Consider the following 72,089-nt stretch of genomic DNA (forward strand, 5'->3'; position numbering starts at 1 on the left):
GGTGCTCCCTGAAAAAATTCGCCTAGGAGATTTTCTTTTGATTATTGTTATCTCCAGATAATCTGCTGCCGGTGGTGTTAATATTCGTATAATATGCGTAGTTCGATGTGAGTTTTAAATTTCTCACTTAATTTCGCCTCAGGATTATCCGACACCATATTTTAATTTAAAAACCTAATTGTAACGTTAGTGGAACAACACGTTCCAATTTTCGAAGTGGAACTGGAACGCGTTCCTTTCGAAATAAAGGAACTTGTAACGGGAACTCGTTTCAAAATTGGGAAGGAACGAGGATCGAGCTTTCGTTCCTATTTTAGAGGAAGGTGTACAACACTGGTCTCAAGGTAGCGGGTTCGATTCCCGGCCGCAGCGACTGCTTTTCTGACGGAGGCGAAAAGCAAAAACACCCGTGTTTCGTGATATCTCTGCACGTTAAAGATCCCCAGATGGTCAAAATTAATCCCGAGCCCTCCACTACGACGCACCTCATCGCCTGTTAAGCGTCATTTAAGCCTCATAATCAATCAATAAATCAAAAATTCTTGATCTCCTCTTCGGCGCAACAGGGCGAACACTCAACTTTTCTTGCAAATTTCTTCAAATGTAGTCCAAACTATCAGTCTCATTTGATGAATAACCACGCGTCACAAAGGACTCAAGGAGGAAGAGAGACGACAGCTGGTACTCCAAGTTTTTGTGATAAGCAGCGTCATGTACTGCCTCTATTATCTTCACGTTACGAATACTGAACCAACAAAATTGACCATCTCAAGAAAATCACGTAAGGTTGCGTTACAAGTACGCTTGATTCGAACTTCTGGATGTCCAAAATACCGCATAGGAACACCTGGAAGCCCATAATATCCATCAACTGCGAAGAGACTTCCAATTCCTTGGGGTATCGACGCCTGCCTTTTAGTCCGCCCCATTCCGCGCAACACGCACCCCATCCACCACAAGGGTCGCAGTGATCAGACAGCGAGGTGCCGTCCAAACGCTCACTAATAAGACGGGAGATAGGCTGGGTCGACGCGCGGACTATCGGCATTAGGATGCGTGCTACGTGGCGGTAGTTGACCGACCGGCCTCTCCGTGGCGGAAGAAACCTCGATTGCCCTGTCTTACACTGCCCTGTTCTTACCTTGCGCTTACTTGTGAACACCGCCATCGACCACGCCCCTTTTATGAGTTGTATCTCGCGATTCATGGAGCTAGAATTTTCCATTGGTCTGTTCTTTTGTGCAGTTGCAGCCAAACCCTTTACCGTTGACGCCGACGCTTTTCGTAAATAACGTAACGTAAATATTTTCTTCTTTTATGTTCTGCCTTGTTTCAATGCGTCTTGGCATGGACGTTGTCATAGAAAAGTTAGCCCAGCTTCACTGACTTAACGTCGCGAAAGCTGATGTCAACAGCGAAGCTGCCTGGCGTTTCCTAGTCGTGAGGCTAAGCTTCATAGAACTTTTCAAGGCCAGCTGATCGAATCCCCTTCACTCCAATCTGCGTGTTCTACAGCTCGCGTCATCTATTGGGACATTTTGTTACTTTTGAACTTGGAACACTGCACAAGGTGGCGCGGACGGGGCTTTTTGTTTTTTCACGGCGTATTTGTTATTTGCGCAAAAATGAAGCAGCCGAGTATTTCTTATAAAAAAACAATGTAAATGTCACTGATGTATGTTTTCTTTTGGCTTAACAATGTTGACAAGTATAAACATTGCCACCACACTTATTAGTTTAGAAAAGCTTTGCCTACATAAGCGTCTCGTTCGAGCATCCTTTTACATTCCTGCATGTGTGCTTGGTGCTTGCTCTCCGCCTTGAGGCTATGCCCTCACCACTTCGCTACTGCCTTGTTACCTCATTTCGTCCCACGAAGTCCCGACCAAGAACAGCTTTGTTGGTAAACTTGCAAAACGAAATTGGGTGCGCATCTGGAGCCTGCGTCTCCTATACTAATGGTAGCTCCACACGTGTAAACTCCTAGTCAATGAACGTGCGTACCGAAGCGTTCGAATTAAACTTAGGGCGCGTTCCGATTTCCCCTTTAGACGGCTTCGTTGCCGTCTTCGCGTACAGTCCGTCATGTCAAAGCCCCGTTCCAATTCGAACGAAGCAGTCAACGAAGGCTGCTTCGGAGAGACAGCATAGAAGTAAGCAACGATGCAGACTACCTTCCTGTCTAAACTACTAAGTGACGCCAGCGCCACCTTTTAAATGCAGAGCATTTCAGTAACTCACGATGTCACCCGCGTTGACGTCCCTAGGCGTCCGTAGTCGTAGTCCGCACCCCTCCCCCTACACTATATAAAAAAAATACTATCCGGCGCCTGGTTTCGATCCCTCGACCCTGCGGGCGGAACGCAATGTACATGGTGCTCTACCCACTGCGCCACAAAGCCGACACAGAATGGGAGGCTACGAACGCGCCTCATATCCTTGACTCATTCAAATTACTGCTGACGAGCGCTCTCTCGTCAGCAGTTGCCACAAGTGCAACAACATTAACGTAACGCAAACTACTTAACGTCGTGCGCCCCCGGAAATGCTCTGCATTTGATCGTGCCCCTCGCGAGGGGGATGTTTCACTGCGTCGCCATGCGAACAGTTTGCCATTATAGTTTCCGCCCGCTCCGGTCGGTGTCGCCACGGTTCAAACCACGGCAGGGGAGCTGCGCGGGCGTTCGTTGATCGGCGTGCGTTCCGGCGTGGTGTATGTTTTTTGTGTACCAATGTTGTGACAAATTAACTTGTTACTTTATTGAAATATTTAGTATAATTTACTAGCGGTGAAGATTCCTTTCTCGAGTTTTTAAATCGCATAATGTTTGTAATAATAACGGTAATATTATTTACGAAACCTGCAGCTTCCGTTTCTCAACATGTCCGCTACAGAGTTGTCGTCTGCGTTGGTAACCACTGTGCCGTTCCAATTCTGTTTCCTTTAGACGTCTAATTAGATTGCTTCGTAACCTGTCTACCAAGCTGTCCGCGCATTGGAACGCAGCCTTAGTTCTTACCGCTTTTCAGTTGTTCGTTAAAGGGACGCACACATAATCATTCCATTTCACGGCTTCTTTTATGCGGAGTTTTTTTTCTCAATATTAGTCTTGAAGACTGCGATTCTGTATACTCAAAATGGCCTACACTGTGGTCCCGCCATCAAAAATTTTCCGATGATTAATACTATGAATCAATCTTTTGTTCAACACAACCCCAGAACTACGGAGATGTGCAAAGAAAGCGCTGGTCAGTCGTTGATTGAAAACAAAATTTTTGCAATGATTACGGGAAAACACAAGCCAAATATTATCAAAGCGTTTGCCAGTTCATCTTGAAAGCTTAATTGACCCTGACATCAGAAAGCAAAATGACTGCTGTTGAAATTGAAATGTTAATACCAAATTTATTGCGGCTAACTACCAACCACCGGACGTTTATCCGAAATAGGTTAATAAAATTTTGTGTGTAAAAAACGTATTATTTAGCCTCCCACGCACACATCTTCGGAGGATTCCGGAAATTTTTTTTCAGCAGGAGAATTCGCGCTTGGAGTGTGGGGGCCAGAATTTTTGCACGAACAGCAGCCTTGGTGATCCGTTCGTTGGAGTTGGGGTCACTCCTGCGAAGAGAAAACACGTTGTACATTTCGCAATTCAAAGCCACGGGGGCGATACAGCAACAAACATCCTTAAACCTTACCTAAAGCTATTAATGTTACGAACGAATCGCATAATTTATTACTTTCCTTAATATTTATCTTCCGGTTCATTATCAACGTATCTCCTGGAGAAAAGCACGCAAACGTGAATAGAACAATTTTTTCAACTGGTCGCTCTGTTTTTCTCAATGTCTGCCGGCTGACCGTACGTGGTGTCAATTAAAAAATAAGCATATATATTATACACTTCTGTTCTATTGATTTACTTCATGTACGCTCATTGCCCGAAGGGCACTGGAGAGTGGAGTGGTACCCCGTACATCCTTAGCAGAAAACAATGTTTAACAGGTTTCTTCATAGACATGAAATAAATGCAAAAAAGATTGCGGTGTTATCCAATACTATACAAGGAAAAGGGAAAAGCGAACAACTTTTGATTACAAGCGATGCAACAATGAGGCACTTCAACCGAACAAAAAACTAAAAAGATCTACACAACGAAAACAGTGCAAAGCAGGCAACCAATCAGCAGAGTGTACTCCAAAGTGCGCGCGCGGGTGCTTTTTGAACTCTTCTAAATTGTTAGTATCAACGACTGCTGCTGGAAGGTGGTTCCACTCTGATGACGCCTTTGGAATGAGACATGATACGCAAGAAGCACTACGACAAACAAAAAGGCGTGCCCACTTTGTGGCGATGATCCATGCGCGATGAAACGTAGGTTGCCGATGTGAACAATGCATTACTCAGATACGAATTCATTTGTGCTGCTGAGCACGAGGACGCGGGTCGGATTCCCGGCCGCGGCGGCCGCTGCTCTGATGGATGCGAAAAGCAAAAACGCCCGTGTGTACGAGATTTCGGCGCACGTTAAAGATCTCTGGGTGGTCAAAATTAATACGAAGCCCTCCTTTACGGCGCGCCTCATCGCCTGCGTTGCGTCGGCGCATTAAGCCCCACAATCTGACAATAAGATATAAATTCATGAGATACATTTTGAAGAACAAGCTTAAGCGTGGACATTTTTCAGTGTAGCTCTAGGGGTATCAACGATAAATTCTTCTTCGTGAGTATAACACTACCTGTACGATCGTAGTTGTAGAGAATAAATCGAGCTGCACGATTCTGAACAGCCTCATAGCATTCATTAGCGATTTAGTTCAAGGATCCCATATCGAAACGGCAAATTACGGCATATCGAAACGGCACACTGCGAATTAACCGCTTGTGCAGAAGAGTTTTAACAGAATGTGACGTCATATAAAAATTCCTTTTTATATACTGTAGCATGCGGTTAGCGTTGGTGATTACGCGGCTAACGTGGCTGTTTCAAGAAAGATCGGAACTGAGTAAGACACCCAAGTATTTGTAAGATGTTACTGGTTCTAATAGCGTGTCATTCAGGGTGTAAAAAGAGTCGTCAGTAATTCTACGACGTGCGAAGTTCATTAGGTTACATTTGTTAGTGTTTAGCGTCATTTTCCATTTGGAGAACCAGTCCGAAATCGCGTCCACATCTTCTAGATGTGACACGGTGTCTTTATAGCGTTTTTAATCCCTCGGTAAACAGCACAACCATCGGCAAAAAAGCTTTACAATGGAGGTTAAGTTGCTTGGCAAATCATTATTATAAATCAAAAAGAGTAAGGGACCAAGGACTAATCCGTGGGGTACTGCAGAAGCTACTGGAATTGGAAGAAGAGTTATAGCCGTTGGTATAAACAAATTGTGAGCGGCCGGTTAAGAAATATTTAATCAATGTAAAAACTTTCGGTTCAATGTTAAGTCTACATAGTTTTTAACCAAGCATATTCTGCGGAACTTTATCGAATGCCTTACAAAAATCGAAGTACACACAGTCTACTTCAGAACCACGATCAAGAACAGAATGAACACCATTAGTTAGAATTACTAATTGTGTTTCACAGGAATATAATTTTCTAAACCCGTGTTGTGAAGGGAAAATAAGGGAAAACCCAAATATTCTATCCTAAAAACCAGTAGCGAGCATGGCAATGATTACCTGAGTTTTTTTTTTCTGCTTAGACGTAGCTAGGACCGGGCATCGTGCAAGTCGACGTTGGGTCTCCACCAGTCGTACTGTTACCTCGGTTCATGACATGCTGCCGCAGAGTCTGCAGCTTTTGCAGCAATGCGTCGAAGTTCAACGTGACCTTCGGCGTTAATAAACCGCCCTGTGAAATGGAAAAGAAACGTTTTGTCAATTGGTATGTTCGAACACATCTTCTTATGGCGCAATGGTGGGCAGATACAAGTATGTTCGTCTTTTCAAGCAATGTCTATATGTGTCTTACGCAAAGAGTATTGTTGGCTGATATCACTCGCTACTAATATTCTTATTTGGAAGCCGAGAATATACCTGGAGGGGAAGTTAAACGAAGTGTGCGTTCCCCCCGTCCCAAATGCGATAGAGAGAATTGAAGCGAGCGCTGGCTACGAAACATCGCTCCGTGAAGGTCGTTACCCGTGAAACAGGGACTGTGAGCATGGCCCTTCATATTTCAGAGCTCCTATTCATCCCTGAGAAGAGGAGAAGGTGAAGGCGAAGGAAGATGAAGAGGAGGAAGAGGAGACTGAGGAAAAACTTTATTCAACCCAAGTGTGTATGTGGGCGGGGTCCTTAGTCCACGACTCCGCTGTTTGTACCCGCCAGTTTTGCACTTTCGGACAGCCAAAGCTGCCGACTGGGTTCAGATCTGCAAGTTCACTCTGTCACTGTTGGGACTGGGAATTGAATCCAAGCATTGGTTATTCAGGCACTCCCATACCATGTATTAGAGAGTAGCGCGATGTTCGCAGTGTTTCGGGAAGGGAATGGGAGTGCGGTGGTGTGGGTGGCGTGTACTCTTGTGAAGTGGGGGAACGTGCTTGTCTGGAGTTTATGGAGGGCGGCTTCTTCTCTTTTTTTTTTTTTTGGCCACACGTCAGCAGCTCCTGGCTGCTAAGTGCACCGGGATAGCCTGCAGTGTTGCGTAATGTCGCTGAAAGTAGTGAGAGTGTGTGCTGCCCGGTTTTACACACCAACGGTGACCTGTTCGCAATACCTGTGCAGCAGCCCTGTAAAGAAACAACGGCCACAAAATAAATAAGGTCGCGACATTTTCTGATCTCGCCGCATTTCACCCTCACCGCGCTCCTTTCCTCCTCCGTTTGTAGCCACGTTATTGTTAATTGTTTTCCGAAACGTATTCTCAGTTTATTAAATAAAACACTGGTAGTATACATACATCAGTCACCCGCGTGGCGGTAAACCATAGCAACAAAGAAACAGAAATTAAACACGAACGGGAATACGCATATCTGAACAGCAAAGTTGCATAGTTACGTAGGGAAATAGATTACGATTGTGCAGACGTATCAGTGATTGTGTTTTGTTTTTAGGCATTCAAGAAGGTCGACACTGTTCAGAATTTCTTCATGTTCACTAAAACATGATCGACACGATCTCATCTCCTTCTCTGTTCGGTGAACCACAGTCGTCTTCCTTCGCGTCCTCATCGTCACTAAATATGACTGCCGCGCCCGCTCCTTGCGGCACCCGCAATCGGTGAAAACTTTCCGCTTTTGCTTGCATGCCATCTCTTGCGGCAGTGACCTACGATCTTGGGAGTTCAGTGCGCGGCGTCAGGTTGTGCATTAAGATTTTTCACCTACTCCAATTTTTCACTCACGGCTAACGCCGTCATAGATACCGGCTTTTCGGCGACAGGGAACCCTTAGGGTATGCGCGTAAAAAATTCTACTGGAACAAAAAAAAAAAACATGCGCACCTCCGTCAAACGATGACGATGGTTGTACGCGAGGCTTTGTGGTGACGGATTCTTTGATTGTCGCCTAAGTTTTCCAAACCACTTCGACCATGTCGACATGGAACCCGCCACGGTGGCTCAGTGGCTCAGGCGTTGCGCTGCTGAGCACAAGGTCGCGGGTTCGATTCCCAGCCGAGGCGGCCGCTTTTCTGATGGAGGCGGAAAGCAAAAACGCCCGTGTGTACGAGATTTTGGCGCACGTTAAAGATCCCCAGGTGGTCAAAATTAATCCGGAGCCCTCCACTACGGCGCGCCTCATCGCCTGCGTTGCGTCGGCGCGTTAAACCCTACAATCAATCATCATGTCGACTTAGAGCAATCGGATAGGCGCCGGCTTCGTAACAAGAGGGGTCCAGGTGTGATTCCGGCCCCAGGGAGCGTTTTTTTTTTTTCTTCGACTTAGGCGTTTTCACGTTTGAGACACCATCAGTAAGAACACTAAAACCTTGCTTTAATAACAGCGATGAAACACTACTGACCTTAAAGCTGGAACCATTCAGATGCCGCTGAGACCTGGCAATGTTCTCGTAGGTGTCGTAGTACACCAGGAACAGTTTGAGGACCACCTCCCTGCATATGGGAGCAGTTTACGCAGGTGTTAAACCGGCGGGAAAATCGTTTCACAACGCGCTTGCGACCAACCTTAAAGGTGATGGCAGCGGAAAGGTTCCCGAGAGACAGGATTCCACCATCTCGCACACGGCCACTTTTATTGTTTCGTGCTGTATGATCATGTTGTAGCATTGTGAACTCTGCGTATGTGCGTACTGGAAACAAAAACCGCAAAATGAGCTTATGTAGGACAGGTTTCTCACCGAAGTGTCACCATGTAATTATTTAGTGCCACTAAATATTTCAGTTGGCGTAAGCAGGCACCATGGAAGAAAAGGCGAACTGTGTCTTGGTAAATAACAATGAAAATATTATTAGTACTTGTGAAAGAATGTCAGTGAAGACAAAGGATAAAGAACGCCGCCACTTGTTCCAAGGAGCTGCTACTGCTTCCTTACCAGTTCAACTTCTTTTTCTACACCCCTTCCCCCCCCCCCCCCCCCTTGTTCTCCAGAAAAATACAGGCTGAAGTCCCACGACCTCTTTTTCTACATTTTCTCCCCGGGAAAATGCAGATGCAATCTCCACAACCTCTTTTCAACAGTACTGAAATAGTTATAGAAAGACCAGGACGGGTAATTACTTCATACGAGCTAGATATGTGAAATAATTACTGCTCCATTTAACGTCTTAAGTTCATCTGCCAGTTATATTGACGTTGAAGCCAGAAAGCGTTTGTTGATTGGTTACGAGTCTCTGACAGCAGCTGTCACAGTCTCTAGCCGATCCCACTCGGTGGGTAGCGGGAATTGTGGGGGCATATGCTGAGCCAAATGAGAATTGCTAAAACTCCCGCGAGCCGTTAACGACAATTAAATTCTAGAGTTTCCGAAACGCGTTGCAGATGTTCAATTCCCACCTCGTTCAAAATCCCCTTAACTTCGTTTTTACCTCAATTAGTTATCTTGTAATCTGTTTTACGTGAAGGCCATTTTGAGAGCGGTGTCAATGCTGTAGACGCTGCACGGTGACTCTTCTGCTCAATAGGCAATCTAATGCTTTCTCAATAATAACAAAGCTGTTCCTTCCCACGCCATAGTCAGTGCAAGCAATTACAACAAAGTGGGCGACAATCTAGGCAATAATATACGCATTTTTTTTTTCTACTGTAACGCTCCGAAGTCGCATGCTTTTATCCACATTTCCCAATGTTTCTCCTTGCCGCCATCTTTGTTATATTTGTGTAAGCGAAGGGAGATGATTAAAAATTGCCATACTTTTTCGAATCCCGGCTCGTTGGCAAGTGGTGTCTCGTTCATCAGCGACTGAATGGACACGAGCACACTTCCAATGCTCTGGGCGGCGCTCCAGGCTGGTCCGGGGAAGGTTCTGACAATAAAATTCAGATATAAAATCGTATTTTTTTTTCAAAATTGATAATAAAAGCAACCTAACCATACTAAGTAAATTTACGGGAGCAACATGGCACACAGCATATCATCATAATTTTCGGAAGCTTCGTGTTTATGTTCGCTAAAAGTACTTTTCCGGGCGAAGCAGACATACGGATAAATGTGCGGCAATTAAATAATGGAAGGAGTGTTGAAAAAATAAAATACCTTGCACATTTGGCCACAATGTTTTTTGAGGAAGAAAGACCCTAGTAGGTCTGTACTAATTTTGAATACAAGTTACACACATCGAGTTATTCCTGATGTAAAGGATTAAATATTGTGTGTGTGCGAAGTGGCCCTTTAAAGAACACAATTATCCGCTCAATGCAACCACCTATGACGCTCTTCGCCTCCTCTTCCCACTCCTCTCTTGATGAATTGAACGAAGGTTTGTCCAGTGCAGTTCAAATTTACTGCCGTCGCAGTGCTCGCGCACCCCCTGCCTGGAACAGCGCGAGCGGGAGTTCTGTTCTTTTTTTAAAGACGATAGTCTGTCTTGGGCTACTTAAACCCAAACATTTTAGTCTGTCTGTCTGTCTGTAACTCGATTCAGCCACCCGGCCAAAGTTGTTGTTGTAATCCTTTATTTCGAAGAGAAGGCCATGCGGCCATAATAAGGGAAAAGGGGTAAGAGGCAAGGAGGAGTAGCCGAGTAGCACAAATGGTGGGTCCTTGAACGATTTAGAAGAGACCACAGCCGTCAGCAGAGCCAGGCTAGGGTTACTGGGATCATGCGAGTGCAGTCAAGTCAACTTTTACGACCGGGGTAGGCCCCGGTTTACACTAATCTCGAGAGACCACTCTCTAGGCCGAACACCCCGAGGGCTGAGAGAAAATTAGCGTCTTCGAAGGGGGGCTCGTCTTGAGAGGAATCACGTGGAAAAGCGTTGACGAGTATTGGGCGGTACAAAGAAAATGCATTGCAGTGCCAGATTAAGTGGTTGAGGGTGGCGAACACTAACGTTTGACAGTAGGGGCAGTAAGGAGGTGGAGATTTTGCCGGGTGAATCCATTTTCCCATGATGTGGGGTGTGAGGGCTGCGTTAGTAATAGTTTTGTTGATGAAGATTTCCGCAGAGCGAAGCATCGGAGGAGCCAGAGCCAGGTAGCCAGCGGGAAATAACGGACGCAAGGCGTACTTTCTGAGCATGGTGTGCGCGGTCAAGTTGAAGGCGAGGGTGAGGAGAGGGGCGCGACGCGTCGTCGTCCAGGGGAGGGGTACTAGTGAGACACTCCCTTGCTGCATCGTGTGCAGCCTGGTTGCCCCCATCCGAGTCCGTGTGACCCGGCACCCATGCCAATCGGGCAGTGGTCCCATTGCGAGCCAAAATGGCGATCACGTGTTGGATTTCGTGAACAGTTGCCACCCGGCCAAAGTAAAATTGATACTGCACAATAGTCTTATATACTCACAGCCAAATGTAAACGTCTAAGCCCGGTTTATATGTTCATACTTGTCAACTTTTTTGAACAAGAACAAGACATTACGCACATATAAGACAGGAAATTAGCACACAACGGATATTTACTGTGTTCATTTATTAAAAATTTATGGATGCTTGGTTTTTCGATAACAAATGATATTGTACATGTACTGCAGAAAATCGCCGCCTCCTGGCGGCATGTGAAAAATCACGCGGCAACAGCAACGAAAGGTTCCACTAGCTAGGTTCCACGTTCTGCTTGGAACGCACGTGGAGCACGGTCACGCAGTGCTATAAACCTTGTAGTCGGCCGCCTCCATTCACACGCGTCTCCGCCGTACTGCAGCGCTGGCATCGAGGAACCCGGGCTGTAGCAGTGGAACGCGGTAAATTCAAATCGCCTTGCGCAAACCTTTAGTGTGTTTACCTTGAGATGAGCGCGACGGTACAGGAACAGCTTGAGAGGTGAGCGGGAAAGCAAAGGGGGGCATTTCCTTGGCAAATGTTTACAAAGACTATCGTCTTTTGACGACATTTGCCAATTTTTTTTTGCTTGTTTTCATGTCGCGCGTGCCGGCGCCTTACTGCTCAGTTTGAAAGGCGCCGTTTCTGGCGGCCACTTAATTCGCTATCTATCTTAACAACCAACACAGTGAGCGTTCCTAAAAAAATGAACGCGAGGGCTGCCGGTTAATTACATATCTTCTGCCTCGAATGTACTTGCAGTTTGCTTTGCTCTAAACAACGGGGAGATGCAGAACAAGCGCCAGCGGTTCACGAGTGTTGAATGGTTTAAACAGCATGTTTTTTTAAGCTTGCGTGGGACACTGTTACGGCTACGCCATGGGGCTCTTCTTGGGTACGCAATGCCGCTGCACCACCTGATACCGGCAGACGCTTGAAATCGAACAGCGTGACAGCGAAGGAGCTACGATGATAAGGCTAGCCCCTAAAGTTCTCTGCACTTAAAACTGGGAGCCGAGGCCCACCCGGAGGGAGCACGACCTGCACCAGGTGCGGGACTCACGAATCGTCGGTTTTCCACCCTTCAGCGACCATGGCCGTGGTAATAAAGTTCCAAGTCTCGACGCGAAGGCATGCCCAGAAAACTCAAGTGAAAGACGGAGGAGGACATTGCGGCGGAGAAGCGTCCGTGTGCCGAAGCCCATCGTCTCAAGCACTCCCAGGAAACTACCAAGGCGTGTACTTCCGCGCATCATTAGTTCATGCGCACAGCCAGTGACCCTTCCACGCAATAAAATACATTCATGTCTCACAAACAATTTTTCTTTGAGAACTACCACGCTATAGAGTTCCACAGGTGAGCCAAACGTTCCAATTTCCTGGAGGTACCAACAAATGGCATGCCAGCAGTGCGAACGCAGTACAAATAAATTATCCTAAAAGAAACTTCCATGGCGTTTATCCTGCCAGGACGGAAATGGTAGGGGAAAAACATCACTGGTGGGGAGACACAACGAGGCCTTATGTCACAGGGCCGGCAGGAGACCATCGTCTTTCGGCGACATTTCAAACGAAGCAAGCAGATACACGGACAATTCGTTTTTTTTCACGCCCGCGTCTGCGATTCCGCGCCGATGGCGGCTTCTGGCCTTTCCAGAAAACGACTCGCGCCGTGCGCGGAACTTGGAGGACCCTGAAGAATTGCGCAAACCGGAGCAGCGCTCCTAATGGTGGGGGCTTCGATACGCTCGGGGCAGCCGGCTGACCCCGCCAGAGGTGTTTAGGCTTAGCACCGCATACTTGATTGACGCGCTCCCAGCCTTCCGCGGATGACGTTTTATAGTGCAGTTTTCGCCCACACCATCAGCTCCTTTTCCCATGAGCAGCTTCATTTGCTCCTCATGTTGCCTTTCAGCGAACGATCAGAAGCTGTCGTTGGAGCTTCCTACCCTGCTTCACGGCCAATGCTGAGGCCGTGTTAAGACCGCCTGGCGCGCTGCAGTGCGTGCCCCGCGCGGGTGGTATCCGCGGCGGCTGCATTGGCGCACCTGCGGCGTGCACGGCTCGCTTTCGCGAGGAGAAAACGGTTCATGCGGTTCACGCTATGGTAGGTACTTGAAGATTTGCTGACTCTCGCATCTTGTCCTGTTGAAAGCGGACTACCTTTGGTTTTGCTGAATTTGTCCAATTCTTGCCCTCTTATTCCCGCTGAGAGAAAGCATTGCCTGAAGCGAGGACGGACCCGATGTATGCGCAAATGCGCGCTGCGTGAATTCACTGGTGTTCCCCTATGAGTATGAACGAAAATTTTCAAATTAGGCCATTGAAAAAGATGTCACCCAATAATGGCAACTCCATTTCCCCTTCAATAGAAAGTAGCCAAATATAAAAAGATTGCTATTTCGACTGCAGAATTTGTGTGTTGTCTTCATGATTCACGTAATTAGCATATATATGCAGTGTAAAAACTTTCAGGAGAGTATTGGTTTGGGTGAGTTGGTACATAGCGGTGTATTGAAGCGCAGCGAAGACGAGGACAGGAACACAGACGACGACACACGAGGCGCTATGTGTGTCGATCGTCGTCTGTGTTCCTGTCCTTTGCTGACCTTCAATACGCCGGTAAAAACTTCCCCGAAACTATCAAGTCCGTTGCCTGTAAGCCTTTTCTCTAGCAAGAAAACGGGCGGTAGCAACAGATTTACCTTACTTTCCTAGTACTACTGTCACAAACTCACTGACTCAGCGTTTTATTTTTGTACGGTCTCTTGATTTATTGCGTGCTTCCTCGCTATACACCGAGTGGACCCCAGAATATTCTGGTTCCCGGCATGCCACTGACTCTCCACTGGGCCACCACCCGCGTGGCGAAATAAGGCGCTGTTGCTCACCCAAGGATGCTGAGACAGACTTTCCCGCACGCGTACAGGTTCGGGTTGAAGCGCACACGACCGCCACCTGTCGTCAAGAGGCGCACCCGCGGAGGCGCGATGGGGTAGTCCGGAGGGCACTTGAGCACGAAGTGGAAGAAGCCTCCTTCGTACGGAGTGTCGAAGGGGCCCACCACCAGGGCGTGGATCTGCATAGAACACACGGGCATGCTGATCACGGTAGGGTCAAATAATGCTTAGAGGTTCGCTAATAGGCGTTTTGAGCTCGGTAATGAACAAGCGCAGTCATTACGATAAGGTACTCAGCTTTATCTTTTCGAAGTATAACTTTCTAACGTGCAGCGGAAAGCTCACAGTTTCGCTGCGAAATTTGTTGCCGCTTCCCACCTGTTCCTTCGTGTTTTGGGACACCGCCATTTAAACGCATGCTCGTCATCGATACCCCCATGTGCGTAACGAAGCAGAGAGCCTGCTACTGGACGGATTTTCTCGCGCGGATCCGGCGAAGAGAAGTGTCGTCTGCTCAGAGTCGGCGGGTTCTGGCAGTGTGGGATCAGTCGATCCACAAGGACGAGACTCGAGCGTCAAGGTAGGAGAGAAGCGACCATCAAGGTCTGCATTTAAAGGGACGTCGAAGGGAACCAAGGGAAGAGGAAGAAACGTTGCGCGCGCTAATGCGGCCCTAGACATGACGATGATGCCAGCAAAGGGAGATTTACCTCTGTTCTTTAAAGACAATGGCTGGGCCCGACCGTCCTATGGCGGTCGATGGCAATGCGGCTATGACCTCTTCAAATAGATTGTACATCTTCCCGGCCGCCGAGGACGTTGAGCGGGCAGCCATGATGCAAGTCCCTGCGCAGTCTGTGCGAATAGTCTGGCATACCCGTAGTCGCACACTCATGTTGGGGCCCAGACCGAGGCGGATTGCTCTTGTATTGGCGCCGTAGAAAATGTCGATGGGGAGAGGGTTTCGTGAAAGTGCAGTCTTGAGGAAAGGTGCTCTTTCGAAGTCCTGCAGGCAGTAGTACTCTGTCTTCGAAAGTTCATCAGTCATCATGGTCCCAGGGCTCCTTTCCTCTTTCCACGGTTTGTAGACATATTGGTACAACCTTTGGAATCCGCAGTACACAACACTTCTGAACTACGGGCGACGGAGAAATTTTAATACCTGAGTAACCTGCTAACCAGTTAGGTGGCTGAAGTGGTGTCTGGACTTCCCATTACAGAACAATGCTATAATGACGTGATCGAAATACTCCAGAAGTGATTCGGCGACCAGAATCTTATTGCGCGAGACCACCTGTGGGCACTGATTGATACAACACCTGTTTTCCCATCAACTGACGCAACGAAACTACGAAAGCTCTACCATCTTGTTAGTTTACGAAGCAAAATCTTCACCAGATTTTCAAGTAATAATAATTTCTTATTACCGCCTGCTCGTACTAATTACGGTAAGAAAACATCGTGTTTCGCAGCTATCACTTTGTGGAATAGTTTGCCTGTTACGGTTAAATCGCCGTCTTCTATTACATCCTTTAAAAACAATCTTAGGGAGTTTCTTCTGGTTTAATTACAATAGTGCTTTTGTTCGTATTTATGAGGGACATTCCTGTTTGCTTGTGCCGTTATTTCATTTGCGTTACCTCACATTGTATAACTTTTTGTATATATATTAGGCTTACTGTTGAGTGCATGTAGATTATAGATCAACTTCACTTGTCTTTTTACTATTCTGATGAGATGTCACGCCCATTTGCTGCTTTCACAAATGTGTTTGTGTATTCATAATCGAGGGTCCCCTTACAGTCGGTTGACTATGGGACTGTATAATAGTTGACTGTATAATAGTATGTTTGTATTCTTTTAATAAAATAAAATTTCACTTTAACTTTCAAAAGAAGACGTGCAGATACACTGCAGAAGCTTCAATTCACTTGGTACGAGCCCAGAGACTTATTGCGCCATGCTACGCGAGATCCTTCTTCGGGCACTCCCTCGAGACCTCGTCCTATGGTACCACTGGCATTCAAAAACGTCGTCTAATGCTTCAAGGTCAACTGGAGTGGAGCGTGATCACCAACCAACAGACCACAAGAAACATTTCGACGATTTAATTAACTTTTTAGAAGACGAACTTGAGTGTCTGCTAACAGCTATACTGAACGCAGCTCCAAGAACGAAGTTTAAGGCGAATGACGAACCAGGGGAACGGTGTCAAGCAGGAACTTTCAGACATCGACATTCTGAAACAGCCCTGTATACCAGAACTAAGGAGACGCAGAAGTCCCTTTTTTGTTCCGGCCCTCATGATACAGGATCTTGCTCAGATAAGAACATCGCAATGGAACAAAATAAGTTACTCCTCACAAATTACAGACGTTGTTTCCATTGCCTGACGCCATCTTCGAAGAAGCGCATCGACCTCATTTTCTACTGCGCTCATGCGGCCCTAGAAATGACGATGATGCCAGCAAAGGGAGATTGACCTCTGTTCTCTAAAGACAATGGCTGGCCGCACCGGTCCTATGGCGGTCGATGGCAATGCGGCTGTGACCTCTTCAAAGAGATCCTACAGGCGGCACCTATGGTTAATCATTAGCACTTCCTGCAGCAGGCTTATACGCTATCGTGTTCGTCTATGTTTACGTTTTTTTTACTCTATTACAACGTTTCTCCTTAATGCGCGCTCACACTAGGCCGACACTAGGCCGACACGACGGCGACGCCGACTTCTGGGTTGACAGTCCGCGTTTACGCACGACGCAGAAGGTGATACAAAGACGTCGGCCGAGGGAAAATCCGCGTAGTGTGACTGGCTCGCTGACCAAAGACGCAAGCAACACCGGTTGGCCGACGGTTCGTGGCGAATTGATGGAGGAACGAAAACTGCGCCCCGACAACATTGGTGCCGTAATGAATATATCACTGTTTTGTTAGTTCCTAGAGTGTAATAAGCTTAGTAACCTCCATGAAGCCCATACAACTCAAGACTAGGGTTAATGTGAACCGTATTTTGGTTTAAGACTCTTCGGCCGTGAGCTTCGCTGACTAATTCTTTTCCCCTGAGCTGCAACCTGCATATGCATGCGCGACCGGCTCGCTTTTAGGAAATATAAGGTCAATTCAGTACAGAAGAAGAGTTGCGAAGGATCATTTAGGCAATAAGAAATCAATATCGGTCATTTTTTAATCTAAATAACCAAGCAAATGGACGCGCAAATAGACGCGTATTCAGTGCCTGTAACAGCACAGTTGCTGGTTATCAGCTATAGTGGGGGCTTTAGGGAAACTTACTGCGCAAGCGTTATTCAAGAAATGTTAAGTTTACCAGCCGGCAACTCTTAAAACCAAGTAGGAAACATTGATGCGAAACACGAGTGGTTGCGTCACCCTAGTATTAAGTTATTGCCACAAGCATGTGCATCGTGCGCACTTCATGAACTTGCGGGTTCACATTCCGGAAGGGTCCTAGTTCTTGCATTTTTTATGGGTGGTGTTACGACTCAGCCCGCCGCTGGGCTTTGTTTCAACACCCCTCGGCTGTGCGGCGAAGCCTCCACTACATGCGCCTTTCAAGCGCCCCCCCCCCCCCCCCCCCCCCCCGTTGGTGACTCACGCTTGCAGCCGACAATTCAAACGCGTCGCTACACGTCTGGATCGGTGGCGCCTCGCTATTGGCATGATCAAGCTTTAGTGGCGTGCCGACGCAACACGCCGAGACTTTCCCAAGGACACGGAAGTCCCGCGACCGCTGCGGAGACCTCCTCTCTCTCCTCTCTCCGACTCAGCGTGCGACGCTACTACCGACTGCTCACGAACTCTGGGAAGAGTTTTGTGTGTGTCTGTGCCGTTCGTAACGTGTGCACAATCTAGAGTGAACGCTTGTTTCGACCGTTAGCGCTTTGGGTATAAATAAGACCCCTCCAAGCGCTGTAGTTCACTCCTGTTTGAGCAGTGAATCAATGCTGTCACTCTGCTCGAGTCCTGTACTGTAACCTCGCCCGTCGGGGCATTGTTCTTTAGCTTCAGCTCACCTCTCGCTATGAAGTAAACAGTTACGTTTGCCTACGGCTTCTGGACTTCTTCACGGCTGCAACATTCGCTGGCCGCTCGCTTCAAACCACGCTACCAAACGTATGTCGGAGGCGACGGAGCTCGGCTCGGGTCGGCCTTCCCGTACCCAACAGTGGTTTTACGTGGTATGGTTGGCGTATCCAATTCACGATACACGAACCCAACACCTACCACACTACTCTTCCGAGACCGCTTGTAATATCGGTAATGGTGTACTTGTCTAATTGATAAACGCATTGTCGCGTAGGAGTTTCCGGAAAAATGGCAGGGGAGGAAGGCGGGGAGGGGATCGAATGCGCGGATCTGCGCATTCGATCCCGGATCGATCTGCGGATCTAAAAAAGGGATCTGCGCCGTAACGTGCCATTCGTCGGCTGCTTTTTTCGTTACGGTTGTAAATGTTCAGAACCGATCGGAATTACGGAAGGGAATACTACTACTGCATGTTTACGTGCATGCATGGCGTCACGACAGCACGACAAAGCTCGAGATTAGCCCGAACGAGTGGCCAATTAAGCAGTATGTAAACCAACGTCAGATCGGAGAGTGTGTACGTGCCCACTCTAACAAATTTTGAGCCGATTTCTTCGTCATTCTCTCACACATATTAGACTCCCATTGTACGTACCAACCCATGTCATCGCCGCATCTGCGAAGTGACTCTGACAGGGTCGTTCCCTTTCCGCGCGATCTTTCGGCGTAGTTTGCAAACGTAAAAATTCCGCCCCATTCCCTTTGTCAGATTTTCCAGCTGTGAGCGGAGTGCAGGATTGATAAGCAGAATGGCGCAAACAGAACACAGCATGTCAGACGGTCCCGTCCCAAAGCGACGCTTGCGACGAGGTACTATCGCAGTATCAGAGCACGCGCAACCGGATGTTGCTGCAGACGTCGGCGAGAAGCGAGGCATAATGGGCAGTATCAGAGCGGAGCACTCGCTCGGGGAGGTGAGAAAAGCGAAACGAGAGGGTAATGCGACGTCAACGAAAATGCGCTTCTTTGAATTGCAGCAACTGCAGTAATACTCATCGCTGTAACAAAATTCTTGAAGGAGGTGATTACTGGAACACCGATTTATCTGAAAATGCGAACACCCATTTATCGGCAAAGCTTGATGCTCACGCTAAATTTCCCAATCCGCAAAAACAGGCCGTCTGGGCGCATCCACAGTGAAAAGTAAGGACGAAAAGTCCTTGGCAGCAACACATGAATGACCTCGTTGCCTCAGTGACGGTGGTTCATAAGGTGCAGTAACACAGATTACGCATAACTGGTTGGTGGTGTTTGCCCTAGGTGCGCTAAAACCGTAAAGGAACGTTTCACTTTGAGGTACACAGATGTATGTCTTTTGAAGGACTTCATCGGCGGGTTGAAATTAACGGTGCGGGGTGGGGTGCCGTTTAAGGCAGAATCGAACTAACGTTTTGGTTTGAGCTGGTTGGTTCATAATGTCTGTGTCTTTTTCTGTGTCTTTGCTCGTGTCTGTGTAGAGAGAGAGAGAAATAACTTTATTCACATAAAGGGTTAGGGCGCGGTGGGCACGATCCGAAGGGTCGCGACGACTTCAGCCGCTCGAGTCACGAGCTCCTTCTGGAGCTGGGGGTCCGAGCGGCCCAACGCCTCCATCCACTGGTCAGGAGAATTAATTGGAGGAAATGGGTCCTCATTACAAGCCCACATTTGGTGTTGGACCGTGGCTTTTTCACCGCAGCGGGGGCAGAGTGAGGATGGGTAGAGGGAGGGGTGGACATGATGGAGGACGGCTCTGCACGGTAGAGATTCCGTTTGGAGTTGACGCCAGAGGCGTTCCTCCTCCAGAGTGAGGGATGAGTGAGCGGGTGGTAGCTTGCGGCGGGAGAGGCGATAATGCTGTGTGACCTCTCGGAATGTGAGGAGACTGTCCCTGGTCGATCTGGCTCCGTGGAGGGAAGAGTCCACATCGTACGCCCGGGAGACAAGTGCTCGGGCTGCCGTGTGGGCCCGTGTCTGTGTAATATTTTACTGTCTTCGCTTAAGCGCTGTTTCACTGTTATGCGTATAAGGCAGATATTCATCAGTGTCTCCAGACCAAGCCGGCGGCAGAATTTGTGGTGAGCCATAAGACGTTCGAAACCTTTGGCAAAGTTCGACAGAGTTGCGGGAAAGAACAGGGTGTCGAGGACAAAATACAGTAGTCCGCCGTGCACAAAAACAGGAAATAACAAGTGGTCGGTGGGGTTGCCGTATTGTACGCGAATGTAACAAAACTCATGCACCCCTCCGCCTAACCACGACGTTGGTTGAACGCGAAGCTTTCTCGTGGCGAATTCTTCGGTTGTCGTCTGAGTTCCGACTAAGTTTCGACCATGTGAAAATGGAGCAATAGGATAGACGCCGGCTTCATAGCGCGGGGGACCAAGGTTCTATTCTGGACACTGAAGTGTCTTTTTCTTTCGCCTTACCCACAATCATTCATCATCATCGTCAGAAAAAGTTGGCTTTCCTGCAGGGCGTTTTCGCGTTACAGACGCCATCAGTGAGAACACTAAACTTCACTGCAAAAAAAAAAAAGAAAGATCAGGCATGATGTGCAACTGAATCATGTCGGAAAACGTATGATGAAGAGGCTCTGCAGTAAGGCCGTTCGTCTGAAGGTGATATCCAGTAGTCAGTGTGTGAATTCTTCGTGCGGCATTGTGCCCCGGAAAATATGTTTGAGCGAAAATGTTGCTTCGATCACCCCAAAAAAATATCAGGCGCGCCGAGCCCGATACAGGATTATTTGCGATAAGCTGGATACGTCTTCAGGGCATCCAGTACGCGCGGAAGCCATCTCATCACTACGTGTGAAATTGTCAGCAGCAGTCACAATCCAGCAGCAACCTTCAACAATTGCAGGTTACCACCCGTGCAATCAAATCCAGATGTATTTAAGGCTGAGCAGGATAAGTGATATGTGCAGTGAAAAGAGATGTAGGGCGCTTTTGACGGCGCTGACACGAGGTACAGGACGCGACGTACAGAGAAGCCTTTGTAAATATACCAGAAGAAAACAGCGCACCGGATCAGGTCCTGCGTTCTGTAATAGCTGATGTGCTCAGCGACAACATTGTTGTGGAAGGCTCCTGAACTCAGCCGCTACAAAGCCTGAGGCGCAACAAAAACCTTTTTTTTTTTTTCATGTAGGGTGCTAACTGTAGCAACACAGCGCTCCATGTATACAAGCGAAAATTTTGTTAGCTCGCGTCGTGGGCGACTATTCGTAGGCTATGTTGTGGCGTGCGGTCAGTCGACTATAGTCTTGCAATATCGACCTCCCCGTTGGACCTACCTGAAATCATGGCATCCTGTGATCGCGACGGAGTCAACAAGCGCGAACGGCAAAAAAACTGTGGTGGAATTTAGGCAAGCATCTCGTAAGTGTAACAACAGCAGGCGATGTGTTAAGGCGCCCGCATCAAGGTGTTTCTTTCCCGACATACACGTGGCAGGTAAGTCGTCTTTTTGTAAACGCAGAATTCAGTGGCATAGACATCCCGGCAACTATTTCGGGATTCGAGAACTAGCACAGTGCGCCGTGCCCTGTCACAATTGGGAAATGGCGGCCATACGTATTGTCGACGTTTATGTACATCCCAAACGACAGCCAAAGGCCTCTGTTTGATCATGCTGTAGCTTGCTACACCAGACGTGAAAGGGCGAATGGCCGAATCCAAATGTGCACACTGTAGACTGATCATGACGTATGAGGACGACAGCGCCAATGATCGTCCCTCTGGCGTCGCTACAAATAAGTGCCGGTCTCGTTTTATCTCTCTCGCACAACACTGTGCGAGAAGTGAGAGTGTCTTTGGTATCTTGATAAGCTGTTATAATAATCGTCAGATTACATGAGGGGAACTTCGAGGTGCAGAAGTCTCTTGAGAGTTGCAGAAATAGCGGCGAAAGCGCGAACAAGAGGAAGTAAGACGCGTGTCCGAAGAAGCTGCGGAGTGTTTTTGCGGGATACGGGATGTTGTGGCGTCCCTTTGGGAAATGGGGAAAGTCAGCTTACAAACAACAAGCTTACACCGATTAGGTGTCAGCGCCTTCACATTCTGATGTAATATGGTTTAAAATGCCCATGAAAATGTCTTTTCAGAACTGCATTTGCGTTTAGAAGGGCAGTCGACTCTAAGGTGGTCAGTGTAAGATTGATTGTCTCATAAAGACCAAGCTTACACCGATAAGGTAAGAGGGCCTTGATATTTTGTCATAAGCTGGCTTGTATTGCCCCTGAAATTAATATTTTTTCAGCAATTCGCTGTAACTAGAAGCCGACTTTAAGAAGATTGGCGTCAGCATGGTCTTTGTAGGCTTGCTTTCCCACATTGGGTGCTGCAGAGAAAAGACAACTTGTTGATACTACGCTAACGAAACCCCATAACAGCTACGCGAGTGCAGCTTTCGACGGCGTGCGGATATTAATGCGGCGTCCGGCGAGCGTTGCCGCGAGTCGGGAAATAAGCGACGAGCGAGAACCGGCGCTGCATATCCTGAGTGCCGCAAGAGCCTTCGGCACAAAGGTGCCAACATGAGAGAGTTCAGTGGCGCATCCGCCAGTTCCCTCCCCCCCCCCCCCACCAAAAAAAAAAAAAAAAAGTTCCGCAACATTATTTTGGCTACAGCTGCAACGGGTGCGAGAGACTGTGGTTCCATAGCGACCTGACCTTCGGCGCGAACGTACGGCACACACTGGCAGGGGAAGCACCACGTTAACACACCCATCGCACACGGGTTTGCTGAGCCTTCACAGAGTGGAATGTCCGGAAACTGTTTTTGTGTGTGGTGGAAGAAAAAGTCGAGAACACCTGTAATATTGGTCCGTGTCGGAATGCATGCCTTCTTCGCTGAAGGCACGGGAAAATACTTCAATAATTTTGCTATAAAAACGACAATTCAATGCGTTGAGCTGAAGGCCATTGTACAAAAAGCATGTCAGCACATCACCCAGATGCACAAGATGTTGAGGAAAAGTGAAAGGGAAGATAAGGACACCGCCTATGCAAAATAAACATGTTTTTCTCTTTAGCTCACACAGCACTGAGTCCATAAGCTATTCAAACGCAGCCGGAGCACTGCATAGTCCTAAAGGCCCTTGGGTGTAGCAATGCTATAGTGCCTGTCGGATTCACGTATTGAAACCTGGGAGTAGCCTCTGGGAAGGTCAGGGCTGGTGTATATCCCCTACCCTGCAAGCTGTCCAGAGCATCGTCTATTATGGGAATCGCATACATAAGTGCACGGTAATCAACCCAAAAATGCACCGAGCTGCTTTTCTACGAACCAGAAATTTGAGTGATAACCACGCACTAACAGGTTGATGAATGCTGTTGTGTTCCCAGATGTCCCAAACATGGTCCTTGGTCACCCGTTGAAGCGAAGAGACAAAACACGGCCGGGTGTAGACGATACTGGAATCATATTTCGTAGTAAACTGCGCTGCTGCGGGAGCCTGCAGCAGCTTTGTAAAAAAAAAGGCTAAACAAGGTTCGCGCTAATGGAGCAAGCAGAAAAAATACAGAATCTGTATTGCGGTAAAGATTGACGGCTGCGGAAAGAGCAGGAAACGAAGACATGAGATCTCAAAAGACAAATGCCTGTCCACGCTGAGCACCGAGTCTTATTAGTCTGCATGGGAATCAAGTTTCCCAGCGTGTTTTTCCATCTTGTTATTTAAAATTTCTAAGTATTTCGGCAGTATTTACAGCAATTTTGAGTGCGCCCTCAAGCTTTGTGGGCTTAAACGAACGGTGTGTTTATTAAGCTATTACGTCTGTTAGGCAGATAGCGAACCGTGATATAGGGCTTCTGCACTGGAGTTTTGGCGACATGCAGCACCCCTACACTCTTAATCTGGTTCCACGTAAGATCCACTTAGTAACTGGAACTTTTTTGCAAAAAAGTTCCAGTTATATAATTGGAACCGTGTTCCACATATCCTGAAAATTAAGTGGAACAGTGCACCACATATTTTTGCAACTAAATTATGTGGATCGGTGTTCCAAATAAAAGTATGCGGATCACTGTTCCAAATAAAAGGGTAGTTTAACTCTTTCGCTACCGCGCCTATCAAAATCGATCAATTTGATCGATACTTTTGGGAGCGCCTTTTCATAGCGTTCCAGGCGTTTCTCGAACAAGTAAAGCTGTTCGGAGTTAGATCAGAAAATGGCCTTTCAAAATCAGTTTTGTTTTCATTTTTGCAACGGAAACGTGATTTTTGACACGCTTTTGAATCACCTGGTTGTGGAAAAGGGGCGTGGTCATCGCGCCTCAAGGCTACCAACGATGAATGCGTTTAACTCGTAATTACTCTGCACCAGCGCTTGTTTTTTGCTATCAGGGCGTGAATGGGGAACTAGCAAACGATTTTCAATCGTCAGGTTCACGCTCTGACAGTAATAATCCCAGAAATCGGCTGAAAATGTCAAGCAGTGCCTGGTTGCAAAGCTACTTTATGATTTTAGGCAGTTTTATTGCCTTTGCGCAAGTTGTCCTATGTACTCTGGTAGTTCTACTTACCCCAGGACCATTCCCAAACAGTTTACAACAGTTTCGGTTTCGTTTCTGCATCGCGAAATTCATATTTAGCGCAACTACGCAGTTACCCAACTTCAAGGCTAACTGCCATGGCGCCTGAAGCGTCCGCGACTGATCCTCGAACAAAGCACGCCGCTCCTCATTTCCCCCCACCCTAACCCGATTTCTGCGATAAGAACTTCAGATGCAAGTCAAAAGGTCACACCCAGTCGCCAGATATCTGTTCCGCCGAGGACAGCGCTTCAAACCGGCCTTACACTGCCAGCTGTTCGCCTTCCAGTTTCGTTTTCATGCGAGGGTATATCCGGGTGTCTAATGTTGCTGCTTAGTTGAACTGTCTATTCGGACGGAGTCTCTGATAAGTTTTTGTACTGTTTCATTTGAAAAATGTTAGGTGGCGCTGCAATAGAGGAGGCTCGTTGTGCTGATCTTTTTTAGCGCGCGACTGCTACTCGGCCAAAGATCGCAGGGGACGATTCTAGCTCATCGTACCTCATTTTTGCGAGCAAGGCTACAATTGCGAGTAAGAAGATGATAATAAAGCTCAGCTTTATGTTTTGAGAGATAACTGACCGTGAACGACAACAAACATCAGCCATGCCGTTCCGACAACAAACATCAGCCACAGCATCGCGTGCTTGTCCCAAATATTGTGCTCGCTGTAAATGCAAAGTCAGCCATTGACAAGATGTTTTTACGTTATGTGGGGGCAAATTGGTGCCTCTGATAACGTCAAACCGCCAGATTTATTTCAAGGAACCACCCAAAATTGCACAGTTTGAATTAGAGGTTGGGCTTCACCGCATGACACGAGCACCGTGCGTGCTAACATTTTTTTTTTATATCTGAAAAACTGTTCCGCGCAAGTCGACATTTTTTTTAGGGTGTGTTTTTGAAATGTTTCCCTGCAAAATGTATATTCTAATTTTTTTCTACTACCGGTGGTTTGATATACACAACTCCTTTTTTATCATTTTTTTCGACAACTTGACAAAACTTTTGATTTTGATATTTTTTTTCACAACTATGATATATGAAAACCTTTAAAAAACTGGTGTTATTGGAAAGGCCGTTAAGTAATCTGCATTTTGTGCTCCTGCAATTAGTGCCTAAATAATTTTTTAGCAGAAAAAAAAAATGTTTTCTTGGACCCCCCAAAATTGGTCAATTTTCTGCGGTAGCGAAAGAGTTAAGTTACTGGAACATTGATCCATGTAAAATGATTATGGAATTTATCCGGTGCGCCGTTCCAGGTACCTTCAGACCAGCTGTTTATATAAAACGGTGTTCCTATAGGCATTGGGAAGCTGTCCTGGGACTACACTTTTCCAATATTTCTGCTTTCCTGTCGGTATACACCGAGGTCATATGCCAGGCTGGCGGATGCATTGGTATCAGCAGGAAACCGCAAGCACCATTTTAACACAGCCTTGATATATGACCCGCAGTGATACCAACAAACAATTGGAAAGCAGAAACCACCGCAGCAGTGTGGTCCCTGACAGTTCTCAACAGTTGCCTATCGGAGCACAGTTCTATATAAAAGTTGGTCTGAGGCACCTAGAGCGGCACACCCTCTTTGGCTTCACCCGCAGAATCCTGTGCTGGGTTTCAGCTGCATATAAAAGAAACAATATACTTGCATTAAAATACGCACGAAACAAACTATTATGACTCATACACTGCTTTTCAACATACTATACAACTTTATTGAGTGTTAGTATTCATACATTTCAGATTTTAATAGCTGTCTATTTTAAATTGCACAGAAAATGACCAATGTACAAGGAATAAATACCATAAAGATAACACTAGGCTCCAAGTGGCATTTTCACATATTCACTTTCACTCAAAAACATGGTTAATAAAGACGGTATTAGGGTCGACTGCTTCATAAATAAATAGACGTGTGCGTCTACCGCGGCACTGACACAGACATTATACAACAGTGAGCATCAAATATGCTGTCTTATCAGATAAACCAAGGTAATTCAAAGGCGGAATTACTCATTGCGCTTGCCATACTATGTTTACGCATAACTGTTTGGGAAAATGCAGTTTGCTATTAAATTGTAGGGAAAGGCCTAAAAACAAGCCATACACGGTTGTATTATCAGAAACCTACAACGGTGCAGTGCAAGAGTTTAGGAAAACAACGCTCGAGCCAAGATTAACGATAAAACATTTTGACACGAGAGGTCACATGCGGCAGTATGCCACAATTAAAACACGATTATTAAAGATAGTAGTTTCCTGACACCAGACGTAAGTGTAACATCAAGCTATATGTAGGCAAAATAGACTTTATGAGCGTCCTGAAAAGGCCTTTGACTTAAGGAACGTTACTTGACCAAACAATTTGTAGTTGTTCAAAATAATTCATCCCCGAAAATCTCGTGAAAGCCAGCGTGAATATTATATAATTTTGCAAACCAGGTAGCTGGAAGCATGTTACACATAATAAAATTTAACAAGCAGACTAATTATATACGTCATCAATTCAAGCGGGAACAAGTCAGACATCCTTAAGAAGCAAACAAGCCAGCGTTGAATCATACAGGGGACCAGTTTTACAAAGCAGACTTGAAAGCATTTTTTCCAGCCTCAACGTTTTACCTTAGGTAAAATTCACAGTTGCGTGCTATAAAAACCCTCCCGTCTTGCTGTAGTGTAATTGTGACCAAACCCCTGCTTCCGCCAAGCAAGAAATGCAACTTTGTTCAAAGGAGAAGACTTGTTCAAGCCAAATAAGCACATTTTAAATTCTTCTACGGCATGGGTGTCAGCTCACTTACAGTACTAAAATTTATCAATGAAGGCGCAAGCCATCTGCGTAAATAAGCACTGTCATTTTTGCATCAGCAGCAGCACTGCCATGAAAAAAAATCTAATGAGCTACACTTGAATAATAAGGACGTTACAATGCGGTGCCATGAACTACATTAACACCCACTATAGATTCAAAGGCAGCCTGCGCATTGTGCCAATGATGAAAAATAAGGCACGACTTCAGTGTTAAGTTGACATAAAACTTGCATGTGCCAGTAACTTAAACCTCTTCATCTGATTTCCCCCCCCTTCATGCCTTTCATCTGACCTCCTTCATGCCTTTCAAGAGATATTTTAACCTCTACCAATAATTTAAAATCCCAAGTAGAGCTATTTCAACAGAGACTCCAACTTAAATGACACCAGGCCACTGTCAAACTTCACATGCTTTCCAAGAACTCCCTGCAAAAGTCCCAAGAACTCTCCAAAGGCACACAACCATATGAACATGATGACACGATGAAAAAGATGACATATGCGGCGAAGAGGATGACCACATCCTGAAGTGACAATGCAGGCGGCGAATCCCTGATGTGTTTCTTGCGAGCAATATTGATGGCGCCAGTCCCTTCTCTCAGAATAACCGGGCCTCGAGGAGACTTACTGCTCACCTCATGTACCTTCAAAGAAACAAGAATATTTTGTTACATGGTTGCTTTAAATGAGTGAGTTGCTTAGGCCCTTTCATAACACAGTAATTGATTTAAAATCAGTGATTTCTTGCGTTTTTTCTGGGAGTGCTGCTAAAGGTGAGAGTGCGCTAAACAATATCACCAGACAATCAACGAAATTGCCCTGATTCTGGAAAGTATCCCACTTTGCTGCATCGGCATCCTGAATATAAGGTTTTTTTATCTTTGAGAGGTTTCGTTTATTAAATAAATCAAATAATAATTACTATAATCACATTTCGGCATTATATTTTACACACCTTCTCTCTGCAAAAAATGTTCTCTGTACTGTATAATGTGCTCCCTAGAATGCTGTAGTGAGGCTGGCTTAATATAACTTACAGCTAAACGATGTTTCTACCGCAAAGAAATAAATGGCCAGTCATAGGAAATCATAAATATCGCACTGTGGCAGAAATTTTTGGGGGAATTAGTTGCACCTAAAATATTTCCCTCTCGATATGTATTACCTCCATGGTTCGTAGTGGTATGAGGCAGAAGTTGAGCTGACTAATGCTGAACTAGGCTGTTGCACAATTTTCTTATAAATCACAACTATAGCACATTTTCTTGCAGACGACACTTTCTGTGCTCTAAACAATTCCCTTAAAAAATTACCCCTTATTTACCCACCTGTCAAAATCCAATGCAAGCATTGCTCATGCTACGGCTGTATTTGGGAGTATTATTAGTGCTACGGGCGTATTAAAAGCGGGAAATTTAAATCGTCAGTTGCCACCGTATTGTTGTAGCAGCAACCACGTTGGGCGTGTCCGTGGTGCTGGCAAATCACAGCAACAACTCTCAAGGTGTAAAAGCTAAATATTTTCAAAACTTAAATACAAAATAGTGTTTTTTTTTTGCCACTGTTGGAGCATTAGTAATAGGCGGAATGTGAACACAATGGCCAATATTAGCGTTCACGATAACTTGTTAACAGTGAGATTTTATTAGGATGAACAGGCCCTGAAATTGAGTCCCGCAAAAACAAAATGCCAGCTTACCCAACCAAAATTATGACCCGGGTGTTTCTGCCAGGGACGTCTCAAAGTGCACTTCCAGGAAACTTTCGCTAACGTGTTCCGAAAAGCTCCTACTGTCACCTTGAGCACAGGCCAAGCTGTCACTGAAAAAAAGTTCAAGTTTCAAACCATTAGTTACAAAGAAACTACCTAAAAACGCGCCATGAAAGACCCAAAAATGGCAGTGCGTACTTACTTGTAGAATGCAATGATTTTATCCCGTGCAAGAGCTCTAATGTGTTGCCTTCTGATGATACACTTCCAAGAAGGGGTCCAAATACAATTAAAATGGCCATATGCATTCCTTGTACAGCTGTTTTAGGTCTATCTTCACCCTATTGCCTAGAAAATAAACAGTACAAAAATATCAGAGAATAAATTTATGCCTTGCTTTACCCAGGGAGCACGAGAAAATATTGAACAATGTCTGATTCGTCCCACGAAAGTCGAATGTCTTTTTTACACCGGAAGCCCTGGTAATCTTTTCTTGCTAAACAATTTGAGATATAAAAATATTTGAACATACTTTAAGCTCACCTGTCCTTGGGCTATGCGAACTGCTGAATATCTGCACAATATGCACGACTCAAAAGGTACTCTTTTGTGGCTTATGAGCTCCACAGGGCATTCATAATCCGCCGCACTCTCCCCGACGACCCTTCAGCATGCCGAAGATGTCTTCAGCCAGTAAATGCCACAGCCATGACTGCGCAGGAGCATGTAAAGAATGGAAATAATTTGTTTTCATTTTTTTTTGCAGAGAAACAAAAACATTTGTCACAACCTATCAGTGGAGGGCCAAATGTCTCCACAGTCAGCCACAGACTCTTTCTGAACAGGTCATAGAGTATGAATACAGAATGTAGCAATCTGCTTTTGCAGTATAATTTCTACGTTCAAAGGAGAACAAAAATGGATTAATGTTAGGTGCACATCATGATTCAACAACTTTGCACCTGAGCGTTTCGAAAATTATTCCAACTCTCTAGCTGCCACTGACATTGATAGCATAAAATAGCAGGAATGAATTATTTTTAAACTTACTTTGTGACGTTAAAACTTCTAATAGTCCACACGTGAGCTTTATGGGCAATCATTCTGAGGTCTCAGGTTACCACTGACATTGACAGCATAGGAACGGCTCCACACTTTCTGCGTGTTTCCACCTGACTTCCCCTCCACAAAAGGAACGTTTTGTTACTACGCCGCTGCTCAGACAACCACTTTCCCGAATTCACTACACGTCAGGGAGCCAACTAAAGTTGACTAGTGTAAATAGACCATCTGAATTCATCGAAGGCATTGGAAGAAACGGGGCACAACTACACACACAGCACAGATAAACGTAAGCAGTGCTGCCGCCAACGTCTTGAACGCACATCAACATTAGGCGGAATAACGTGATTAGCACAGTAAATGTATGGCTCTCAGAAGACCAACACAACGCAATTAACACGGAAGTTTGAAAATACCGATAAGGCGAAAGACAGACGCTCCGACAAATAAGCCGTGCAGTGTGTGCGCGCGAGATAATAGCGTGCGACTAACTCGAGAAGATTCAGCACCGCTGACAGGTACAGCAACCGTCAATATACAACTAAGCAACACCACACCTGAAGGGGACATGCAGACTCGAGAAATGCGCGCACCAGCAACTTTCTAAATAGCACTAGCTAACGTATGCAGTCAAACGTTTCTCGCATCGAACAGGCAGCGGAGCGGCACGTTTATCGGACGCAGTGATGAACAAGTCAATGAACAACAACCGTTACCAGAACATAAATAAGCAGCACTGACCTTTTTTGCGCCTCCCGGCAAAACTTCACTTCGTCGAACAGTAAATACAGCCCGAGGGCATGAAGAAATCCGCAGTTTCACTGGTTTCACGCAACTGGTAACGTTTCCCGCCAGTCTGACCGACAGTTCATTTAGTACATCAGGCGCATAACGCGAGCAATAAAGAACACCGCTATAGAAGGCCACTGGTGGCGCTGCATGCGGACAAACAAAAACTAGCTTGCAAAAACGTTGAGACGTAGGGGCGCTGCTGTCGTTAAAAGTGTTCACGCAGTCCCGTTTTTCCCTCATCGTCGTTGTACCCGATGCCGTCCCACTATACCATGCATCAACGCAAGCGGCGCTGCCTTGCGGCTGTCAACGCATGCGCACGGCATGCCGTACTGAAGTGGCGGTCGTTTCGTAATGGTTTCGGCCAACTTTTTCTTCCTCCGTGCCTTGGGCGATGCACGCCGTGGCCAGTGACCAGTCCGCGGAAGAGATCACAAGCTCAGCACCCGTGATCGCTTATATTTGCTTCGGAAAATGGGAGTAGGCCTCTAAGCGGACGTCTACGCGGCTCTGAGGCTGGAACAAAGAGCTCAGATATTAGCCAATTTAACACGTTAGTTGGGCTAAAGTTGTTTCTCGCCGCGGGCCGTGAGCGCGTGCGGTATGTGTGCATAAACTTCGATGACAGCTTTATTTCGTTTTTTGCAGTGAAAACAAAACGACGCTTCTTTATTGACTGCGTTCTCTTGACAACAAGTCTTTCCAATACCAGTAATATATACTGCGACGCTCTTTGGTATCCACGTTATAGAAAACTACTTCCGTATGGTGAATCCAGTGTGATTACTCGCTAATAAGCGAGTAATAATACACCTTCCCGTTTTCCAGCAATTTGTCTTCATGAACACCAATAGTGTAGGAAAAGAGCAACGGGGGACCAGGAGGAGAAGGCAGGTCATTCGGTGAACTTGAATTACTATGACAAGTAACAACATTAGGGTAACACTGCGAATTCTCGCGATACTGCAATGGATAATTTGAAATAAGAATGACATTTCAGTATAAATATATAGAATGTAAGGCAGATGCCGCGGGGTAGATTTAGTTCTCCGGGTTCTGTGTCGTTCTCATCCTGCAGAGAGGCTTTCGTTTTTGCTTGTGAAAATTAATAGCCGGGACGAGACAAAATACAAAAACGAACTTTTTAGCATATAACTGCATGCGTAGCATGATGTGTGCGGTGTAAAATGTGACGCAGTCGGTTACCATTATGTATGTACCCCATCACAACATAAGTAACGTGGACTAAGTACCATTGAGCGCGTACTACACCACAGCGAGATGATGACTGAGTGTTGAACAAAAACTGCCGTTTCTGCGAAACTTTGTAAACCAAATGCATAAAATGTAATGGCCTCAATAAGTGTTTCGTAATGAAGATGTTCACAAAAGCACCACGAATTCTTCAGCGCTATAGCAGCTATGGCTTTGCCCGAACGGCAGACGGGGAAAGGGAAGACGTTTAGTCCTTCTCAAATTGAAGTCACTGGTGATTTGTATACTTGACGCCTCAAATTAGAAAAATACGATGTTCACAAAAGTGGTTTGGGTGCCGCAGAACACCTGGAAATGGGTTCCTGCAATTTCTTCTTTTGCCTAAGATATCCTCCTCTCGACATTTTTAATGCTTTGTACGGCGTTGACAAAAAAGTGGGATTTTGTTTTCTGTCAAAGGACATCACTAAAACTACAGCTTAGCCGTATTATGAACGTTAACTGCTGCAAGGCATTTTCATAGATGTCGGCGAAGTTCATTAAATTTTATGTGCGGTGTGCGCGTAAACGCGCACGTGCATCTTGGGTCAAGAAGCACCTAATATATATGCGGTTCATTGTTCCAGTTGATGCATGAAAGAGAGCATACTTCACTGCCATGCACAATTTATGTGGAACAAGACACGAGCAAAAAATATACAAACGCACTCTCCCCAACCGTTTACTGGGACATAAGTGGAACAGTAACTGGAACCGCCGACATCGCATGACCCCATTTCTTCGGTTCCAGATAAAAACCACGAACATAAAGAAAACAAGCTGACGGTTCCAGATAAGATCCACCTATATGCTTCGTTCCAGTTACTCTTTCGTTTGGATCCACATAAAATATATGGATCACCCTTGTTAACTGGAACTTATGTGGAACCAGATTAAGAGTGTAGTGGCCGACGCCTCCGGGTAGTATACAAAAGCAGACGACCCTGACCGCCCTCCATGTGTTTTCAATTACAAGCCAGAGCAAAAGTTGGTTGTACTTAATTTAATCACATTGTGGTGCGTTTAAGTGACTGCATACTTAGACTAAAATGCCCTTAAAGTATTTGCAGAGGCTAAACAAAATAATATCCGCTACAACAAGCGGATTTATCAGCTTTCTTTTGAGTGAGCTGTCGCGATCTTAGCGACGTGGGACAGTATCCCCAAGTCGGTTGGTCTAACTTCCTCACTATCCTTATCGTTCTTTCTTCTTGCGTACTGTTAACAAAGAAAGAGTTCGCAAGTGTACCATAAACACAGAATGCTGCTCATCCTATAGCCTGAGGTAACTGTAAAGGGTTCCTTCAGCGGGAGCATATACAAGACGACGCGACCGAGAAGCGCAGTCGACTCAGCTGAGACTGCTGGCCTGGCAAACGCCTTCAAAACGAGTGGAAATTTTATTTTGTATTTTCGCAAACTAAATGATTCTTGCTTAACATTTTACGTCATGCGATTTACGAACGGCAGCTAGGGTACATGTATACTAGCGAGTAGGTAAGACAGCGTCAAATAAACAAATTAAGCGCAACTAAAGGACGCAAACCAAGCACCAAATCGCACGTCAGCTGTTGCAGAGATGTGTAATTCTATATTTACAAAACATAACACAGCTACATACACGGGGCGCGGACCAAGTATTTGCATGCGATCGTCACTGACTGTGTTGGTTATATCGTCTGCAGGGGTCGGCAACCTACAGCCCGCGGGCCGAATGTGGCCCGCGGGGCTGTATTATGCGGCCCCCAGCACGTTGTCAACCCCCCCCCCCCCTCCCCCTGTTATTAACAACCTGAACGCCGACACGCCAGTTTTGACCGTAAATAGTGTTTCACCGGGAGACCAGGTCAGAAAATGTATCGTTTCCAGCTGCATTGCTCCCCATATTCACACTTTGCCAGATTATTGTCAAATATTATTGGCAATCCGCGGAATTTTTTTCTCTTTGCCTTCAAAGCCCCCCCCCCTGTCCCACCTGATTTGCCATTCAGCCCTCCGCCGTGCCGACTTCATGCAACTCGGCACTACACCTGAATACGTTGCCGACCCTTATTGTAGTCTGCTAAGTGCGAACTGGGGATATGTGATGCAAGAGCGTAATTAAATTAAGTGAGAGCAAACAAGGAAACGGGACGGCCGCTCAGTTCGCTCGCCGGACCATTTTGTTTTACGGCCACTACTTTTGGAATCACAAAACAGATTTCACGCTTCTGAAGCTCGCTGCATTTTGTCACTGAACCGCGAAATGAAACGGCAAGCTAGCGCTGCACCGTGTAGTCGTATAACGGTGACGCAAACCAGCAGTGTTTAATGTAAGTACACGCATAGTGGGCATGCACGTACTCAAAAGCGCGGGGCACCTCTGCAGACGAGGCTGCAGTCCGCCGGTCTCGCAAACTTTTACGCGCCATAATCACCGATTGCGTAACTACTTTATTTTTATCGCCTGCTGTTGAAACTTCCTTGTCACCAAGTGTATTAGTTTACACAAGAACCTTTCACTTCAAGCTTCACTCCATTCGACCATCGATCTGCGAGCCTGCAAGTGGCAGCGGGCACAGCGCCGTCACCATCCCAGCACTTTTGTCGACGCTGTAAACGTACTTAACGCTGCACAGCTTTTCTTATAAAGCCAAGTTGATTGCCGGAAGAGATCGGACGCGTCGGGGATAGTTTGGAGACCATGTCGCAAAACAATCGGGAGTATCGAGCTCATTTTGCTTCTGTCAACACGGGATCCTATGGGACCCCCGCAGATTTGTACTACCCGGAAGTACTTCCCGGAAGTCGGTTTCGCAGCGCCCCCTGGGCAGCGCAGGAGCCCTATTGACTACGGGGTTTAACAAGCCGAAGCTGCACGTTGGCTACGACGCCGTTGTGGAGGGCCTCGGAATAATTTTGGCCACCTGGCGGTCTTGAGCATGCCCCGGAATCTCAACACACGTGTTTTCGCTTTTAGCCACCATTTGAAGAGTTACCATCGCGGCCTGGACTGAACCCGCACTCTTGGCTCAGCAGCACAGGACATGAAAGTGCAGACGAGGCTAATTCTCGTTAAGACGCTCACCTTGGTTATGTTTTCCTCCTCTGCTGCAACGAACACTCCCGGAGGTGGCTGTTCGTAGAGGTCCTTGAGGTCCCTGGCGGATAGAAACGAAATTTAACCTCTAAATAAATGTGCGCTCGTGCCATACAAGGGTTAGCGAGCATATTACGGAAGGCATAAAATGTAAGCAGGTAAATGTATCAAATTAAAGCACGACAGGTGATAAGCGAAAAACGTTTTTATGCGACCAAATTTTCGATGTTTTTTCGAAAAAATGCGCCATGCGTTCTTCTGTATGGTTAACAAGCGAAATTGTTAAGTGCGGCCAGTGTTTAAAGCTGTGTTACACCTTGCATGCTTTGTTAAAGTCTCTTCCATTATACTGTAGAAGAAGTGACAACTGGGCTCGTTGGTATTGCATTTGGAACATCTTGATGGTAGCGCACTTACACACAGACACAAAGAAAAGAGACGACAAACCGCAGCGCTGTGGTTTGTCGTCTCTTTTCTTTGTGTCACTGTGTGAGCGCGCTACTATCAAGACGTTCTTCCATTATACGTTGCATGTTTGGGGCATTTTCTTTCACTCCCGTTCCTGGTCGCGGAGTCAAGCCGACTGATCCTCAGAAGTGGTACGATGTGTGGCCTTGCAATTTCGAAGTAACGTGCGGCCGCTGTTTGCCATTGCCAGGTCGACACTGATCCGCCCGAACCCCTTCCGCCCCTGTCCGCAATTATCCGTTGATATGTGATTCACGTAGTGGCGCACTGCCTGCCCGCCCTGCGATGAGCGAGGTGAACCCTGCCAGACGTTCTCCCTTTGACTACTAACTCATCTCCAACGTCTTTTTTAACGCATGCCTGTCTGTTTACGGGGGAAGATTTTTCTGCGTCCACAGGACCGTTTTGGTCTAGCGATATTAGGCTTCGCTTTAAAAATGCAAGTTTTTCTGGACAAATCACCTGCCACACGTCCTTCAGACACTTCATTCCCTGCGTAACGTCGACGGCCAGCGCAAGAGCGATGACAACTGCAATTAAAAATCCATGATTCGCCGCGCATCTGCTTGGTGCTCCGGAAATGATGCCGTGAATTTCTTTTCAAAGCCGAACACGTGAGTGATTTGTAAACATTGCGGGATTACTACCGCAGAGTGTACTCTGGAGTCTCTAGGTCGTGTTTTGACCACTCGCTGCGTCTACGCGACTTTGTTCAGTAACGAATCAATTCGAAAATGCTTTCCTCATCTCTGCATCCTCTTGCCGATTTCCCATGATGTTTCGTAGGACGTAAAAACAAGGTGGTTTGACTTGATAGCGCTGCTGCACGGCTCGCAGAACCTCCGTCAAAATCAGTCAGCCCAGCGTTTAGTCGGCCCGCCGCTTGTGGATCGTCGCAATTCATTCGCTCAGTTGGAACTAATCCACGGAACATTTGTGCCTGGAAGAATTCGTTTTTAGTTGGTTATACTGTAGACTGTACTGAGCTCTAAGTCCAAGTCCCTCCACAAAAGCGCACGTGCGACGCCGCGCTGACTGGTACGCTAGTAGAAAAGTCTAAGGCCTATTGAAGGCGGCAGAATTAAGGGTCAGCGAAGTTAATATGCGTACTAACGAATTAAAATAAACCGAAACTTTTATCGCACAGCGCAAAACCAAGCTGCGGGAAATACTTTTTGACCTAACTAGCACAGCAGTCAGCAGAACGACCGCCCACCTACGAATGCTTTCCCGTCTAAGCAATGCAGTCGGTAGACATGAGATATTTGTGGAAATTTTGGGCACGCTAATGGCACGAGTCCTATTCAAGGAATAGTCCTGTAAGTTGCTTGGAATGCTAAAACTAAACAAAAACGAAACTGGCTGTACATTATATACTTTAAATTTCATCCCCCGACAGCACTGACATATTGCCAGGTGGTCTTGAACGCTAGGGATAATGCTTTGAAATTCGCAAGTTTGAGTCCCCGATATCGCATTTTTAAGATGATTAATTTGTTTTTGGACAATGTTTTCTATACTGAATTCACCATTTTTGCGCTGTAACGTTCATTGCTGCCCGTGGGAGTTCGCAGAACGAGTGCGGACTGACACTGACACGCTGGAGTGGTCTCGTTGGCATGGTGTTGCCATTAGCACCGACTTCTTTCGGGCACAGTTCCGAATCGGCCGCCTCTGGGCCTGCTGCGAAGACGCCTCTTACGATACAGGCACGAGCAAGGCACGCTCCAAAGGGGGGGGAAAAGCGCATGGCATTTGAGCGTCTCCGGTGACTCGGAGGGCGTTCATCGAGTGCGTTCATCGAGTGCGTTCCTACGCTAGTACTAATTGCTAGCATTCCAACCCTTGCTGTTAGTCTTATCTGACGCAATTTACAGCAGACCACATGGCAGAAGCGCCGTATGCCGATTACTGAGATTTCGACAATGCCCAGCCAACGATAACATCGGATGCGAAGCATGCTGTTTCACAGTACCGGAACCGAAACTGGCTTGAATTCTAATCTCAGACATCGTCCAATCACGTAGCTGGCCGCCGCAGACCGCGCATAGTAGTTCGTCTTTCGGTATTTCTTTATAAAAGAAATACCGCCTTATCGATCAAATGTGCGATGAAGAGGGTTTTTTTTTTTTTTTTTTTTTTTTTGAGCCAGTCTACGCCGTGAAAGCAAAAATAGCAGCTTGACAAATTCACTTCAGTGTCCCTTTGAGAACGGAAAGATCGTTGCAAATGTAAGAAACGAAGGAAAGGGATCAAAATCGTTTACGCAGACGCCTCAGCGGTGATATATTTCTTCCGTTGGGACAGATAAATGACTGGTGTAAGTATGCTAAAGTGCATCGCATCGCCGGGGAATTCGTAATCTGCGCAGTTAAAGGGACAGCCAACCGCCTTTTGTGGAGTGCATGGCCTCTAGCTCATATGAGAGCCAGCGTATTAATAGCAAAAAAAATTTCCACAAATTTTCTTAAATCTTGAAAGTGCTGCCATGTTTTGTCAAAGCGTGACGCTACAGTTAAAGCTCGCTAATACGAACTCGAAGTGGACAGCATCTCAGTTTGAATTAACGAAAGTTAGGACTATTGAAAGTTAAGAATAGCAACAGAACACAACGACTGGAAGGCATTAGGGCACGTCAACAATTTGATGCTTGAACAAGTCCGTGATCCCCACGTGCTTTTCGTAATTAAAGACAACAGCCAGCACCTTTTCTCGAACAAGAGAATGTGGCAGAAGGCCTCCTCTTCCCCTTTATCAAAACTGAACAAGAGCTGGACGGCAAGGAAGACAGAAGGGCAGCATTAAACACGGCCACGACTTCCGAACTGGCTGCCGCTTTGGTGCAAAGTCCTCCTCCATCTACTCGTGATGACTGGCAGCGTCAGGTTTTGCGTTTCTGACAATAGAAATTTCAGGACTGTTCTATTTACCCTGCAGCTCTTAAACTAGTTCTCAGCAGTGCGGTGTTGGTTACGACATCCTGCATAACCAATGGAGCCAGACTTTCACTTCTTGTTCGTCTGCTTTTGCACCCTCTCGGCAAGGAGTGCCGGGGAAGGGGAAGACATCTACTCGTCCTGCACCCGTCTGCACGACTGGTGACTCAAACAGCGCAGTTCAGGGGCCGAGAAGCTGCAGCATTTAGACGAATGGCGAAGAGCTGCAGCTCCTGAAGTGGTCCACGTGGTGCAGGTGAATCGAACGGGCCCGAAAACCTCATCTGCCAGCACAATACGCAGCACTGGAGGCGCGTTCACAACGACGTAGTCCGCAAAGAACACGTCTTCGAAGGCGTCCGCCATGGGGGTATTGATGGTTTTACCGGATTGTCCACCTTCTTTTTCCAATTTTCTCTCCCTTCCGAAGTGAGAGTGTAGTGTCGCGTGTAGGCTGCGGGCGCGTTTCTCTGGCCGTACACTAGGCTCCATGCAGCCGGCGCGGTGGCGCGTTGTTCGAATTATCCGTGGTGGAGGACACTCGAGCTCTTATTAACAGCCTTGTTTATACGTAGACGTTTATGGAGCTTGGCCGGACCAAATAGTACAGTTCGAATTATGGAAGTTAGAATCAAAGAAATTTTACTGTATTTACATACAAAAACCTGAAAGCGCTCTGACGAGCTAGTTGGTCTCACATGGTGGAAATAAAATTGCGGTGAAACGACGGGGGAGAAAACGGAGAGCAGCCGCTGGCAAAAGTGTGAGAGGGAGGGCGGCACGCGCGGTTATAGCGCCATCTCTCTCACTGGCTCCAGGGGACCTCACACTTTGCCATGCATCGACGCCAAGGAGCGCCCTTCCCCTCACACTTTCACCGTTACGCTGCTTAATGCGCCGCTCTACCGAACCACGTGACCCTTGCGTGGGGGGTTCAAACACTATTTGCAACAACATACTCGACTTCGGCGACGCGCTGCGTGATACCAGCCGAGTAGCGCACGCCGCCGTGCTTTCGATGATCATACTGTAACATCCTGAAACGTAGCAGATATGCGACGTAACCGAGAAGACTGCAGTTCACGCCGCGCACAAACAGACCCGGTCATGATTTCAAATTAGGGAGCATAGTAATCGTCAGTAATGTTTTTCTTTGTTATGTTTCTCTTGAAAGCGATCATGTGACCCTCGACTGACTAGAGGGAGTTAGGACAAATGCAATGCGTTCGCTTCTTTGTAATTGAGAGGCTTGTACTGGCCTATTGTGTTGCTGTTGCGCCAAACAAATAACTGCCATTTTATTGCCGAACATAAAAATAAAATACGGCACGTTATTTGTATGCTCCGTTATCTCTGACTTGAAAGCAGTAAATAATATTGATTCTTTCTCTAGAGAACAATTTTAAACTGCACGTCATGGAAAACTCCGCCTGTAGCAGAATTCAGGGAAATTTCATGGCAGCCACTGAAATTTTTCCACCTACTTCACCGCGATTGTAACCGCCCCTTGCAAGCTGTTTCATGCTTTGAAGCAGACTGAGGCTTCCAATGCGTTACGCATACGTTCCTGCAGACTGTTTTAAAGCAAAGCTTTTTTACTTCTACCAGCGAACGGTTTCGTCGTGGCCTGCGCCACAAGGAACTCCCCACCAGACTAAATGAACACTACTGGCACCGCCAGGGATCGAACCTGGGCCATATGAGAAGCGGAGCGAGGGCCTGTCGTCTTAGCGACTAAACTACTCCCGCACGTAGAGGCGGGGAGACGGACGCTGGCTTCGAGTCAGCGGCTGGGGAGGAGAAGGGCGCTTTTAGATGCGACTGCATCTCATTCACTTGCCTTGTCCCTCCATACGGCGTTGTTGTTGTCCGTCCACACCCCTCCCCCATTCTCCTCGCCGCGCGAGCTGCGCTCTCCGCCGCTCACCCCCTCTCCTCTCCGATAGCGAACACTCTCTAGCGAGAGGCATTGGATTGGATTGGCTTGGCTTGGCTTAGATTGAATTGTATTGGATTGTATTTGGATTGGATTGGATTAAAGTGGATTGTGTTGGATTGTGTTGCGTCATAGCCGCGCCACGTTGCGTCATAGCCGCGTCAGGGTGTTCACGGCACGTTTCACGCGATGGGAGAATCAACCTAACGGAAACAATAACGGAACCCCCTATGCGTCGCATCTACACAGGGGTTCCCGCGAGGGGAGGTGGGAGAAATTTTTTTGGAGGTGACACATGAAATGAGAGTGAGGGAGAGGCAGTGAGAGAGATGACGCAGTAGCCACACGTGCCGCGCTCCTCCTTACCCTTCGAAATATGCTCCTCTCCGCTTTCTTTCAGCCGCCTACGCACGGCCGGGCTAGAGCGGCGGCGTCCGCAACTCCAGCTCGGCCGTGGCCGACGCTACTTCGTTTGGGACGCCGCGCCCGGGAATCCCAGGTGACGGCTGGCAGAATCTCTGGTTTCACTCTTTGTAGAGCCACGGTGTGATTTCAAGTGACGTCGCATAAGCATGTGTTGTGGGTGTCGTTTACAGCTTTCTTTTCCAACCGCCTTCACTGCGTGGATTGGAGCCAATTCTTTTATTACATCACGTGTTCTCAGCCAGTCACTGAGAGGGCGTCGCCTACAAGTTATCTTTTTGTGGAATAAAAAGAAAACAGGCCTGCGTTGTTATGTTTGTCGCATTTCGTCTAGGTTTTCAATGGTGGCTAAGAATTATGCACCTTCACTGGTGAGGAAGGAGGCAAACGGTAGAACTGGTGCCAGTAAACGTCACGAAAGAACAGAATGACAAAACCCCACAGAGCCAATTTATCACGTGACAAAAATGCAAGCCAAATAGACACAGCTTCCGGCAATTTGGAGGAGTTCAGAGAGAATTCACGGAGCCGAGAATAGGGCCCCTGCTGTCGGCGAAGCCTCAAGTGGCCGATAAGATAACGTCACAAAAATGCCTTAGCCTGACACTGCTCGGACAAAAGCTGACTAATAGGGGCGCTTTGAGGCCCACAATCTAAAGTATTAAATTTCGCCACACAAAATTTGTGCAGAGCATGAAAGGGACTCTGCAACACTTTCAATAAACACTTTAACTCTTTCCTTCGTTACTGGAAGCATTGTGGAAGCTATGGTTGTCACCATCACAAAGCAGCACGACGCGATTGGCGCGTCGCAGCAGATACGCCTTATGTTTCTCCTTTGCACCTGTGAGTTTCTTTTTAAAGTGGCTATCGAGGGCGCTCATTGCTGCAACAGCCGGCCAATAGCCGCTACACCGCTGGAATGGCGTAATTCTAGAGGTGGAAGGACGCCAAGACCGGGAAAGAGAGAACAATCTTTTGAGCAATTTTAACCGGATGGGCATAGAGCAGTTTTTGGCTGAGGTACTTTTAGACCCCTAATCTAAGTACTGGATGTCTTGGTTGGAGGTGTCTTACAAGCATTTAATATATAGAATAAAGTTGAAAAAAGTGTTGCGGGGTCCCTTCAACTGCATGAATTAACGTCTACAAGGTGAGTGGCCTACCTAATAGTCCGCGTGGGCGTTCCTTCTTAACCCAAATGAAGGTGAACGAAAGATATACGGCGTTTCATTGCGAAAGCGGGATATAAGATGGTAAGGCGAACATTTTCCGTCGCTGCGAAGTGATGGCTCATAAAAATGCCGACAGATGGAACACAAAATGTCTGACGGCTCAAAAAATAAAAATAGGTGGACAAGTGCTAGGATTGCTGTAATTCAGTTCATAGAAAATGGAGCAAAGTTGCGCCTCGAAATCGAACTCTGAGAACCAAAAATGCGGGACGTGCACAATCCCCAAAACAAAAAAGTGGATCCGTGGCCCTACGTGACTACAAGCGGACCTAAAAAATAAGTTGTGTGGCTGAGACATAGAAACACGTTTTAGAGACACCTACTGGGAATTCAAGAGAAGTTTGCGAATGCTAACATTGAGCGATTGAGGTAGTAGGCATGTTCGCAGCATAATTTTTAAGGACACCTCACAGCAGCACAGGATGTCCTGCAGGGAAGGCTAATAATTTTCATGCGAAGTTCCCAGCGCCCCCTAGCAAACATGCACGCTTTGCGCAATGCGTCCGTGCTACCAAGTATTCCCGCCGTTGCCGTTTATCTGTTGTTTTTCGCTATGAACGTCAGCGAAGCAATAGGTTATCACCGATAATAATCCTCGACATCAAGCTAAAACTTATTACCGATCATCATCAACTCATAACCGGGAAGATCAATGAGGAGGACATCGACCAACTCTGACCTGCGATTTCGGCAGCCGTGGTCCATCTTTGCCGAAGCAGCCAGCGTCAGTTAAGCCTCTTTCACCGCCTCCTACAAATCGAGTTCCCAGTATTCTCGGTGATGATTGCACATTTGCGCGCGATCGCCCCGCAGGAAGGGTATTAAGTCACAGAAATTCTATACACACCAAGCGGTCGTGTTGATGACAGCGCCGGTGCATAGGAGCTGGGACGGTAGATCGGTAATGCATGCACTGTAAGAACAGCGATGCCTCGGTTTCCTAAAAGGTTACACCGTTCATTAATACAGGCAGATAACTTGCGGCGTCTACACGCAAAGGGACCGAAGAAATGAGGGCGACAGAGCGCGTGCGGCGAATGATGACGTCATGTCGAGCTTCGCCGCGCTGGCGATGCCGTCGTGCCGCAGCATCTTTGCTCGGCCAGCTGCTACTCCTCGCCATCTAACGGGCCTGTCGCACTGCATTCCAGCGTACAATGGACTCTCGATGCTAGTGCAGGGCCGGGTAGGCAGCAAAAGAGGGGGCAATGGGACTGACGTCGACGAAAGTTTGATATTGGACGACAACAAGAGGAGCGAAAAAACCCGTCGTACCACTAAGGCATGCAAATATCCCCAGTGAGACAGTGAGAAGGTAAAGCATGGCTGTCGAAGCATGCGAAGGGCGTGCCATAAATGCCGCGCTGCGGGCTCCTAAAGCCGAAGTACGCTTGCACATTGGTACGAGCCTCGTGTTCACGAATGAGGCATTCCTAAATATGCAATAAAGAATATTCTATATCATTTTCGCCGTGCTTGCGCAGATACTTCGCGCAGAGATACTTTCCCCGCAAATCAACCTCGTGGAGGTGGCAAGGGGTTGACGCTCTAAAACCGCTCGTGGGGTCGCCCTTACCGTCGAGTCCTGAGCAGACATTGCGGAGACGGCACCTCGTGTTGGAACTGGATGGGGTCCCAGTTGTATTCATTGGCCACTTTCTTGGGAGCCATGTCGTCGTTGCCGTTTGAGAAGGCAAACGGCCGAGCAGATGAAAATATTTCCTCGTGACTTACTTCTTTCTCTGCCCCCGTGATGACAATTACAATGTGGCCGGTAGTAGGGTACCTGGTGAGAAGGAATACGATCTCTCTAATGCCCCCATAAATGTTTAACTGGCCGAGGCCGTAATTGCGTGTTATGTTATTCAGAACATAACTAAATGCGAGCTAGAATTACCAGGCATACATAGGCATCGAGAGGCAGCCAATATTTCGATCGATGAGCCTCCCTCAATCGTTCATCGAAGCCGCAGACTGCGCCCAGTCTGACAATCTGCACCCAGTCAATGTCTCGGATTGATGAGGATATACGCAGACATGAAAGGGCTCCAGGATGCGATTTGGACAGCGAAATTCAATTTCGCTGCTCTCTGAAGTTTTACAACTTGCGTTGCATTCGCAAGCGAATAACGTTCTGCAACATCATCACCATACATATGCTTATATCAGGCGTTTGGCCAATAGTCAGACAGAAATTGACGGTGGTTGTCCAAATCGCGTCCTGGAAACTTTTGTTACCGGGTGTTCGTATAATCCGACATTGTGCACCAAGGCACCTGGGTATTTGCTAGTTAACGCATAAGAAGACGAAGATCAGGGGTTAAACGTGTGCCTTCAGAACACTGAGCACTATTTAAACGCTGTATCAGGATTCAATTATGAATCGACCAATGTATTTTCGTTCCGACAAACTTTTGACCATTTTGAGAAATGTCGGTTACAATAAATTTTTGGCAGCTCATGGAGTAATTGGCGTCAAAGACTTTATATAGGCTCCAGAAGAATAATTTCCACGCTTGTGCATTGTTAATACTAGGTCGTCTAGCCTAATAGATAGAGTTTGCAGAGAGTTGATAGAGATCTTGATAGAGTTGTAGACAAGTAACACTTAAATATACCATTGATAAAGGTTCATTGCCGATTAATTTCAGCAAAGTTACTGTAGATTATTGTATAACAGGTCAATAAATACCTCAAAGAAGCGGTTGTTTTTGCGACACTTACGTATTACCGTGCATTTCTGAGTTCCAAGTATATCGGTTCAGCCACGTTAATTTTGTTCTCGGAAAACGAAATGAATTTTATGTTTTATGTTCACTGCAGGATATGGGTCTTTCTCATCAAAGCAATACGCCCCGCCCCGTGTTAGTAATCTTCGCGTCGTCGATGCTGGTGTGGTGTCGACCGGTGTTGCCCTTAGCTGTAGCGAGCGCCTCTCTCTTTGCTCGGCCTTAGGCAATTTAAAGCGAAGCTTTCCTTGCCTCACTGCCGCCGACTGTACGCGAAAACGCACTGCACGAAAGATAACTTTACACAAACTCAGTTTACAAGATGATGTTTGGATTCCAGAAAGGCACATCAGGCGCCTAAAAAGAAAAAAAAAGCATTGCCGTGGTCGTTATGGAACCTCAGTCCCTCGCGTTATGAATCCGGTGTCTATCCGACTGTGCCATTCCGACACAGGCGAAGCATTTTTGATTCTGGTCTGTGACTTCGATTCAGGTTGCATGGGAGAAAGCTTGACGCTTTAACCATCTTCCTCTTAAGATAGGGGCTTTAATGTATTTATTCCTTTGAATGTAATTCCGAGGCGTACAAACGTGGGAGACTGTGCTTCGTTGCTGCCCCAAAAGCAGACGCTTCAGGGTCCATTGAAGGGCAGACCGCACCGCCAGCAGCAAGTCCCTACGGAATAAATGTATAGGGCGTGGATGAATCCGCATATCGCCACAACTGTCAATCCAAGGACAATGCCACTATTCGCGTAAACGTATTCGCGCTTTTATTCAGATTATGGACGTTTTACGTGCGGAAGCGACACCTGGGCTGTGACGCACGCCGTAGTGGAGGGCTCCGAAATAGTTTTCACCACCCGGGTTCAAAGCGCCGAAGACTTGACAGGCGGACGTTTCAGATTTTAGCCTACATCTCGAAAACAAAAGTCAAGGCCGGGATTCAAACCCAAATCCTTGGGCTCACAAACACAAAACCCAGCCACTGAGTCACCGCAGCAGGCCCGTGCTTCGATACCTTAGTTAACAGGACACCGTCGAGGTCCCAGTTGTTAGGTTTTAGGGGCGAAGCTCCTTAAGTCATGGGTCTGTCCATCCCTTGTGTCTCGTGGTACGTGACCGCCGCATGCTTTCGGAGATGTCGCAAAGTGGGCCGCGTTGCACGCGCAAGAACCGGCTGCAACCGGCAGCGCAAACTCGGCACCGGGAGCGCGAGCTTGTCTGTGTACGCCAACGGAGGCGCGAGCGCACGGGCACTGCGAGGGGGAGATCACGCAAGAGATCACGCCACGAACGCAGGCAGTCGTTCTCGGAGATCGAACGAGACGCAATGACCTTTGCTCGTTTCCTCTCGTCTTGTTCGGGCACAAGTTCGCCCTAAATAAAAGTTCTTTCTTTACCGTTGTGTCCCATCCTACGTGACAAATTGTGGTGGGGGTGCGGGGTAGTCCTCGATGGCGCGGGGTCTTTCACCAGGTCTGGGCCTGGGAGCATTGACTCCGAAAATAAAAGTTGATTTGTACAATCTACGCACACAGTCTTACGTCTTTCTTAATGATGTAATGGGCGAACTTTCACGGGAGAGTTACGGTTACCGATGATCTCCCCCTCTCGAGCTTCGCCCCACTTATCATCATTCATTCCGTGGATATGGCGTGATTTTTTTTTAACTTCTGCGTTGGTGATTGCTGGTCTCTAATGACAGCTTTCTCTACAACCAGCCTTCTGATACTGCAGATGCTCACGATGATGATGATGATTACTATGGTGCAGATGACGCATCCTCAGCCCATATGCCGCGGACTAATCCAAAGCGTTCGAAGAGGTACTTCCGGGGCCGCATAATGGACAAATCGTGCCGCGTAGACGAACATTACATGTGCCTATTTTTGGCATCGTATTTTTAGAAAAATCGTAGTTCTAATAAGCGTGCTGGTAGGCTGAACCGAATGAAAAGATACCAAACTGCCCTTATTTCGACATAATGCTCTCAGTTCACCTAAGGGAAGATGCAGCAGCAAATAATGCTGGTCTTCTGCGAAAAAAACTACCATCTTAGGGGCTCTAACTCTGGTCATACGCATGAAAACCCACGACTCTACTTCTAGGCCACTCAGGTTTTTTTTTCTTCATGACTAGACAGCAGAGGCCGAACAGGAGCTCGATATTAGCAGTTGCTCATAAGGATACAAAGATTATTCAAAAACAAACCAGTGTATGACGATAGCGGGGGTGCGACAGTTACAGTCAGTGCAGACCACCTGCGTGCTCGTGCTCTTTTTGTGCTCATTCAACAGCGTGTACTGCAGTGAAGCACAGCGAAACGACAGAGACAGGGGAGGGCAGCCGAAGCCGAGTATTTACCTTCACAGTTCTTTCTCGTTGTGTCGGATTTACAGCCGAGATGACGACACGCGTAGAAAGCCGGTACAGTGTGGTAGCTGTCCGCGGCAAGTAAATACAGAGGAGTTTCAGCGGGATGGCGGCGACGCAGACGGAGGTTAAGGTAGTAAGCGTCGTTTATGCTTAGTGGTGTCACGGCTAGAACGCGGAGAGGCGGATAGCTCGCGGTTAGCTAAGCGGGTTACAGAACTGCAGGCAGCGCTAAGTAGCGAACGCGACGAACGCATGGCCGTTGAGGGAAAGTTAAAAGCAGCTGAGCGGGAGCTAGAAAGGATCGTAATTTCGCCGAAAAAAGACGAACTCCTCGACCCATGCGGCGGAGCGGAGGCATGCACCGAGGTGACACGCGGGGCGAAGGGTGCGAAATGCAACAACTACTCCCACGTGCTGAAAAATACGCAAGTCAAACTATCGTCACTAAATAAAGGCTAAGTCAAACCAGTCGGAAAGCATGGTGCCATGAAAGAGCAGGGCGTGGCTGATAGCGTGGTAATCATTGCGGGGGATTCGAACATGACATGAGGAGGTGCAGCGCAGTTGTAAAGGAAAGGGTAGAGGGGGATAAGCGTGTGAAGGTCAGGTGGTTGCCCGGTCAGACGATGCAGACGGTATTGGCAAAAGCGAAGGGGCAGCTGGCCTTTTCCACTAAACCTAGAAACCTTGTGGTAATTGCCGCGGGGTTTCACGATGTTCTCAAGGGGGAGGAGGTAAAACTTGGCCAGGAGATAGCGAGGGGGGTAAACTACCTCCGGGCGACGGCCCCAACTGTGCTCATTGCAGTCTGCACCGTGCCGTAGGTGACAAAGCAGGGCGTGCACACCGAACGGGCAGTACTCGCTGCTAACAGCGAGATCGTGAGGCGCGTCAGGGAACTTTGGCTTGAAGTGATAGACGTGAACAGGGTGGTGAGCAGCATCGGACACAGGCAAGCTTTTCAGTAGGACGGGATCCACTTTAGCCCCAGGCTAGGAAACAAGGTGGGGTGGCGCTTAGGTGGGAAAGCGGTAGCCTTTTTAGGGGGGCCACCGGCAGCTAAGGAAGGCAAACTAGGAGACGCAGGGGAAGCGACGGACACATGCACACTCAACGCTGGGAGGCAGCCAGGCCTAGAGCTAAACGGAGAACCTATAGACGTAACTGGGAACGTCGACAGAGGCGATTTAAGTTGAAACAATAGAGCGAACAATTTTGTGAAAGTCAAAAACAGATCCGGTAAGCGGAAAACGAAAAGTAAAAACAAATGCAATAAATATTTATTCAGCTACATAAATATGCAGGGAGGCAGAAAGCCTAAGTGGGTGGAACTTTTTTGTAGAACTGGTTCTGCAAAATAATTGTAATAAACTGGTTCTAAATTCGAACAAATTAAAAACCAACTTGAACGGGCAAAAAACCGTGTAAGCCTTAGCCACGACTCACCTCCGAGACCTTCGGTGTTCTTCGATGGGAACCTGAGGTGCCATTTTGACGAATGCTGAAGTGCAGAGGGAACAGGCTATTCCTTTGAGTATGTCTTTGGATCATTTGTGACTAACGTGTAGACAGCAAAAAAAACATAAACTTTCTTTTAACGTTGCAAATCGCCTACTTTATCGGCAGCGGAAAGCGAGCTGAAATATAAGCTCAGTGCTCAAGTAGTATTGGCGGTGAGCGCGAACACAGGCGGCGCTGCGAAGCGCGCCTCCATGACGTCAGCTTAGGGATTCTCGCATTTGTCGTCTGCTTCACTCAAGATCGCTCTCCATGCTGTTTCTTTGCGCTCGGTCAACGTCTGATGCTTGTCCGCACCAGAATTGGCGTAAGGGTAACTTTTTATCATAATAATAGGCTTAAAATCGCATACACTAGCTCATGGTGTCAATTAAAGTATAGTTTTGGATACCGCTGCGGTACGGGAGAAACATTGCTGGCGCCACCCCATTCCTTGCGAAGCTGGTCCTGTGCGGAGCGCGAACAGTCGCTGCTAGGCGTCAGCTTCTCGTGTAAGGATTCGAACAAAAGGAACAGTCAGCTGCTAATAACCGACAACAGCGTAAATGGAAGACCAAAACAAATTCTAGGCCTTCAGGGCTGTCGGCTTTGGCAGAAGGCATCACGATTCCCGGTAATCATATGTAAGGTAAAACAGTTTTTGCAACCTTGCCGAACAATCGAACGCGTTTTGTCACATCACTTTACGTTGTCAAGGCATGAAAGCTTGCCGACATGCACTATAGATTGCAAAAACTGTAGGTTGAGTTCCAAATAACCCAGTGTGTATATACGGGCGTGCTGATTCTATACCAGGCATCTAACCAGTATGGAGGTTTATTGAGCAAAACGAGTCGCCTCTTCGTTAAATTTATAGTAAGACATATATGGTTGTTAAGACCTGTAGGGATATTTCGGAACATTTTGCACAGCCATATCTTCCCGATATTCGGATGTGCGTTATAGGAAAACTGCACTTAAGAGGAGGAGGAGGAGTAAGAGGAGGAGGGGAAAACTTTGTTTAACAATTAATCGATCCGGTTAGTGGGCCGGGTCCTCAGTCCAGGACAAGAGAGTAAAAGCAATTTTCTTCAAATCATAGAACGCCATCCCGAGTAGAATAGGATTTGTTGTTCGCGCTTGGAAGGGTTGAAAGCAATAAAGAGCTACTTGGAATTCTTCTTCGGTTTCGAGTCTTGTAATATATGCAGGTATACTATTTATTACGTTAGTTAGCGAGTATATCATGCCTTCAACACCGTAATCATGTCATCATTGTTCGAGTTGACAGTCAGTTCGTTATGATAACGATATAATTACGATAGAAATTCGGAGCACAAAAGCCTCCTTCGAGTACTGTGAACCACGTTGTTTAGGGCGCGATCGCGGTGGCGTAGCACAAACCTTCTCATTGTATTTGCATGTGAATAAACAAAGCACGCTGCGGATATGCACCTTTTTGCACGCAGCCATAATGAAAGCCAAATTGTGAAGAAGGGAATGTATGCCATACAAAATGAAGGAAATATCCACACGACCTTTGTGAGGCTCCCAAACATCCCGAAACCCCCTAATAAGAAGTTGGTGACGGCGCAGAAAAATTAATGCGTTGGGCAGAAAAAAAAAGCAAGAAACATTAATCCGATACAAGACAACAACGAAAGAAACAGAAGAAAGCCGCTTTACTTCCTGCTGTGCGATGAGCGTGTAGAGGCCGCTGCTTGGTACGTAGTATTAGACTATTGAGTCTTCATAGGAGCATCTCAAAAATACTGCAGGGAAGCCTACGCATTTTGAATACTTATCGAGAAGCTCTGATCGCTGATCCTCGCGAATAAGCAAGAAAGGACGAGTTACACACGATCTTCTGACCGATATTCTGAAGAAAGTTTTTCTCTATCTCTTCGTGTGTTGCAAACTTGTGGGGGATACAGCTTCAAATTATTCAGATGCGTCAGAAGCTGGCAAAATAACTGAGTCGCTAGAAATACGCTTTTTAACGCACTACAGCAACGAAGCGGGCGATTTCTAGCCCAGGCACTGTTGGCCCTCACAAGCGGAGTGTCCCTAAGCCGACGTCAGAGCCAGGGGGCGCCACTCAAAGATCTCTCCGCCAATACCAAATGAACAAGATGAATAAAGGTTCGCGATTCATCTCTCTGGATTCCGTTGCCAATAGCGTGGCACCCTGTGATTGCGCTTCATACACGCTTCATTCGGCGACGCCTCTAGTCTCGTCGTGTATGAACGATAAAGAACAAAACAGAAAATACAACATAAAACATTCCGCGCAAGCATTTATCAGGACGCGAGGAGCACTTGCGCCAAAGCCGGTGCAATCTCACATTATGCCACCAATGCGCGTTCGGGATTAAAGCATATTAAAGGAATGCTACAAAGGCGTTACTCGGCGGTGCTTCAGTGACCATCCCAACACCACTGCAGGAAGCGAGAAAATCAGCGTGCCTGCGAGTAGAAAAGCACGCGCATGCGCGCCGCGCCGGTCTCGGCAACAGGCGCCAAAACTCCACAGTGCGCATCGGTGGCTTTTGCCACGCGGTCGCCTGGTCCGGGATATTACGTCCGCGCCTATACCTATGCAGGAAACGCAGGACACGCAGTGGCTAAGGAAGACTAGAAGGCGAACAATGAAATACAGAAAAAAGTAGGGGGAATCAAAGAGAGCCAAGGTAACCAAGAAATAGGCAAGGCAGAGGGAAACAAATAAATGGAGAGAAAAAATGGAAGCTAAAACGCCGTTAGAGATGTACAGGGCCGACAAATTGGACATCAGAAAGAAAACTCTCACCATAATTCCAAGGGCGGTGCTTTGCTTTTTGAGGCTAGAGCAAGCTGCTAGCCTAGGTAAGCAAAAGAGAAGTAAGGCAGAGAGTAATAAATAAATGGAGAGAAAAAAATGGAAGCTAAAACATTGTTACACATGAACAGCGCAGGGAAATTGGACATCAGAAAGAACAATTTCTGCCATAATCCTAATGACAGTGCTTTGCTTTCGAGGCTAGAGCAGGCTGCCTGAGAACAAAGAGCTTCGTGGGAAAATATACACAAAATGATGCGGTATGCGGGCTACGGCGGCGGCGTCCACCGCTCTAGACAAGCCGTGGCCTAAGCTGCTGCATTCGGGACGCCGCCCCAGCGAACTCCAAGTAACGGCTTGGAGAATCACTCATTTCACTCTTTGTATAGTCACGTGTGTGAATTCAAGTGACGTCGCATGGGCAATTGTTGTGGGTGTCGTTTAAAGCCTTGCTTTCCTATCACCTTCATAGCGTGGATTGAAGCCAATTTTTTTTTATCAAACTATCTCCGTAACTACACCAATGCAACGTCGCGGATGGGTCTCGAAAGGAACCCCATTATCCTACAATGTTTCAAAGGTTATGGTTTTACGCTTAAATTTGTTTTAAATAGTCCGCATGACAATTTCCACGAAGTGCCTTATCAAACAATTCCCCAACACGGAGACATCGCAAGCGTATGTATATAGGTGCAATATGAGCAAGTAATGCATCCTCCAAAGATTTTGCGAAAATAGGTCACGTTTGATGCCCATAAAAATTGGTATGAGATGTGGCCCAGCATGAATGCAACCTCGTAGATCACCGCCTAACTGTGGCCCGGTTTCCCATCAAGAGCAAACAGGTACAGCAGAAAGGACGCCCTTTCTTAGACATTAGAACCGTGGAGCAGTGGGAGATCGCGCTGCTCAGCTCCGATCCCGAAGTGCAAGTCGAACTCGTCCGGATGGCTGAAGACGCCGCCGGGGTCCAAGGACTCCTGGCTGCCGCCTAAAAGGGGGAAGAGGACCGAGGAGGATCTCCAACCTCTTCCTTTTCCCACCGGGCACAAAATAAAGTTTTCTCTCTCTCTCTAAAATGCACGTTAACGTTAAGTGGGATATCAAACAATGCACAAGTTGCATATTAGCTGCTTCATAAGAATTCGATTGTGAAAATTAGAACGCTCCGTCACATATTCGACATTGAACTTTTGAACTTTATATAAATTTTGAAATTTGGACGTTAATATTGAACTTTACGTGAACGTGCACACAAGTTCAGATTAAACGAAAATAATAAAGTCACATTAGGGCCGTCGGTGCTACCAAAGAAACTAGCTCCGCCTTTTCCGTACTTGTGCGAGTTCGTTTTTTATGTATGTATGTATGTATTATGTATGTATGTATGTATGTATGTATGTATGTATGTATGTATGTATGTATGTATGTATGTATGTATGTATGTATGTATGTATGGGTGTATGTATGTATGGGTGTGTGCGTATGTACAGTCAAACGCCCCCTATAACGAAGCATGTGGGAGCGCGGTAATTGTTTGTTATACAAGTCGCTTCGTTATGTACATTGCGCACTTCCCTCGCCCCCTAGAAAGAAGGTAAGCATACTAAATATAATCTGATTTAAACTGCAATAGGCAAAAAGTCGACAGTTTTCTTCTGCACAGTAGTACGACGTACCGAATGCGCAGCCACCACAGACCTGATTCTGTCAAAATTCACGGCATGCTGCGGCGCGAGGTCAGGAACACACGATATATATATCTGCAGCGCGCCGAATGCCGCTACCGCTCCGCGGGTAATCACTGTAACTAGATACCGGAACTTTAGGCAAAATGCCTATTTGTTCCTACAGTCCGTATCAAGCCTATTTAACATGTAAGCACGAACTAAGGGAAACGGATCATTTTAAGCAATATTTTATTGTTCCTATAGCGCCTATTTTGACTATATGGGCTTTTTCGTGCCTATTTTGACTATATAAGATTTTTTGGCGCCTAAAAATGCCTTTTTGTGTTATATATGCCTTCTTTGGATTTCTAGAGTCGATGTTCTGCATGCACTTTTGTCGATTCAGAATCCCGCAACGGGGCGTTTGTTTCACGCCGTTTGCTATAAAAATTCCGCGTGTCGTGCCAAACACGCCGAGAAGCCCGAACCGTGCCCAAGCCGCCACCACCTCGAACTCACAACCTCGGCCGAGCCGCCAGAAACCCGTGCGCAGCGACACCGCAGCCAAGCTCACCGACGTCACCACGGTCCGCGCTAACTCTTTTGTTCTATGTCCTTCTGACGTCCTGTGTTCACGGAGCCACAGGGAAAACTTCTGCCGACGTGCCCTATCTATTGATTACGGAATAAAAAGACAGGAAACAAACAATGAATGCGGCACAGCCACGTACATGCCGTTCAAGCTCAAAGACGCCTTCTGGTGGAAACCACGGGCAGATCTGAGCCACCAAAGTTTTAAGGTGATGCCACGAACACGTGCACTGTCAGCCGCCGATCACAGGAAAACTGCTGGCTGGCACAATGCAGTACGCGTAGCACGAAGAAGGAACAAGAAACGGAGCTTAGGAATGGGGATCTCAGCACCTTATAAGTAGTCTAGTCGTGACACCCGTCATCTGCCACGGTCGGGTAACCTTTAAGGGCATTTGGGAACCTCGCATTAAAGGAATTAGTTCCAAGGAATCTTGCGTGCTGTGCAATGTTGATAATCTATATATAGCGCATAGTTAGGGAATGGTGTTATTCCTGCAGCTTCACAAGTCATCCGCTTCCACAGAACCGAATAGCTCAGTAATTTTTACAGAATTATTGCACTTCCCTGTACTGTCCATGGGATTCATCTGTGTTGTGAAGAGCTGAGAAGCCCGTTCTGCTCCGTCAACGAATCCATACCTGCAGTCAAGTTCTTTCTTCGAAGCGATGTTGTGCCGTCAGGCATCAGTTACCGATTGTGCCTCTTCAACCAGAGCCCGTCGTTACCCCTTAAACAACTCGGCTAAGGGCGGAAAACTATACCATAAACACTCCGGTTTTATCAACAGCTATGCAATGGACAAATCCGTCGCAGCCCAAAGTATTTGCCCCACGCTACACTTCAACGTGACAGAGCGCATTCGTGTGCTTATTTCGTATTCTTAACAGAAAGCATTTCAGCAGCTGGGAGATTTGGCGCCACTCTGTCTAAGAATGCTGTGTTTATCTGGGAGTTCCAGGACAGATCCGTCACCATCCCCGAAGGACCGGTTGATTAAATCTGCCTGACAAAATTTCTCGATTCCACGTTCTAAAATAACTGCCGAATGTTCTGAGCAGCAAACATTGTGATATTCCATATGTAATTAGATCATGGAAAGTCCCGAAGTACAAGAACGTTCCCCCAACTAAGTTAGTGGACGTTGAGCGTTGTTTTTTTCCAACACATTTACCAACTGAAAGTAAGTATAGCTTCAAGCAGCAAATCATGGAGATTCGTGTGGTTTTTCATGGCTTTCAATCTTTTCTTTTGGTGTTGAATGACCGTGAATTTCATGTAAATTTTAAAATAATAGCTCTTCTGCTGCTTATTTTACGGAAGAAAATAAAATTACTTTCCCGCAGCACATTATGTGTCCGCGGTTTCACTGCAAGTAAAAAATTGGTGCTAAAATATGCTTCTAAGGCAAAAAGGAATTGAGCCTATATATGCCTAAACGGGAGTATTTGGTGCCTATATATGCCTAACTGGCACTTCCCAGTGCATATTATAGGCGCCCAAAACCTGGATTTTTCGTGCCTAAATTTCCGGTCTCTAGTCATAACGCTTGGCTCCTCTGCAAGCTCTTCATCACCGCTCGCCTGATCATTTGTGGCGTCTCTTTTCTCTACGATGGCCTCCACGGTGTCTTCAGTTGTCACGTCAGAGCAAGCCAAGACCTTGTTGTCCCTCTAGACTTACACTTCAGCCGCTACAACCCATGCTGCGCCTCAACCCGCACTGTATCTGCTTATCGTTTCCTGCTCCCTGGTTGTACTGAATGACTCATGGCCGTCGGCACACCTACCAGCGGCGCGTTCGTACGTGCGCGGCTAGGTGTAATCGTTATAAAACAACAATTCAGCAACTGGTAACGTATGAATTTTTTGTTAAACAGGCAAATTCGCTGCAGTGGTCTTCGCTGTAGTGACGTTCACAATATACACGAAACACAGGAGTCTGGCCAGACCGTATGACATGCTTCGTTGTACAGGCTATTTCGTAGTAGAAGCGTTCGTTGTAGCGGTGTGTGAATTTATGTATGTATGTATGTATGTATGTATGTATGTATGTATGTAATGTATGTATGGACCTATGTGTGTATGCATGAATGTATGTATGTATGTACGTATGTATGCATGTATGTATGTATGTATGTGTCATGTATGCATGTATGTACGTACGTATGTTTATGTGTTTGTGCACACAGGCTTATACATACATGTGTGTGTGTGGTGCACTAAATATACCGGAGTGTGCTTGATTTGTATCAAATGCACGGATGCTCTAAGTATCCGCAGCTTCATTCAATTCTTCAGGCACAGGACAAACTCAAAAGGTCTGGCATGCGTCTTCGGAACACTAGTAGCTTTTCGTCTCGCATTAAGCGCTTGACGACAACAGAAATGTAGCACCCATAGCGATTGTACTCTCCATGTTGCGATCCATCCGGCCCGAAATTCCGGTGCCGTATTCTCATGGTGCTGCAAGAGACCGCATAGAGCGGGCCCCGCAGACCACCTCTGGGCTCGTTATACGCCGGAGTGCGCACGCGCGTCCACACTCTTACGCTGACTTAGGAGGTCGTGCCCTACCACGTCGTGCAGGATTAACAAAGCGCTTTTGATACGCTTCAGGCGATGCTGCCTTTGACGGTAACATTCCCCGTGGTACATAGAAAATTATTCTCCGGTAATACTCCTGCTACGCAAAACAGGGAAAGCAGGCTGCCATTTCGCACAGCGTCCGTCCACGTGTCTGCGGCCTGGGTGTCTCTGTGCGGCTTCTTTTAAAATGAACACGTGCAATCGCTACGACAACCACGGCGCACGCAGTCATGCTTTCTAGTAACAATAAACAATAATATCGTACGAGAACTGTCGTCTTCGATTGCAAAAATCCCGACTGTATGCGTCAAGAAACAATAGTATACTTGAGCCATCCTTGCGCTTGTTGCTGCTGGTGCTAACGCCGCGTGTTTTTCAGATACTGCGACACGGATCAGTAGTTCAAGTGGCACTGCTCCTTTCGGCGTCCAGCTCCACGTAGGTTATCCTGTCTTTCTTCCCAACGCGTTTGAAGCATCAGCCGCGCACGTTTGACCGGAACCGCTCAGAGCCCCGTCCTCTTCTTGTGGTCTGACACATGGTTTCATGAGCGAATGTTGGTTACATCCACGCAGTGGAGCCCTGCAGATTCCTTTACAAAGATACTGGTGTTTGTACATGTGGTGATATGATCGATACCGCAGCTGAAATCGGTTTTCGTTATTCTCGGTGACTTATCATTTCTATTCTCTTAATTTTTCGGAAGACCTTCTCTAGAAAACCTACGTCCGGTTTCAGAAACCACGGCCTTGGTTGTCAGGAACATGTCCATCAGGTAAACGTCGCCTTCGCAGGCAAGCCTTCTGCACGCATGTGTCTTTCTAGCGGGGGACAAACCCTCCTTGAAAATAAGGACACTGGAGTCAGTTATACGCTCATTATTGAAAGTCGTTGTTGATTGCAGCTGATACATTTACGGTGACTGGCCGGATAGTGCATCGACGTTCGTAAGGTAAAGGTATAGCGAGATACGTCCACACTAGAGCATTACCACGATTGATACTACTCATCATTTTTATCAGGATGGTTGGCTAAGCCACTTGGCCCGAAGCAATGAAGGTTTGTCTCAAAATTGTTCCAGCACGTTCACCGCTCCTTGACGTCGCGGCAATATCGTGACTAATTACTCTAAACTCATTGTGTCTTGCAGAACGTTCTGTTCTGTAGTTGGCGCTGAATGAAAAATATTTTTCGCACAACGTCATGCTTAACATTTGATTCGGGTATGGTTCCAGAAGCCACCAGGCATGTATTGCTATATACGCAGCAGCGACTTGTGACCACAAAATGTTCACATGTCCTTGAGACTTCGAGGAGGTGCTCAAGCGAGCTCTCCGAGTGAAGACTTGCTGTAAGCGAATAATCAAATTCATATGATGGTTTTACTTGGATTCTGGGAGAAGCACTCCGCGCCCCGATATGCTCATACAGTATAGTTATACACATTTAGCTGCCTTAGGTTTTTGTGCCCCCGGCGTGTGTATTTCGGCACTTTCCTCGCTGCAACATTTGTATTTATTATGTATTTATAAATATTGCAGCCCGAATTTAGACTTTAGCAGCAGTGGGCACAAAAATAATGTGTGCAGTGCAGATATAGAAACAAACACAATCAATATTATGTAGCTACGCCAGGTTAGAAACAAGAACAAAAAAGCGAATTAATACAAATCGGTCGGATCGAAGCAGCATTTAATAGTTGCGAAATTATTAGGCTTTGGATACTTTCACAGACACTATACATTATAACACAATGCAAAGACGGAGGAGAAGAAAAATTTGGCGCAGCCTGCACTAGTGGTGCAAGGGAAACAGCAGAGCTGGCGGCCCCTGTCCCTTCGTCGGAGACCCGGCTGTTGCACCTCAGATGGCACAAGCCCTCGCGCAAACCTGGACGACGCCGCTGTAAACGTGTCTTTATACCATGTGTTGTGCAGTAACGTCAGGGCTTGATGGCCGCCGGTGAGGCTCGGCGGAGTCATTCCATGGCTAGCGGAGCGAGTGAGAAGCTATGTACCAGGAGTTGCTCGGCAGCGCGAGGTGACGTCATCATCTCCGCGACGTTTTTTTTGTGCGACAAACGAATAACGCTCGTCTAAAAAAGCGCCCCTGTTAAAAATAAAAATGAGTGTGTGTGGGTGGGGGTGCCCTAGTACGTATCTGCGGCTATCAAAAAATTTTTCCTGGGACGAACAATGCCAGGCAAAGCATTCCACCACTCTATGACGCGCGGAAAGAAACTGTTTGAATGTATTCGTTGGGTAAATATTAGTGTAAGATTAAGATTGTGATGGCTTCGCGTTGACGCTAGCCAGGAAAACGTAAAGTAGGTATCTCTGCCTGAGTGATATGTTGAGTGTACGACACTAATTGTTTTAACGACCCTATGTGCCGGCGTGAGGTAAGCAGGGTTAGATTTATTGAAAACAAAGCAGACGTGGGCGAAAACTATCTGTCGTAAAATTGTGGCCACGTAAAAAATATTTCCAACTGGCTTTCTTGCCAGAGTATTGGCAGAGTGGGCGCTTCGCTCATTTAAAATTGCGCCTGATGCAATGAGGCGAAACTTCTAATACCATCAGCGCTCTCAGCAGCCAAGTGATGTAAAATAGTGAAAGCAATTAGTGAATGGTGAAATTCAGTCTAACCAATGTTGACCACTTCTATTTCTACCAAAATTACCCTGTGGCAGCACTAGCATTTCATGTTAATTTCTGCCACGCGGTATGGCGGCAGATTGTGGCAACAGCGACGTCGTCTGCGCGTTGCGCCGCCTCACAAATGCCTGCGGGGCGAAAATTACGACTAACATTAATTACGCACTGCATCCTGGGGCCCTGAGTCGGGAATGGCTCTTTCAGTTAGATTATTTTCGTTTCATATTTTCGAGTAAACACTTCCGTGCATGCTTTGGGATGTCCTCACTTACAGATACCAGACGTCTCCAAGAAGTATTTAAGCAACTACTTGATTCTATGTCGTTTGCTCTTCCCCTCATGTGGGCAAATGCGATCGACGCTTCGATATATGAGAGAAAATATTGACGGCGTTCGAATGAAAACTATATAGTGTCAACTTTATTGAATCTGACCGCCAACTGTAGCGTTTCTTCGAGATACGTTCATTTATTTTTATCTTGAAGATTTTTCCTCGACAGGAAAACACGATTTCAATTTGCGCCTCTCCGCGTCTAAGCGGGTGTTTCACCATTTTTTTTTTTCAAGGTTAAGAGCTTGCTCGCACAGGGTGGTAGGTAATATTCTTGCTTTTTCCGTGACTTTCGTAATTCCAACGCCTGGGGGCTTGGGAATTTCCTGCAACAAAGATACATATGTTGTGAATTTCACATTTGAAAATCAGTGAGGTTCGGCGCCAACAAATATTGCTGATGTTGAGGTAAACAGCTCTTAATTAAAATAATAACTCTGGGTAAGAAAGAACCTGAAGCATTTTTTTCCAGCTATACTTTCGCCGTATTTTTTGTGAAAAGCCATGCGAATTTAAACGGAATGACAAAATGCCCTTCAGGTTCATTTTCGCGGAGTTTGCCATCCGAAAATGGGTATTCCTTGCTTTGAGCTGAGCACCTTGTCCCTTTCTGGCGGAAATTACAGCTTTGAACCTACACCAATTCGTTACTACTGAATATACTCTGCCCAGGCCATTCTGAACCAAAATTTAGACATTGTGAAAGTCTCGCAAGCATGGTCCACATGTATTGGGTGTGTCCACACATATCAGACACCACGCACGCAATAGACAATGGTGATTTAGGAGCTAAACGGACGAGCATCAATCAAGCTCAGGCAGCCGCGTGCAGGTCCAACAGATACTACCCCACTCCTAAAACACAGTTGAAAGGGCCAATGATGTATACTGAATAAAAGTGTTTCCATCCATGCATTCGTTCCTTTGTCAGGTTCGAACTCGCGTTTGACGTGTCGTACCTCAGTAATAATAAAATCCCAATTTTTATTGTTCTCAATGTACTAGCTTTGAAAGCAGTCTAAAGCGTGGCAAAAAGATACCTGCAGCTTGGGTTTACTGGGCTTAGATGCTGCTTGAACCGGACATTAGGCCGCCTGATGCCAAACCTTGGCCAGTGGCAACGTTGGCTTGGTTTTTCACCAGCTCCTTTAAACTCTGCAGCCTTTTAATCAGTCCATCGTAGTCGATTGTACACTTGTGACCGACGGGATCCTGAGAACGGAGGAAAGAAAGATTGTCTTAGTTTTCACTATTTATAGTTTTATTGTATTCATTTTGTTGCCCTTTGCCCATGATGCCCGTTTGTGTACTTCGTTCCTGCGTAGTATCGATGCTCATATTCTAATCTGCAAGCTGGAAAATATCATGGAGAGAAAACAAAGGATCCCCCTCTCACTACGGTGACAGAGAAAAATGAAAGTGAGTGCCGACTGGAAAATATAGACTTGCAAATGTTCCTTTTCGCGAAAATATAACTGCCGGTATGTTCGTATCTATAAGTTAGTACCTTGGTCGATTGGCCTAGTCGGTACTTCATTCGTCGTACACAGGGGCGGCGAAAAGACCGGACACAATAGAGTTTGTGTTTGGCCTTTTGCCGTTCCTGTCCACTTTTGCGCTCAATCTTACGAGTTATGTTCTGTTGGGACTGGACCCTCTCACCACAGCCACCACTGTTGCGACTGGCCATCCTAGCGCAGTCACCTGTGCTGCCACGTTGCCTCGCTACGTCCGCAATCGACGCGGTGCAGAGCAGAGCGGTGAAATTCTCGATCCGACGAAAAGTTGAAGCAACATTTATATACAGTATGTACAAAGGCAACAACAGCGTTACATGGCTCGCACAAATGCGACAGCACGTCTCCACTCGTTGCCTCCGAAAAGTGCCGCGCTCGCTGCTGCTTCCGGGTGTGTTAAATTCAGAGCATTTCTTTAACTCACGATGTCACCCGGCGTTGTCGGCGTGCCTCGGCGTCCGCAACAGCTGTTCCAGGTTCGCCCTCTCCCCCACTCCTCCTCTCCCGCATCACGCTACCCTCCTCGCTCTCAACAACAGGTCCGCACCCCTCCCCCTACACTATATAAAAAAATAATACTTACCGGTGCCTGGTTTCGATCCCACGACCCTGCGGGCGGAACGCAAGGCACATGGTGCTCTACCCACTGCGCCCCAAAGCCGACACAGAATGGAAGGCTACGAACGCGCCTTATATCCTTGACTCATTCAAACTACGTCAAGAAGCTGCTGATACAACGCATTCACTACCTGTGGGCGGAACGCGAAGTACATGGTGCTCTTCCCACTGCGCCAGAAAACCGACACAGAATGAAAGGCAACGAACGCGCCTTATATCCTTGACTCATTCAAACTACGTCAAGAAGCTGCTGATACAACGCATTCACTACCACCAACTCCCCAAACATTAAACGTTAACGCAATACACCCACCCCCTATGCGACGCATTTACTCGAGTCCCCCTCGCGGGGAGATGGGCCCTTTTTTATACACCCGGGGGCCCTTTGCAACCGCTAGTGGTTTGAATCGCTCCCAATCAGGACTCTCGCTGGCCGAAGTTTGAATCCGACGAATGGACGCGAAGCGATTACGTCAGCCAAAGCCGCCGCCTCCAGGCATGTAGCTGCGTATCTGCCGCGGGCCGCTCGTCCGAGGCATGATTCGCCCCAGCCGTTGATAAGGGAAAAGCGACTCTGCGGCGCCTGCAAGTTGTGGCACATCTACGACGGGCGGTTTGGCCGAGGCGTGAATCGGCCGCGCTGTCGGCGCGTCGCCCGGTGTAGCGAATTTGGGCTGGGCGCTCTGGCACAACAGTTCGTACTCGTTCCGGAGCTCCTGTTTATCTTCCGCAGGCAACCCCACCGCGCAGTACAGGCGCCGTCGGGTGGAGAGAGAGAGAAAGAGAGAGAACTTCAATACATTTTTTTCTGTGATCGTTGTGGTGAGGGTGGCGCCTAGCAACACCCCGCGATGTGCATGCGAACACCTACTACTGGGGACTTCAACGGCCCACACCGAACACGGGGGCACAGCAACGACAGCAATTGCCGTAATCTGCTTTATGCGCTAAAAGAAGTAGGATACGCAATCTATAATGACACACAGGAAATTGCTAGACCGGGCAACTGTGTAGAACGGAACACGAACCCAGACCTTACTATGGCTACATCAAGGACACGTTAGTTGGACCCATACAAAAGAGCACATGAAGCGACCACGCAGTTATCGCCCTTTCGATCCACACCAAAGCAAGAAGATTGAAATGAAAAAAAAATCCCTGAATGGGACAAGTGCAGGAACTAAAGAGAAGGGCAGAGACCCCGATCTTGACGCTTGGACAAAGGACATTCTCAATACAAAAATAAAGCATGCCAAGACCTACACAAACCAATAAGGATGACCTTTTGTAGACAACGACGCTCATTTCTGGGAGGCGAGAAACGCGCTTATCAAACGGTGAAAAAATGCAAAAGTAACTGCAGGTTCAAAGCAAGTATGGCCAAGCAGTTCTCAGATACACTCAGAAGCCATCAATCACAGATGGCATGCGAAAAACTTTAGGGAACCCTAAGCACAAGTAAGACATGATCCAGAATCCGCCAAGACCATGACTAGAACCAAAATGCAAATGTTAATTTATGGGCACGATATCGGCCGGACTTTTAAAAAGTTGAGGTGACATCTACGTACGGGTCTTAAGATGTAAGGCGCGATAGCGTTACTTCGACTCCCAGAAAGCATTTTCGAACTTAGTTACTGTATTTATGATCTATGCTTCACGAACACTGAAGGCAAGCGAGGACAGAGAGACTAGCAGCGAAGGGTAATCGCTGCTGCTCGCTGCTGCTGCCGTGGCCCAAGAGAGACGAAGTCCCTCTGCGTTTCTGTTGCTTAAGATGTAAGCGTTGCGCCTGCAGGTTGGGCCAGAGGTTGATTGTTGGTCAACTTGAGCGAGAAGGTGTCAGTGTCAGTGTTTCAAAGTGCTTATTATCTGATGCTTAAGTTTTGCATTTTGCGAAGAGAGGGAGAGTGACTGAGTGAGTGAGTGAGTGAGTGAGTGAGTGAGAGAGAGAGAGAGAGAGCGAGAGAGAGAGAGAGAGAGAGAGAGAGAGAGAGAGAGAGAGAGAGAGAGAGAGGAGAGAGAGAGAGAGAGAGAGAGAGAGAGAGAGAGAGAGAGAGAGAGAGAGAGAGAGAGAGAGAGAGAGAGAGAGAGAGAGAACCACTTTATTTTGCAACTGGGATTTAGGGGCGAGGGATGCCCGATGCTCATATGGCTTCGGCGACCGCAAGGGCCCGTGCGATTAGAGTTTCCTAAACCGCCAGGTCCAAGCTCCCCAAGGCCTGTTCCCAGTGGTGGGGCGTGTGGGGTAGGAGGGAAATGGGTCGTGCGGACACTCACCCAGCGAATGAAAGTGGGTATCACGTTGGTGGCAAAGAAGGCAGTGGGGTGTTGGAAACTTGTGTGGGTGCGTGTGTGTGAGCGTGGTTCTGTGGGGGAAGCAGTGAGTTTGTAGGATGCGCCACATGTTGGCGGCAGCGTGCCTTAGCGACGGGTGCGGTGGGGGATAGTGCCTGCGGAGGAGTCGGTAGTGCTGAGCGACTTCTCGATATGTTAGAAGTGCATACTGAGAAGCCGTCGGGGCACTGTTGTTAGGAGATAAAGAGGGGTCTGCTCGGGTGGTCAGTGCTCGAGCTTGATGGTGGGCCGCCTCACTACCGCCTATGCCGGTGTGGGCCAAGGTTCGCGGTGTGGGCCGAGGTACGTATTTTAGGGTGATTTTTAACTTGGCCGCGCAGAGCCCTTCGTCGTTTGACAAACGGACACAGAACCACGGGAATTTTGTAACGTAGTTTGAAAATTCATGTGATTAGACCCTTCGGTTTTACTTTAGCTCGTTTCTACTAATAATCAATGCTCTCCGTGAGTTCGGAGAGGCTGGCGTTAATCCTCTGCCCCCATTTTGGTTAGTTGACCTAATGCTGGTGCCGGCATCAGTCCCGGTGAGAACACTTCGGGGCGGCCCAGAGGGTAAGCTGTCGCGCTGGTGAGCCGAAGGTCGTGGGTTCGATTCCCCGCCCCTCGAGCCGTCTTTCTGATGGAAGAAAAAAACTGAAACGCCCGAGTGTTGACACTCCGGTGCCCGTTGAAGATCACCAGCTGGTCGAAGTTTTCGGGAAACTTCCGCTACGGTGTGCCTCGGAGCCCAGAGACTCATGAATTCCCGGAATGTTATTTTTATCTTCCGGTGGAAAGACGCTTTGATGTGGTGGCGTCAGCGGCGGGCATGGCTGGTGACCGTGTCTGTCCAGTATGCTACCACCGACTTGGCATTCAACTAACTTCACTGCGCAGGCGCGGCACCTGCTGAAAGTACGTGTGCTTTCTTTCGTCTCCGCCGTAGTATTACTGTCCTCCTTCCCACACTTCAGTTGCCCCGTTTCAGGCTAGCCCTCGAATCTTGCTGCTTCAGTCGTAGCTCCCGGCTGGTAGCGATGACGTATTTCCGTGGACACTTGATGAGCACGGCTGATAGCGGACGGTTAGCAGCCACCGGGAAATTGAAAAATGGGCCTAATAACGCTATCCCGTTAAGAAATTAAAGCCGTTCCGCTCAACGTAAAAGCTGACGGAAGCGCAGAGCAGCGATTCGCCATAATGGGCTGTAGTGCCGTTATACGCTCACTGCTACCACCCATCACACTATTCTCCCTGCCTCACTCCTCTATTGGTGAATTCAACGGAGGTTTGTCCAACGCAATGCAAATTAGCCGCCTTCTCAGTGCTCGCGTACGCCCAACCTGGATAAACCCGAGCGGGAGCTATGTTCTTTTTGTGATTGCTTTCTTCTCACACGTGCTGGCCCCTCAGTGCGCAGTTCGGAACACGTAGTTTTTGGCGGCCTCTTTTTTCGCTTAATATAGTAAAAACCAACGTACCGGGCCTTCCTAAATAAATGTACGTGGGGGATGCCGGTTATATGCACAGATTTTTCCTCAAACGCACCTGTAGTTTTCGTTGCGCTAAACAACGGGGAGATGTATGACAAGCGCCAGCAGTTCAGGAGTTTTGATCGGTTATGACTATATAAACCGCTTGTTTTTCGACGCTTCTGTGTTGCGCCGTTACGGTTACGTTGTGGGACTCTACTTAGGTACGTTATCTCGCTGCGCCTACTTAAATTGGCAGTCACGTGAAATCAAACAGCGTGACAGCGAACGAGCTACGACGGCTTAAGGCAAGCCCCTAAAGTGCTCCGCACTTAAAATTCCCAAGTGAACGCGAGCGTCCCACTCGTGAAGAGCGCCGGGCGTCGACCAGCTCTACCTTCGAGAACACTCTGCCCGACGTTCTTGGCGTGATCTCTCGCATGCTCTTCTACTCGCCAGTACACATGTGTTCGGGCGTGAAGTGGGGAGCACTGACGCCCAGTTCGCGCTACAAACGCGAACAGGTTCCCGCGGGTTTTAGCACGTGCTGACGCGCTCCGCTTTAGGAGAGATGTGAAAGCCCGCGGACAAAACGTTCCGGACCTGCCAGTCATGGAGAACGTTCCGCGGCATGTTCGGAAATCCAGCTCCTTAGCCTCCGACATAAGTGTGGTAGCGTGGTGTGACGAGCGGCCAGCCGCTGTTGCAGCCGTGAAGGAGTCCAGAAGCCGTAGGCTAACGTAACTTTTTACTTCATAGGGAGAGGTGAGCCGAAGCCAATGCCCCGACGGGCGAGGTAACAGTACAGGACTCGAGCAGAGCGACAGCATGGATTCGCTGCTCAAACAGGAATGGGTTACAGCGCTTGGGCGGCTTCTATTTATACCCAAAAGCCGTAACGGTCAAAACGCCAACAAGCGGCAACACGCCACGAACGTCACAGACACACACAACACTTTCCAGAGTTCGTGAGCAGACGATAGCGTCAGAGCACGTTGAGTCCGAGAGAGGGGAGGAGAACATGAATCACTGACAAGGAGGGACCTGTTTCAAAGGCGCACGCAGTGGCTTCGCCGCACAGCCGAGGAGTGATGCGGGAAAGTATGGTGGCGGGCCGATTCGTAACAGCGAGTCACTCGGTACAGACATTTAGGATTCATTTCTGAGGTGTATGACGAGTGTGGTTCGAGAAAGATAAGGTGGTGATTGGTAATCGTAGAGATGTCGCGAAGCGTTAACGCGCAATGAACGTGTTACCGCGTACTTTTCTCGAATAGGCTAAAGTGGAACGTGAAGGATTCCTTGCTGCGCGCTACTCTACCGTGGCTTTGAAAGAAAAACAGATACGGGTACATCCACAGTTGCTATACATCTCCACTGGTTATCTACATTCGCATGGCGTAACTGCGTTGAACTTTTTTAATTATGCCGTTATCAACCAACATGGCCGCTTACTTGTTGAACAGTGTCACTGCCGACACAAAATACTGTTGATTCTCAGAATTAGCAATTCAATTTAGGCTGTAAGCGGGGAGATGGAACGCTACTAACCTTCACACAGGAACCGTCCAGATGCCGCAGGGACCTAGCAATATTCTCGTAGCTGTCGTAGTACTGAAGGAAGAGTTTGAAGACAACCTCCCTGCATGTTGAAAAGATTCACTGGTATGAGGCCACCAAAAAAATGTTGCAGAAGGCATATAAGTTTGGTCTCAAGATTGACGGCACGGTAGTGTTAGTCCGTCGTCGAAGGAGCATTTCACAACGCCACTGCTGCATTGAGAACATACTCTATTTGTACTCGACGTGTGCGTAGGGAGCGAGACAAGCCACAACAGTTTAAAAGGTGCCGCACATTGAAGAAGCAGGCCATGTACGCTTATGTCATGACATGGGCGCGAAGGTGTGCGGCTCGGCGTGTTGAATGGGTTAGGCGAGAAGGTGAAAGTGTCAGTGCTTCACGGTATTTATTTTGTAACTTGGCCGTGCCACTCAGCGCCTTGGCTTTTCGCTGATGTTTGGCCCAGAGTCACCATCCATCGTTAGCCAAAGAGCTTGCGGCGACAACCGGGTCGCCGAAATTCTTGAAGTAATCAACATGTTCAAGTAAAAGACGCCGTGTACTGCGGTGATTTTAAAATAGGACACATTTTAATTCACGGCTTATAGTAATGTAGGCTTTCTTCCAGTTTTGATAGCTTAGCGTTCGTGGTCGTACCTCACCTTTTTTTAGCTCAACTAGGTAATGTTGGGGCTGGCGCTAGTTCAGGTAATGACGCTTTTCCGAGTACGTTTGATAAGCACGGCTACTGCCCACTAAGAACCGCTCAATGGGTCTAATAACGCTTTCGGGTTAAAAAAAGGCTACAGAGCGTGCTTGAGACCTACCTCAAAGCTGGTGGAAGATTGCAGGTTTCGTTCAAGCAGGACTCAACCGTGCCGCACACTGCTACTCGGATTGTTTCGTGTTGTACGAGGGCCTTGTAATTGCTCGTTGCTCCAAACAAACTGACAAAAACCTGAAATGGAAGAGTTCCGCGCTGCGCTGTAATGAGCGAGTCTGTGGCGCAGCCAAACTTCCGCATTGCGTACTAAGCGCGCTTCACTGAACTATCTCCATCAAAGAGTACACCAATTGGTTATCGGAAGACCCACTTCAACGGAAACGATATCTTTCCACCACTCTAACGCTGGCGCAAGCAATTGTAAACTGAGAAAAATATCGATTCATTTTCTACTTTCTCGTGTTTTTTTTTTTTTTTTGTAATCTTCTGTTCTAAAATCACGAGCTCTTTTCTAACTTTTCGTTCTGAGCTTCCGAGCTTTGGTTGGTTAAAAAGAACTCAAATGAAAAAAAAAAAAAAACACTAAAAAAATTGGCTCCAATCCACGCTCTGAAGGTGGTGGGAAAGCAGAGCTTTAAAGGACACCCACAACAAGTGCCCATGCCACGTCACTTGAATTCACATACGTGGGTATACAAAGAGTGAAACCAGAGATTCTGCCAGCCGTTACCTGGAATTCTTCGGGGCGGCTCTCGAACGCAGCAGCGTCAGCCACGGCCGGGCTAGAGCGGCGAACGCCGCAGCTGTAGCCCGGCCGTGCGTTGGCAGGAATAAAACGGAGAGGAGCGTCTTTCGAAGGGTGAGGCAGTGGAGCATCGCCATCCTGATGTACTAGCTTGGGGCTACACCACCGCGCGACAGAAGCGCAGACACCGAAACAATTCGGCGTATGAGCTTAGTGATTCCCATTTATACCGATTGAAACTAGTTAGTTTAGTAAGTGTGAGAATTGCCGAAAAGCTTAGGGAACTTTTATACTCGATATCTAGCAGAATCAGTTGCTCCTTTCGCCTTTAGTAATACCTCTTAAAACACAACCTAATTGGTATTCACAAATTTAGAAAACGGAGTCCCGTTAGTGGCAAGCAGTGCGCAAAAGGCAGCGTTTCTCTCGCGGCCAGATGTCTGTACGTGGTCTCTATATTTTGTTTTCCCGCCCTGTAAACCAATCCTTTACGTATCTTTGCCGTACGACCACTTAATTCCGTCGGGTTCGGGGTACCCGGGCGGTGCTGTCGAACAAGTTAATCAAGCACTGCGAAGGAAGCGCGCAACGGACGCGAAGCTACGCCTAAACAGGACCAAAACAACCGTCGCTAAAGCAGATGACAAAACCGATGGAAGGGTCCTGCCCACGCACTCACCTGGGTGAGCGCGGGGAGCGCTGGGTAACAGCGCCCCTTCGCCGCGCCATTTACACTGTGCTTCGTGAGTGAAAAGCGCGCTCTCTCTCCCTAGCCGCGTTTGGAGTTTCTTGTCCCGCACGCCACGAAAGAACCGTTGGCAGGTAGAGGTAGAAAGCTTTGCTTTAAAAAGTCAAACCTTTAGGAACATATGCTCGCTGTCCAATGGATTTTCAATCATGAGTGACTGGATAGACACCAGCACACTTCCAATGCTCTGGGCGGAACTCCAGGCCGGGCCACCCCAGTTGCTGAAAACGAGTAAAAAATATGGCTTCAGTAGAAATTCATCTTGGGGGCGAATCGCTCAGTTTTCTCCGTTTCGTGCGCATTTGATTGAAAAGCGTCCGTTTTGAGCGAGCCCCGATTGGCTAAATGCGAACAGCTGGATGTGGCGCAACGCGAGCACGGCAGAGCGTTTGCGTTGAACCGCGGCTTCACGGAGCGGCCGATTTGGAGCAGACAATTTTGGCAGTTCAAGCATGAATGTGGCGGTTGTTGCATTGGTTGTTGGCTCGCCGCGCGGAACAGGCGGGCAAGAAAAAAGCGCTGACCCATTCGAAATGCTTGCAGAAACTTTCCGCCAGAATTTCCGTCCCACGAACCGAAATGTGCGGTGGCTGTGACCAAGTGATCTGCGCCCATCGTTGGTTTGCTACCGGTGGATTTCAGACAGCAATCCGTGGCAAAGAAAGGGTATCGCCGTCGCAGTCCTTCGTGAACGAGGGCATACACGCAGCCGCCGAGGCCGCCACAAACTGAAATAAACGATCGTCTGCAAGATTGATAGTTGTCCAGCGGGCGACCGCTGCACCGGGAAGGAAATCTATAATCTTTTATTGGTACTTGACGCATACAGCTTAACAATTGAACACTTGACGCGAAGCAGGTACGCAGTTAAGAAACGAATATCCCGACCATCTATTCATTTTTTCACTCGGAGAGTACCGCAGATCTCAACGCCATAGAGCACCATTCGAGGTTCTTGGAAAAGCTCGTGTCAGCATGCCATAAGTGCGTTGATGACGAATTACATAAGTGTTTGATGGACGCCATTGTCACGGGCATAAAACATGAAGTTCAACTGCAAAAAACTGAGCAACCACAGCATTGTTTAGGCTTTACTGCCAAAGGAAACAGCTGACTGCAGCTGCCATCTTCAGACATTCATCCCCCTTGTTGTGAAAACTTTAAGCTTCGTTATAGAAAAATCGTATTCGTTTGAGGTATTCAAAATACGTTCGAATAAAGACAAAAGGTAGTTTAAAACAATTTTACTTGTTTAAAATGGGCTTGCAAGAACAGACGCGTTGAAATCGATGGCTCCAAAACCTGCCTACAACGGGACGTACAACACGATGAAATAGACGCAAAACAGACGTTCTCACAAAAAAAGAAAAGCTGAACCGGGCACCAGAAGCGACAACTTCCCTCCCAATAAAGTATCGGTAGAAATATGATACAGATCCTATCAACGTAATTGTGCACGGTTCACGCTAATGTTCGTGCGAAGTTTTTTGTGTGTCCAACAGCATCTGCCCGGAGCCAGTGCGATACAGATGCAAGAAAACTGCGAAAACAGTTAAGCGCTTCTATTGTAAGACGAAAATCCGGAATACCTATTTTCCAATAATTGAACATAACATAATGTTTCCTCGAGTTCACGTGTTTATGGCTCATCCAGTGAAATTTAGCGAATCCTCCACGAACCTCTGATAACAGCCGTCATAGTCGCTGGGCAATCTCACTGGCTGGGTATTGGATACTTTGTTGGTTATGCTCATGTCGCAGCCAAATTGGAATTTGTGATTGGGCTGTTTTTAGAGTATCACGAAAGCTGTCATCGTCAATGGGCAATTTTATTGAGTTGGGATGTGATAATTGTGTTTGTGGGTGAGTACATGGACGGTCCAGCCAAATGATATTTTGCGGAACTACCCTGAGCTAAATGAAATAAGATACGGATTTCCGCACATATTGCATACGTTTGTGTCTGTTTGAGAGAGCAATTTGGATAGCCGGCAGTTGTTTGAGTAAGTTTTTTTCTGTATTCGGGTCAGAGTTTGAGCTTCCCTATATCTCTAGAGCAGACACTCAAACACTGTGAACTTTACACACAAACACTGACCCAAACAATCCCGGCTATCCAAAGTGTTCCCTCAAACACTCTGAAACCAATGTAACAAATGCAAAAATCCTCCTAACTTATTTTATGTAAGATGTGCCTGTCCTATCATCTGGCCTTCAATAAACACCACCAAGAATGCGTTCCCGCTAAGGGAGGCATCGGTGCCCCGCTCCCACTCTGGTATTCTTCGAGCTAGGAGAGGAGCAGACGAGTCTGGGCCCCTTTAAGGAGGGAGCCATACCTAGAACAAGCGCGACACCCCTTATTTAATAAACGTTTCTCTCTTTCTCTGACGGCACCTGTAATCTTCACAGGCTAAATCACCTAAACGAGCATGCTGCTGTGCCCATACTCGGCCTTAATTTATGGTTACCTTCATGTCGAGAGTGATATTTCCAGTGAAGTCCAACTCATTACGAACCAAGCTGCGCGACGGTTTGCGTCGTATTCCAAGACGCGAGCCACAACACATTCATTATAGTTCCTATCATAAACTGCGTGCGACACAGGAAATGCTGCACTGTCCTCTACAATCTAGCCACATCAGAGTGTGTAACTCACCGTGGCATTCCATGGGGAAGGGTTGAAGCAAACGACCATAGGCATTGGGTATTTCGGTTTAAACTTCCAAACTAGGGGACTGAAAAGCTAATGTACCAGCCTCTGCCGTGGCTTTTCGTCAGTCAGCCGCCACAGAATGTCCCACGAGTTAGACGTGTTGATGCGGATGCATTGTAGAGGACAATGTAAAGGACCTCTGCCACACGCAACTGGTGAAATGAACTATATGTCCGTTGGCTGGAGCCATGAAGCCGTAAAGGTGTCAAGGCCTCCTGCAAGACTGGCACTCTGTAGGCCCTGGGTTTGATTTCCATCCTGTTGCACATTTG

The 72,089-nt window shown here is 47.3% G+C and overlaps 1 protein-coding gene and 1 long non-coding RNA gene across 3 annotated transcripts; both read right to left on the reverse strand.

Moving 5' to 3' along the window:
* Positions 1-5,696: 5,696 nt before the first annotated feature.
* LOC144179960 (ubiquitin-conjugating enzyme E2 Z-like) lies at positions 5,697-48,716 on the reverse strand. The gene is made up of 8 exons (XM_077708375.1): positions 48,673-48,716; positions 43,695-43,904; positions 35,109-35,181; positions 13,777-13,964; positions 9,321-9,432; positions 8,134-8,258; positions 7,971-8,061; positions 5,697-5,856 (listed from the first exon to the last, which is right to left on the reverse strand). Exons 1-8 carry the CDS (start codon positions 48,714-48,716, stop codon positions 5,704-5,706), a joined length of 996 nt encoding a protein of 331 aa, XP_077564501.1. The 3' UTR covers positions 5,697-5,703.
* On the reverse strand, positions 26,173-30,865 carry LOC144180519 (uncharacterized). 2 transcript variants are annotated; one of them, XR_013324449.1, is made up of 5 exons: positions 30,737-30,865; positions 29,477-29,645; positions 29,136-29,281; positions 28,922-29,043; positions 26,173-27,866 (listed from the first exon to the last, which is right to left on the reverse strand). It is a non-coding gene; the product is annotated as an uncharacterized LOC144180519 (long non-coding RNA). The 2 variants fall into 2 exon arrangements; XR_013324450.1 differs by having other exon boundaries at positions 29,477-30,115; positions 30,737-30,844.
* Positions 48,717-72,089: the final 23,373 nt, after the last annotated feature.

Source organism: Haemaphysalis longicornis, unplaced genomic scaffold (genome assembly GCF_048455015.1).
Source record: "Haemaphysalis longicornis isolate Haplotype H1 unplaced genomic scaffold, Haemaphysalis longicornis Haplotype H1 scaffold_4, whole genome shotgun sequence".
NCBI classification, from domain to species: domain Eukaryota; kingdom Metazoa; phylum Arthropoda; class Arachnida; order Ixodida; family Ixodidae; genus Haemaphysalis; species Haemaphysalis longicornis.

Excerpts from the sequence above, each read along its gene's own strand:
- LOC144179960 (XM_077708375.1), bottom strand. The coding sequence starts at position 48,716 with ATGGCACCTCAGGTTCCCATCGAAGAACACCGAAGGTCTCGGAG. Across the intron at positions 43,905-48,672 it reads GAACACCGAAGGTCTCGGAG|GTACCCTACTACCGGCCACA; the intron begins GTGAGTCGTGGC and ends CCTTCTCACCAG. Across the intron at positions 8,062-8,133 it reads CCGCTGCCATCACCTTTAAG|GGAGGTGGTCCTCAAACTGT; the intron begins GTTGGTCGCAAG and ends TCCCATATGCAG.